The 72,089-nt window shown below is 32.6% G+C and overlaps 1 long non-coding RNA gene and 1 pseudogene across 1 annotated transcript; both read left to right on the top strand.

The window, feature by feature from the left end:
- The first annotated feature begins 27,148 nt into the window (after nucleotides 1-27,148).
- LOC120139608 lies at nucleotides 27,149-41,422 on the top strand. The gene is made up of 3 exons (XR_005517656.1): nucleotides 27,149-27,160; nucleotides 30,136-30,140; nucleotides 41,315-41,422. It is a non-coding gene; the product is annotated as an uncharacterized LOC120139608 (long non-coding RNA).
- Nucleotides 33,881-37,292, top strand: LOC120139601 (annotated as a pseudogene).
- Nucleotides 41,423-72,089: the final 30,667 nt, after the last annotated feature.

The raw sequence follows: 72,089 nt of genomic DNA, 5'->3' as shown, positions 1-72,089 counted from the left end.
ATAAGGGAATGTATCATCTCGAATTGAACTCAATCCGCACGAGCCTATAATGGGGCCAAGATTGAGGGTTGGCAGTCTAAGGAGGCACCAACATGGACAATTTGAGTACCATTTTTTCTTAGAACCCAATACAACATATAATGAGCCCTAGTAGCCCACCCCGATAAAATTCATGCCAAACCTATGTCCGTCAGTAGGTGCCCAAAATAAGTGTACACAAAGGAGAAACGACTCTAAACCTCTTCTCTTTACATGCATTATTTTATTTTCTTGATGTTTGCTTGATATTTGAATTCTTTTATACTGACATATTTTCTATGTTTGATAATATGGTGTAGATTAACCAAGTAATCATCCGATTAGAAGAGTTATCATTGAGATGGAAAAGAGTTTTCATAACAAGGAAGAACCCAATCTATCAGTCCGAGCCTGGTATTAAGAAACACAAAGAGCAAAAGGAGATAATTTTCCTGGGGACGTATCGTAGATGTCTACATATGCTAATGTCCGCATATGGTCCGATTCTGGAATCCTGCATACAACTGCTTCACTTTCAACAGACAAGATTGGACACCAACAATAGAGGAGTGTACAACTCTATTCAACTTTGAAAAGCTATTCAGAGGCTGCGCTCAACTACTCATCATCTGGATTCGAAGTCAATTTCTGGAATGAAGAGGAAACTATTGGGGTAATGACTGAGATCATGGAGATAAATAAAAGGGTCAAACCACATTCGTAGATTAATCTCTCTTGTAAAGATGAAAGCTCTTTTGAACGAATGAAACTCTTTCTAATAATGGTTACTTTTGGAAATCGATGCCTTTTGCATTTTCATTTTGCATTGCATTCATCCAATCATTTTTGCATACATCATTCATAAAAACATGTAATTAATATGTGGAGGATTCGATGGAAGTGATTTTAATCACATGACATCACATTGAGAATAGAAGCAAGGTTCAAACAATTAAAAGAAAATGTTGAAACCAGTATAATGGGAGCTTGTTTGGTTGGTTGTATGACTGAGTCTGCCAGAATGATATGAATAAAGAGTCCCCATATCCTAAGGGCTACGATATTGATCTCGTGTGCAGTTACCATATAGGAAGCTTCAGAACATTCCGCTGAGAACTATAAGGCACTAAAGCTCAAGATCTAGAACCTGATGGATTCAGGGGCATTGATAATCAAAGAAGGATGGGGGGCATTGCATCTACCATTTGCATTGAGAGCATTGTGTTGTTTGAAATCGTTTTTGTTATGTCTTTAATATTTTTTAAAATATTTTTAATATTAATATTTGAATTTATGATACATTCTAAGATTGAATAATTGACCAAGTTTTAATCTTTAGTTCTTTTAATATCAAATGAATTACAGATTCTTTTAATTGTTCAAGAATTATAGATTTTTGACATATGACAAGATTAGACCTTTCTTATCCCGTCTAAAACCCCAAAATAAAATCTCTCAATTTCTTTACCCAAAATAAAATCTCGCGATTTCTTTACCCAAAATAATTCATGAGTACTACCAAAGACCAAATTTTGACATTATCCATCTTTGAGACTTTGAAATATTACCTTTATTTTTTTAGACCCAAAAGGCATACACATACCGTTCATTGAGCCAATAAAGTCACCATAATCTTCTTAGATGCAAAACCGACATTTTCTTCTACCAATAAAACCCGAAGACATTGAGTACAAGATGTTCACTTGAACATGAACTTTCTTCCAAGAAAACCATGTGGGGCATCTCGAAGCAATTTTCTGAGGACACGCCTGAAAAATTGAGACATGCTGAGAGCAAGAAGCAGAAAAAGAAAATTAATTGAAAATAATTCTATCATGCATTAATTACACTATTTTCATGTGAATAAAAAGTTAATCCTGAAAATCTATCCCCCTGATGATACCTCTTCTGCGAGGATTTTTGTGTATGAGATGATGAACGGTTTTCTTTCTTTATCCATTCATAATAGGAGAAAATATATCCATTATGTCCCTATTTGAGCCTGAACGATATTTTCTTCTAATTCAACCCTAGCCAAAGTTCACCCTCCACACTGGGGGCAAGATGGAGGAAATATGCTCGCATGAGTGAAGACCAACAATCTAGGTGAGATACCAAAAGGTGAACCAAATGCCAAATGCGAAGATCAAATCAAACCAGAGAGAAAAGAAATAAGAAAAAAAGAGCAAAGAGAAACAAAGCAAAAAAAAAAAAGTAAAGAAGAACACGCAAAGAGTCCCTCGACTCAAATGACTCATCGAGCTTCAAACCATGAGATTGATCAAACACAATCATTCCACAATCACTTTACTCGAAGATTATAAAACTTCAAGAGAAAAACATATATCAGCAGATTCAAATAGAGCAAGACAAGATTGAATGCATTAGAATGAATTGATCCTTGGTTCAATCACCCTTAAACATTTTTTGGGCCTTTTATCTTTTTTTCATAACCCTAAGTTATTGCCTACATTATGTGCCTAAAAAATCCCTTCTAATCATACATGGATTTCTAAACAGAGGAGACTTTCTTCATATTTCATCCAGCCTATCAGGATTAATCTTTTATTTACAAAAAAGGTTTTCTAAAATCTTTAATGCATGATAGATAAAAAAAATAACAAAGGGGGTTCAAGATGTAAATTCTAAATAACGTCTTGAAACCAAAGGAGGCTTCGAGTTGTAAACCTGAAAAAGATGGCTCGAATATGAAGACGGTGCAACTATTGCATAGGAGGTGATCGCACAAATCTCTAGATAAGGTATCACACAACATGAATGAGAACATGAGACCTGGGAGTCGGAGAACATTTCCAATAAATAAGTACAAAAGTTACTCCATCAGATCAGTGAACAGAAAATAAATGAGAATACCAAACCATTGACAAAAAATAACCACTTGAGACTTTTTATCCTTTCCTTACTTAGCCATTCCTCAAAGATAGGAATAATCTTGACACTTGTCAAATAACTATAATTTATTAAAGGATTAAAGGTATAATTAATTCTTTGATATCCAATGAACTCTTGTTTTATGATTTGTCAATTGTGAAACCTAGAAAGGGGCAATATTTTCAAATCTTTGATTAAACATTTTTTAAAACTATTTTAATTGATATTTTCAGACTTTTGAAAATAAAAGAGGAAGAAAAACGTTTTTCAAACAAGACAATCTCTTTGGAATGGATCTTGCTAGTTGACATGTGGCTTTCAGACACAAAGTTCATGCTTAGAATCAGTGCTGAAGCAATCAACATCGAATATTGGGGCATCATTGAATATTCAACATCGAATGTTGGGGCATCTTTGGGGATTCAACATCCTGATGTGAAGGATCAGATCTTCTGAAGGTCTTTCCTCCACTAGCAGGAACAAGCAGACTATCAGTATCCTCTGAGATTGTTTCTCTTTAAACAAAATTTCGTCTCGCTTGAGACAGATTTCTAAAAAAAATGTCATCTCGCTTGAGAAAATTTCTCTTGACACAAAATTAATCTCACTTTAGATTTTCAAAATCGATTTGTCTTGCGTGAGACAGTTTTCCCTTTAAACAAACACCTTTGAGATTGTTTCCCTGAAAAAAAATCGACAATCTTTGAATCTTTTTCTCTTAAAACAAATTTTATCTCTTTTGAGATAGTTTCTCTTGAAACAAAAATCGTTGAGTCTGTTTCTTTGGAAACAAATCAAACTTTTGTCTATTTTAAGACAATTTCTTTTGAAGAGAAATCTTTGAGTCTGTTTCACTTGAAACAAAAAAAATCTTTGAGTTTGTTTCACTTGAAACAAAATGAAGAAATCTTTGAGTCTATTTCAATTGAAACAAAACAAAAAATCTTTGAGTCTGTTTCACTTCAAACAAAACAAAAAAATCTTTGAGTCTGTTTCACTTGAAACAAAGCAAAAAAAATCTTTGAGTTTGTTTCACTTGAAACAAAATGAAAAAAAATCTTTGAGTCTATTTCTTTGGTAATAAAATTTTGTCTCTTGAGACAATCTCTTTTGAAAAAAAAATCTTTGATCTATTTTCTTTGAAACAAACTCGTCTCACTTGAGACAGCTTTCCTCAAAACACCAAATTCTGAAATTTTTTCACATGAAACAAAAACATCTTTGAGTCTGTCTCTTTGGAAACAAATTTTTGTCTCTTAAGATAATTTCTTTTGAGAAAAAATCTTTGAGTTTGTTTCCTTTGAAACAAAGTTTAGTCTCTTTTGAGACAATTTCCTTTGAAACAAAGTTTAGTCTCTTTTGAGATAGTTTCTATTGAAACACCAATCTTTGAGTCGTTTCCTTTGAAAAGAATTTTGTCTCTCTTGAGACAGTTTCTCATGAAACACCAATCTTTGATATCGTTTCCCTCGAAACGAATTTTGTCTCTCTTGAGACAGCTTCTTTTGAAGCATCATCTGTGAGTCGGTTTCTCTTAAAACCATTCTTCCTAAAGATGGCATGTCGTCCTCATCATGTAAGAACTGTGTTATCCCCCGACCAGACCTCCTCATCACGTAGGAGTCGTGTCACCCCTAGATAACCAGCCGTCCTCATCATGTAGGAATCGTGTTATCACCTTTCCTAAAGATTGCCAGAACTCTTCATCACGTATGAGCCGTGTCATCCACCGACCATATCTCCTCATCACGTAGGAGCCGTGTCACCCCTAGATAACCAGCCGTCCTCATCATGTAGGAACCGTATTATCACCCTTCCTAAAGATGGCTAGAACTCTTCATCACGTATGAGCCATGTTATCCCCCGACCAGACCTCCTCATCACGTAGGAGCCATATCACCGCTAGATAACCAATCGTCCTCATCACGTAGGAACCGTATTATCACCCTTCCTAAAGATGGCCAGAACTCTTCATCACGTATGAGTCGTGTCATCCACCGACCAGATCTCCTCAACACGTAGGAGGCGTGTCACCCTTAGATAACCAAAACTCTTCATCGTGTATGAGTAGTTTCATTCCCAAATCAAACCCTATTAAGTTTCCAAAATAAAAAAAAAAGAATCGGACAAAAATTGGTTGTCTTTTTCTTCTTTGCCCTATTCTTGTTAACACAAGAATTTGCAAAGAGGGGCAGCTGTAGACACCTATTTTTGTTCGGGTCTTCTTTATTTACTTTTTATTTTAATTATTATTATTAATTTAATTTAATTTACATCTTACATATATTACAGGCCCAATCCCCAAGCCCGCCACAACAGAACCCAGTCCCAAGCCCACTGTAACAAGACCTAGATTACATTACAAGCCCAAACCCGGATGACCCATCAACACTCAACCTGACCCAAATCTGGCCCGTTAAAATTAGGGTTAAAACCATAAATCAGAGGACAAGTTATCCAACCACCGCCGCTTGGCTTTCCAACTTCCAGTCTGTGCGTGAACTTCACCGCCCCTCTCCCCGCACGCGTAAGTCACCATCGAACAATCCCGAGTCATCGGCGTCATCAACAGAGGCCATACAGTGAACAAATCAATCAATAACAATACCCAAATCACCAAATCAGAAACACTTTTAAAAATCATGAAATCCCAAAAAAAAAGATTTTCAACAACCCAAATCAGAAGAAATCATACCCTATGATTAGATTTAATTATCTCACAGCGAAGGGATAAGATACTAGCAACCAAAGGAAACTCACCTTTGGGACCATCGATTCATTCACTGAGACCAAAAAAACCCATCTTAAGCAACAAAGGTAATCCTTTTATTTTGGGAGATTTTGTTTTAGGCTAAGATTTTTAAGGTTTGGGTGTGGGAAAATAAGAGAGTGATTGGGGTGATTATTTGGAGCGTCGATCACCGAGCTGTGGAAACGCTGTGAGTCGGTGTTGTTCATGGTTTGAGGGGAGAGAGTTTAAAACTCTCTCCTTCTGTATTTTGGTCGACAAAAAAATAAGGGATTAGGGTTCCTGGACCCTAATACGATGGTTATATATTATTGGCACAACATCGTTTTGCCAGAGAGAGGGACGCATGTTTTGGAGAAAATGGGTAATTATATTTTACGTCCATCCATATTTGTAACGTTCTATTATCGGTTATCAATGGATTTTTTCTTTTATTATTGAGCTCATATTTTACGTTTGTTGTAATTTAGTCCTTTATTGCCTTTAAATACTCTTGAGTTTTTATTTGAGCCTAGATAATTGTACTTTAGTTTATTTATAATTATGTAGAATACTTTCCTTGCTAGTTCATTTTAGTCAATGATCTCATGTATTGTACCATTTTTATGACTGTTTGACTGTGGTCTTCAAATATGCGAACCTTTTATTTTGGTCAATTATTTTAACTTAGATATGATTTCGATGTTATTCCCAATTTAATTCCTCATGTTTTGACTATATTAAATTTTGGTCCTGAAATTATTACCTAATAAGGGTCTGTAATTTAATTATATTATGTTTTAATAATATATTATGTGATATTTGTATACTAGACATGACTTGTTATGGTGTTATTATTATGTCTCCAAATTTGCTATTTTTACATGTTGGTCCCTTATTTATGTACACAATAGTATTATTAATTCCACTTTGTTTTATAACCATGTTTTTATATGAAAATGAGAAAGTTTTATTGTGAGGGAAATCTACGAAGACATCTCCCGACTACAAGGGAAGGTGTCTTTTCAAGGATTTTTCACATAAATATTTATTTTGTATTCGATAAATTCTATTTGTTACACGTTTATTTATTTCAACTATTTTCACTTTTATTTTATTGTATCTTTGCGAAATTTGCGAATTGACGTTTTTGTGAGGGGAATCTATGAGAAAGTCTCCTAACTGTAAAGGAAATGCTTTCCCTAAGATTTTTCACATAAGAGTGCATTTGTTATCCTAGAATTGACACTCTTTTAATAAAGTCGAATGAATAAAAGGATTGTAATTTAAATATATTTTCAAGTTTGTAATTCCCAATATTTGAACAACATATAATCATTTAGGTATAAAAATTTGGGCGTTGTAGGGGTGCTCATCCTTCCCCACACGTAATCGACTCCCGAACTCTTAAAAACGAATCTTTGGTAAAACGCAGACCATTTTTTTTGACATTTTAGGTTTCCAACCTACCTACCTACCTTAATGGTTGGTGGCGACTCTAAAATCAGTCAATTTTCAAAATCATATTTCATCGTCTTTCCTCGAAAATTAAATTTTTAAGTGTAACGGGTCCCCGCGGAAACGTAGGTGTGTTACGCTTGCGTATAAAAATTTAGTGTTCCAGACGTGGTTCACAAGACACCGATCAAGTCTTTTTTTCAAACTACCTCGTGACCATGTGTATGGGGTCCAATAAAGCATAGGTCTATCAAACCAGCATACTGTATGAAATTTAAAAATCGTTTGTTTCCTCCTTTTGATCGATGAGATCCTCCACTTCTTTCCTCCAGGCAAGTTATGTAGTTGAAATCACCCCCAAAAACCCAAGGGGTGTCATCTCGCGGAGCGAGTTTAATTAACTGATCCCATAGGTGTTTCCTCATCGTGCTTTGAGGGCTTGCATATACAACTGTAAATTCCACCCATGAGGTGGCTACTTGATCTCGGATCTTTCCAGTTATAAACTAGTTTGATATGTGTAGAATCTCCATGTCTATTGAGTCTCGCCACATTAGCCATATGCCTCCTTTGAATCCAATGGCTTCTATACGGTAGGAATTGGTAAAATCAAGTTTTGATAATATTTTATCAGCATGCTTCTCGGATACTTAGGTTTAGAAAAGTACGACAACACTAGGTTTATATTATTTGATAAGAAATCTGAATATTCATCGAAAAGTTGGGCTTGCTGCGCCCTGTCAAAATAAATGACATGATTAAATTGTAATGGTGGGATCCAGAGACTTAGAGCTTGGTTCTGTAATCGGAATCATCCCGAACTTCAATATCAACCAAGTTGTCCAAGTGTTCATCACCCAAGCTGGGTTTATTTTCCAATTGTATATCCATTTGCTTGCCTTGAACATCATTTGCATCAAATTCATTCTCTGGCTTTCTTCCGCTAGCTGCATAACCATCCAACTATTTTGAAAAGTTTTTGGACCAGTCAAGTGTAACGATGTGTAGTGTAGATTTTGGTTCGTTTGTTTTCTGGATCCTCAAACCCCATTTTCTTGGTTTCTTGGGGCATTGTAATGTCTAATCCTTTAGTCTTGGTTGACTTGGTATTGGTCTGTAAGTTTGATTCGAAGCCTTGTTCCTTTATTTCTATGGTTGTATGGTTACCTTTAGTATTCGCAACTGTGTGGGTGGTTGCCTTGGTAGTTTAGCCTTCAACTGATGGCATTACAGACACTCGCTTTTTCTGTTGGTTTTAGGTCTGTTTTCTTCAAAAAAATTTCTAGGTTTAAGACTATGTTTGCAACATTTTTTGAGATTGGTTTTCCGGTGTTGTGTTCCTGTGTTGGGGGTTGTTTTCTTTGGGGTCGGATCAATGGTTTGTGCGTCTCGGGAGCATCCAGTAGATATAAGTTTCGTGCAAACAGTTTCCATGTTATATGTGTTAGGACCGTCGGCGCACCCCATGACGCAGCGGAAACAAAACTCGACAGTCTCACCAACGATCCAAGTACGACAAACTGAAATCGGGAGTAAGAGATGCAAATACTTACAGCGGGTTCCTTGAAAAACAGCAAGGACAACAGTGAATACTGGTGGTGTAGATCAGTTCGAATCATAAGCCTCCACGAAATCACGTCCCGGCCTCTACTCAGTTCACCCAATTGAGAGCAATTTTGTTTCCCCCCAAAACCGTTTTGAGAGAAAATGACTGAAGGTTTTTGTGTGTGTTCTTTCAAAACGGCTGCTAGACCTAACATACCCTTTTATAGCCAAGTTACCCTAATCATATTAGGAATTTTATTATTTCAAATTAATTAAATCTATATTTAATTAATTGAAATTAAATATTCGGGATTATTAAAATATATACTTAATTAACTCTAGATATATTTTAGTATCGTACAACAAATTGTACATCTTTGCTCATTTCAATCCTAGGGTATGACCCTGTAGGTTCTTGTAACGTTAGCAGTAATTATTAGAACAATTCTAATATTACATACAATAAGTGACATCTAGCAATATATCATTGTTACCTAAGTTACAAGAAAATATGATTCGACATATCATCTTGGTGATTAACTCTTTTATGTATTACATCCTTATGTCCTTTATATCTAGAATAAGCACAAGTCTTGGAATAGTCACACTTGTATAGCCCATCTATTGTGTCTTGATATCTAGAGTAGACTTTAATTAACAAATAGTTTATGATATCTCATATCAACTTATTCGAGCATGGCCATGCGTTTCTAGTCTTACTCAATCAAGTGGCTTGTGATATATTTCCTATTATGTAGGAAGGACAAATCCTATCTTAATCATACACACCCACTACATATATTGAGATATATTCAATAACAGTCTTTATAGAGAAACCAGTTACGGAGCTTGTTTAGCTGCATCAAAACATACAACAATATATGTTGGGATAGTATTGAACTCAGGTCTGAGGATCATACATATAGTCATCACCATGAGCAATGTTATGACTGTCACATAATAATCCAAGACATATACTCATGGTGGGTCAATCCAATACATTGTTCTCTAACAATATAATCATGTATCAATTCTGACATCTCTATGTCAATGACAACACATCATCAATCAATAACATGTTAGTCTTAAGCCTATTATTATTGCCCATGCCCATAATAATACTTGACCAGGGATCTTTTAATAATAACAATTATGTCATTATATGGACTTTATTATCTTCTAGTTTATGTTAAACACATATATATAACTGAAAATAATAGCGACAATGCCTTTATTCAACAAAATCGGTAAATAAAAGTATTAATACAATCATCATATGATTGCTCTTTAGGCATACTCTAACAATCTCCCACTAGCACTAAGACCAATCACTCACATATCTAATATCGAGTGACTCAGTGTGACGATCATGCCTCTGCTGTGTAAAAGGCTTCGTCAAGGGATCAACAATGTTGTCATCCGTGTGTACTCTACATATTTCCACATCTCCTCGATCAATGATCTCTCGAATGAGATGAAAGAGCCTAAGAATATGTTTGGATCGTTGATGAGATCTGGGTTCCTTTGCTTGTGCAATGGCTCCATTATTGTCAAAATGGAGTTCTACAACATCTGATATGCTGGGAACAACCCCTAATTCCATTATAAACTTCTTAATCCAAACAGCCTCTTTTGATGTTTCACTGGCTGCAATGTATTCAGCCTCTGTTGTAGAATCAACTACTGTGTCTTGCTTCGAACTTTTCCAGCTCACATCACCTCCATTAAGACAAAACACAAAACCTGATTGCGATCGTGAGTCATCCTTGTCAGTTTGGAAGCTGGCATCAGTATAACCTTTTATACAAAGCTCTTCCTCCCCTCCATAGACAAGACATTTATCCTTAGTTCTTCTTAAGTACTTAAGGATATTTTTAGCCACAACCCAATGATTTTCACCAGAGTTCTCTTGATACTGACTCGTTATACTTAAAGCATATGATACATATGGTCGAGTACATATCATGGCATACATGATAAAACCAATAGCCGAAACATATGGAATCTTATTCATCCGTTCTCTTTCTTGTGGAGTTGAAGGACACATTTCCTTCGAAAGAGAAATGCCATGTCTCATACGCAAAAATCCTTTCTTGGATTCTTCCATACTAAACCTTTTCAGCACTTTGTCTATATATGTACTTTGACTTAGACCTAGAAGTCATCTTGATTTATCTCTATAGATCTTAACTCCTAAGATATACACTGCCTAACCCAAATCTTTCATAGAAAAACAACTACTTAACCAAGTCTTAACAGACTGTAAAGTAGGTATATCATTTCCTATGATGAGTATGCCGTCTATATACAAGATTAGAAAAGAAACAATACTCCCATTAGCCTTCTTATAAACACAAGGTTCATCTTCATTTCTGATAAAACAAAACTCTTTGATTGCATCATTGAAACGAAGATTCCAGCTTTGAGAAGCTTGCTTTAGTACATAAATAGACCTCTGTAGCTTACAAACCTTTCCAGTATTTCCTCGAAAGACAAAACCTTCTGGTTGTGTCATATACACATAGCTACAGGGGAGAATGTTTCGTCATAGTCTACACCATGAACTCATCGAAAACCTTTAGTGACTAATCGCCCCTTGTATGTTTGTACATTACCATCTATGTCGGTTTTCTTCTTGAAAACCCATTTACACCCTATAGGTTTGACCCCTTTAGGTGGTTCAACCAAAGTCCATACTTGGTTTACTGACATGGAATCCATCTCAGATCTCATGGCTTTAAGCCATTTCTCAGAGTCTGGGCTAGACATTACCTCTTGATAAGTCCTGGGCTCATCTTGATCCATAAGAAGAACATCTCCATGTGTCGTAACGAGAAATCCAAATCTCTCAGGTGCACGATGTTCTCTTGTGGATCTACGCAGTGATTGTATTTCTAAATCTGTTGAATTCTCCTCAACAACTTGTGAAACATGCTCAACTTCAGGTTCATTTATCTGTTGCTCTTGAACTTCTCCAAGTTCAATATTTCTACCCTTCCCTTTCTTTGAGAGAAATTCTCTTTCGAGAAAAACTCATGTTCGAGCAACAAACACTTTGTTCTCGTTAGGGTTAAAGAAATAATATCCCTTAGTTTCTTTAGGATATCCAACAAATATACACTTATGATATTTAGGTTCGAGCTTGTAGACATCTGATGTTTTACATAAGCTTCACAACCTCAAATCTTCATAAAAGACATACTGGGACGTTTCTCAGTCCATATCTCATATGGTGTCTTTTGAACCGATTTAGATGAAACACGATTTAGTGTGAAAACGGCTGTTTCAAGTGCATGTCCTCAAAAAGAAGTCGGAAGATCATTATGACTTACCATCGATCGAACATGTCTAACAGTGTTCGATTCCTTCTTTCAGAAACTCCATTCCATTATGGTGTATCAGGTGGTGTAAGTTGTGAGAGAATCCCACATTCTTTTAGGAGTTCATCAAACTCTATGCTTAAATATTCTCCACCTCGATCTGATCAAAGTGCCTTAATACTTTTGCCTAGTTGATTTTGGACTTCATTTTTAAATTCCTTAAACTTTTCAAGGGCTTCAGATTTATGGCGCATAAGATAAATATACCCATACCAACTGAAGTCATCAATAAAAGTAATGAAGTAATGGAATCCACCTCTGGCTTGTGTATTCATTGGTCCACATACATCACTATTTATTAACCCCAATAAATCACTTGCTCGCTTACCTTTACTATTAAAAGGAGCTTTAGTCATTTTTTCCAACAAGCAAGATTCGCATACATCATATTATTCGAAAACAAATGAATCTAAAAATCCATCTTTATGGAGTTTTGATATGTGTTTCTCACTTATATGGTGATAGGGAAGCGGTGGCGGATTGATGAACATTGCTCTTGTTGAAGAATCAAACCTAGAAAGCTCTAGACTCGATGAAGAACAAAGGGTATGAATAGGGGAAGGTGGCGGCAGCAGCTAGGATTCTTTAGGGTTTCTTTTATGTGCTAGAATCAAGGCAATAAGATTAGAATAAAATAAACAAAAGATAAATAAACGGAAGATGAAATAAGATAATAAAGAAATCAGAAGATCTCCCTTATGAAGGTGAACAGTAAAGATGATTGATGGTGCGAATGGATTTGTGGATAATAGATGGATAAGTGTCCTATCGAGCCCTCCTAGTCGCAATGAAACGGCAAACACGATAAATGGCTCTAACCAACCCTCCTAGTCGTGATGAAAAGGCAAATTGGAGTGTGAAGATTAATCTCCCTCACAAGAACTTGAAAGAACTCCAGGAGAAGCTTCGAAGGCACAAGGCACAAGGCAATCAGCACTTGCAAAAACAAACTCTCGTTGTATTATTGATCAAAGAAATCTAATTTACAAAGTAGAATGAAGCCTCCTTTATATAGGGGCTGAGTTCTAAAGGTCCTAAATAACTAATGAATAAAATAATAATAAACTAAACATGTCTTAACTCTAATTCCTAATAAAATAATAATAACTAAAGATAATATTTTAACCCAACCTTAATTCCTAATAAAATAATAAATCTAATCCTAAAAGATAATTAATCATCCTATATTAAATTATATTACAAATAATCAATATAAATATTGAAAATTCGTAATATTTACAAAATAACGTATTAATCCCGTATAAGATTTCCTGCATGCACCGTCTTCAGTAAAATGACCATATCTTGAGTTCCCGATATCGGATTGATGCGATTCAAGAACCGTTGGAAAGATAAGAGACAGAAGGTTGTATATCTAGAAGACATGTCGACCAAATAAGATCAGAATCCCATTAAAAAAGTCTTATCAAGTATGCTACTGTTCTGATCTTCTTTTCCAAAGCTTGGATGAGTGGATCATTTGGAAGAGTTATTACTTCTTCCTTTGATGTGAGCCTTGTGATGCATGTATCATCCTCCCTTTCTTCAAAAAGATTCGACCTCGAATCTGAAACATTAAAGGGAGCAAAATTAGAATAGTTTAATAATTCATTCACATTATGCTTACCGAATAGATATGCTTTGAATCTTCGAGACTTTGTTCTTCTAATAGGTTCGTGTAGAAACATTAGTCCAAAGAAGCATGTATTATGGACTCTGGTGCATGTATCATTCCCCCACTCCTCAAAAGGATTCGTCCTCGAATCTGAAAATCCAAAAGAAAGAGATTTAGATGTGTTGAAAGAAAAACTTGTGAAACATTTACCAGGATCAATGTGATGTGTCTTTATGCGTTTTAGTCGAGGTTTCTTCTTTGTAGGAACTGATTTCTTGTAGTCTTGAAATCCTCTTTTCCATACAAGTCTTGCAATATGATGTTTTGGTTGAAATTCAACATGGCGCCGGCCACTGTTGGCTTTCTGTATGATTATTTCAGATAATTTCTCCATGGTTTTATTCGTGTGTGGTGAGAATGAGTGTTTAAAAACCATGTCAACTGGTTTGTTAAAGTAATCCCTTAAGTCTTCTAAGTGTGGTTCATGAATTAATGATTCCCAGGAGGATATTTGTGGACTGTAGAACCTGTTTAGTTGGCAAGGAAACTCATATACAAGATAAAGCTCATTGAAAGCACTTTTAAAAGTATGGGTAGAAATATCAGAAATATCCGAGTTATCGTGATATACATCTTTGATATGTTCAATTCTCGGAATAGTAATATGAGTTTGATAGGTAAGAGTATACCTTCGTGGTAGTGTATCGTCTACTGTGTTTTGCTTACCTCGGTATGTTACGCACTTAAAGGAGTTGTGTTTAGTATGGATGACAACTTCACGAGCCTTACCTTGTAAGAAGGAGAAGAAGTATGTTACAATGTCATTAAAATGAGTAATAAAATACTTACCTTTGGACTCTCGTAAATCGTGACTCTTCATTAATATGACATAGTGATTAGGGCTTTCAGTTGGTAACCCGTCAGGAGGGTCACCTAGCACTATTCGATAACTCTTGGCGATGGAAGATGGTGTGGGCCAATCTCGTGTTGCTTTTACTTTCTCATCATTTACATGGATTCCCTGTGCACGAACTATAAAGCATGTGGAGTTGTTCAAGTCATGTTTCATCATTAAGATGACGTTACGACTAAGGCTTTCATGGATGTATCCTTTTTGTAACAAATCTAACTCTTTTGTTTCTTCGAGATTGTATGTTTGACAAGATATGATGGAACCTTGAATTAGATTGGTTTGGTGTTATTTTCCTTTTTCCAGTGGTAATCCGTCAGGTGGATCACCTAACACTTCTCGAAAATCCTGTAACAAAGATGAAAACACACTAGGCAAATCCTTGTTAATGTTAGAAATCGAAACAATTGATTCTCTAAAGCGAAAAATGATGAAAGGCTGTTTGTAAAGAAGGTTCTCTCTCAATTCTTTTGTGCTCACACGTAGATTTTGAGTCACTCTTTTCTTCTCACAATTAGGTTCACTCACCTCCCATGGGTTATTATGCTTTTGGCTTTTGTAACTAGTGACCTCTTTTTCTTTTGCCTCTTTCTCAACTTTTTCTTTTTTTGATTTCCCTACCTCCTCACAAATTTGATCTTTAGGGGCTGGAAGTGTGTCATTCTTTGCTGGTCGTTCTTTCTCATTGTCAGGTTTGTCATCTCTTGGCTTTTTCAGAGAAGATGGAGTAGAAGATGAGGAAGGATTTGAAGGATTACCTTGGTAAGAGGATGAAGTACCTTGGTAATGTTCACTGATTCGAGATCTCCTTTGGATTTGTGCTTCGATTGTCATTGCTTTCTTTAGTGTATCTTCAAGGTTTTTGTACCCTTGTAGATCAAGAAGATCAGTGATGTTTGAGTTTAAGCCGACGACGAATCTTGACACGGTGACTTCTTCTTTTTCGGTTATGTTAGCCCTATTGAGTAAGGACTGCATCTCATTGTAGTAATCTTCAACTGAACTTCTACCTTGTCGAAGTCGGTGTAGTCGTTGTTTAACTTCTCATGTATAATGTGTCGGTAGGAATCGGTTCCTCATGGTTTGTTTGAGGTCGGTCCAAGAAGTGATTGTTGGAATTTGGAAGTTCTGGATCTTTTTCCTTGTTTGCATCCACCAAGTTCGAGCATATCCTTCAAATTGTATGGTGATGAGGTGAACTTGTTTAGCTTGGGGGCAGTCATGGTATGCGAACATGAGATCAACTTTTCCTTCCTATTCGATGTACCTGTCTGGATCGTTGTCTCCTTTGAAAGACGGGATCGTGAACTTTGGTTTTGTAAAGAGTTTGGGTGCTTGGAAACGTGGTTGTTCTTCCTCAGGTACCAAAAGTTCAGCATTGTTTTGTCTTGGATTCTGGTTTGGTAGATCCAGTTGTGGTTCTTGTCGTTCTCTCACGATTTCATCAAATCTTTCAACTTGAGTCGTGAGTCGGGAAAGTGTGGCTAAGATAGCCGTAAGTGTCTTGTTGTTAGTGTCGCCCATTCTGAAATCATAACACTCAAAAGAAGATTTTAAAGTAGAATAAAATAAAATAAATTCAACAAAGCAAGAAACCTCACAAGTCACTCCAAGAAAGTAACACAACGAGAGGCAAGTAAGCCGATCTTGTACTCTTTAAAACTCACTTTACCAAGTAGTCTTTCACAGTTCGTATCGGAGTTTGATTACTAGCAAAGGCGATAAGAAAAAACCTAAAAGCTCTAAGAGGCCAAACAAAGGTTAGACTCCAAGAGAACGAGAATGCAAAGAAGGAAGAAGTATGCAAACTCTTTAGTCCTACTAACACAAAGAAGATAATGTGTTAGATAATGCAAAAGAACAATAACAAGGAAAAACAAAAGAACCTAAAGCACTAAGAGTCAAAGAAAAGGGACCAAACCAGAAAACCTAGAAAACGCTGGATCAACTTGAGAAACGTTTTTGAGGGGGTTACCGGTGTCCAAAAATTCTGAAAAATTTCTTGAATGTCTTTCGATGCGTCAAGAAACCACCTGTAAAATTTCAGAACCAAATATCTTCAGTAGTATCCAGTAGACTCTGTTGAACGGTGAGTCCTCAAACAATCTATTTTTCTTGATCACTTTTTTCAAAGTTGTTCTTGATCTCCAAAAATTCTGATATTTTGTGTGAATGATCTCAAATATATGAAGTTACAATCTGGAAATTTTCACCACGAAATTCCTCCTGTAAAAGTTTCAAGAAATTCGACAAGATTCTAAACCGAATCTGCCGATGAAACTTGAATGATGTATTTGAACGCTTCAATGAACTCCGATTGGGGTGAAATTTGGACTTGGGATTACTCTTAGAATGAATATAATATATGGATAAAATAAGCCCTAAATAACTTTGTTTGAATTTTTTTTGAAATTTTGCCTTTTTTTGGTTTTTTTTACCTTTTTTTTTTGCCTTTTTTTGTTTTTTTTTTTTTTTTTGTTTTTTTTTTGAAAAAAATAGCAAACTAACAAGAAGGATTTAAATCTAAATTAAAATTAAATAAAAAGAACCTGAAACGATGAATCTTCTCTGAACTAGCTCCGTTGGGGTACCTTGACGGTTTTGTGTGCAAGAACAAGCAAAATTGCTTGCTTCTTTCCAAGAATCGGCCCAAATCTGATACCAATTGATAGGGAAGCGGTGACGGATTGATGAACGTTGCTCTTGTTGAAGAATCAAACCTAGAAAGCTCTAGACTCGATGAAGAACAAAGGGGATGAATAGGGGAAGGTGGCGGCAGCAGCTAGGATTCTTTAGGGTTTATTTTATGTGCTGGAATCAAGGCAATAAGATAAGAATAAAATAAACAAAAGATAAATAAACGGAAGATGAAATAAGATAATAAAGAAATCAGAAGATCTCCCTTATGAAGGTGAACAGTAAAGATGATTGATGGTGCGAATGGATTTGTGGATAATAGATGGATAAGTGTCCTATCGAGCCCTCCTAGTCGTAATGAAAAGGCAAACACGATAAATGGCTCTAACCAACCCTCCTAGTCGTGATGAAAAGGCAAATTGGAGTGTGAAGATTAATCTCCCTCACAAGAACTTGAAAGAACTCCAGGAGAAGAAGCTTCGAAGGCACAAGGCAATCAGCACTTGAAAAAACAAACTCTCGTTGTATTATTGATCAAAGAAATCTGATTTACAAAGTAGAATGAAGCCTCCTTTATATAGGGGCTGAGTTCTAAAGGTCCTAAATAACTAATGAATAAAATAATAATAAACTAAACATGTCTTAACTCTAATTCCTAATAAAATAATAATAACTAAAGATAATATTTTAACCCAACCTTAATTCCTAATAAAATAATAAATCTAATCCTAAAAGATAATTAATCATCCTATATTAAATTATATTACAAATAATCAATATAAATATTGAAAATTCGTAATATTTACAAAATAACGTATTAATCCCGTATAGGATTTCCTGCATGCACCGTCTTCAGTAAAATGACCATATCTTGAGTTACCGATATCGGATTGATGCGATTCAAGAACCGTTGGAAAGATAAGAGACAAAAGGTTGTATCTCTAGAAGACATGTCGACCAAATAAGATCAGGATCCCATTCAAAAAGTCGTCTCAAGTCTGCTACTGTTCTGATCTTCTTTTCCAAAACTTGGATGAGTGGATCATTTGGAAGAGTTATTACTTCTTCCTTTGATGTGAGCCTTGTGATGCATGTATCATCCTCCCTTTCTTCAAAAAGATTTGACCTCGAATCTGAAACATTAAAGGGAGCAAAATTAGAATAGTTTAATAATTCATTCACATTATGCTTACCAAATAGATATGCTTTGAATCTTCGAGACTTTGTTCTTCTAATAGGTTCGTGTAGAAACATTAGTCCAAAGAAGCATGTATTATGGACTCTGGTGCATGTATCATATGGCCTAAACGACAATGCCAAAGATAAGTTTGATTCGAGTCATTTATTTTTTATCGCTTAGTATTTATGTTATAAATGATGTTTTCTTGATCTAAAATATAGAGACCAATTACCAATTGTGCCGACCCATAACAAACACTATCGAGATAAAAAGAACAACAATTATTCTTAATAATAATCTCAAAACCAATCTTGTCCAAACAAGAAATAGAAATAATGTTCTTAGTCAAACTAGGCACATAATAGCAATCCTCTAAATTTAAATCAAGTCCATTAGGCAAAGATAAGACATATGTTCCTATAGCTAATGCAGCAACTCTTGCTCCATTTCCCACTCGTAGGTCCACGTCTCCTTTAGCCAGATTCCTTCTCTTTTGCAGTCCCTATACAGAAGTACAAATATGAGAACCACAACTGGTATCTAATACCGAAGAAGTAGATGTTGAAAAATTAACATCAATAACATAAATACCTGATACAAATGTTCTGTTTGCTTTTGCCTTCTTGACCTCTTCAAGGTAAACAGGGCAGTTTCTCTTCCAGTGTCCGGTCTTATAACAATGGAAACATTTTTCTTCTTTGCTAACTCCCCCTTTGGGTTTCAATGCATTTTTCCCTTTTGGTTTGGTCTTACCATTGCCCTTAGACTTTGCCACTACTTTTTTCTTTCCCTTTCCTTTGTCCTTGTGGACCATCAGAATGGGCTTAGGTCCAACCTTTTTCATGTTACTTTCAACAGTTCGTAACATGCCAAGTAACTGTGGCAAAGTCTTGTTAATTTCATTCATGTTGAAATTAAGGACAAATTGGCTAAAGCTATCTGGCAATGGTTGTAGGATAACATCGGTAGCCAATTCATATTTGAGAAAATCCCAGTTTTTCCAACGTTTGGATGTAGCGCATCATCTTGATGACATGAGCTCCTACAGGAGTTCCCTCTGCCATTTTGCATTGAAATAGAGCTTTAGAGGTCTCATATCTCTCTTGACGTGCTTGCCCTTCATATATTTCTTTGAGATTTTGAATCATCTCATTTGCAACCATGTCCTCATGTTGCTTCTGAAGCTCAGGAGTCATGGTGGCAAGCATTAGACATCCAACATCTAACATATCATCCATATGTTTCTTAAATTTGTCTTTGTAAGCTTTTGAAGCGTTAGCTGTCGGTTCATGAGGAACATGTTCCTCAATGACATATTCATTCCTTTCCTGTTTGAGAACAATTCTCAAATTACGAAACCAATCAAGGAAGTTTATGTCATTAAGTTTATCCTTCTCAAGGAGTGATCACAGTGATAAAGTGTTGTTTGCCATTAAATCTACAACAATGGAAATATTAAAGTAAGTAAATTTACCAAATTAAAATTTATAAATAGGACTTTATTTACAAATTACTCCCACTATTTTATTCAAAAACAAATCGATTGAAAAGCATATTAAGAAATTAACATATTAATCGTTGCGGTTATCGATTCGAACAATGATATCAGCATATTTACCGAAATCGATAAAACTAGAACATGCATCTCATACATATCGCATCAACCAAAAATTTAACCTAAATTTAGATCGTACAAGTGGCTCTGATGCCACTGTTAGGACCGTCGGCGCACCTTATGGTGCAGCGGAAACAAAACTCGACGGTCTCACCAGCGATCCAAGTGCGAAAAACTGAAATCGGGAGGAAGAGATGCAAATACTTACAGCGGGTTCCTTGAAAAACAACAAGGACATCAATGAATACTGGTGGTGTAGATCAGTTGGAATTGTAAGTCTCCATGAAATCACGTCTCTGCCTCTACTCAGTTCACCCGATTGAGAGAAATTTTGTTTTCCCCCAAAACCATTTTGAGAGAAAATGGCTGAAGGTTTTTGTGTGTGTTCTTTCAAAACGGTTGCTAGACCTAACACACCCTTTTAAAGCCAAGTTACCCTAATCATATTAGGGTTTCTATTATTTCAAATTAATCAAATCTATATTTAATTAATTGGAATTTAATAATCCTTTTATATCCAAGTTACCCTAATCATATTAGGGATTTTATTATTTCAAATTAATTAAATCTATATTTAATTAATTGAAATTAAATATTCGGGATTATTAAAATATATACTTAATTAACTCTAGATATATTTTAGTATCGTACAACAAATTGTACAGTTTTGATCGTTTCAATCCTAGGGTGTGACCCTGTAGGTTCTTGTAACGTTAGCAGTAATTATTAAAATAATTCTAATATTACATACAATGAGTGACATCTAGCAATATATCATTGTCACCTAAGTTACAAGAAAATATGATTCGACATATCATCTTGGTGATTAACTCTTTTATGTATTACATCCTTATGTCCTTTATATCTAAAATAGGCACACGTCTTGGAATAGTCATACTTGTATAGCACATCTATTGTTTCTTGATATCTAGAGTAGACTTTAATTAACGAATAGTTTATGATATCTCATATCAACTTATTCGAGCATGGCCATGTGTTTCTAGTCTTACTCAATCAAGTGGCCTGTGATATATTTCCTATTATATAGGAAGGACAAATCCTATCTTAATCATACACACCACTACATATATTGAGATATATTCAATAACAGTCTTTATAGAGCAACCAGTACGGAGCTTGTTTAACTGCATCAAAACATACAACAATATATGTTGGGATATAATTGATCTCAAGTCTAAGGATCATACATATAGTCATCACCATGAACAATGTTATGATTGTCATATAATAATCCAAGACATATGCTCATGGTGGGTCAATCCAATACATTGCTCTCTAACAATATAATCATGTATCAATTCTGACATCTCTATGTCAATGAAAAATCGTCATCAATCAATAACATGTTAGTCTTAAGCGTATTATTATTGTCCATGCCCATAATAATACTTGACTAGGGATATTTTAATAATAACAATTATGTCATCATATGGATTTTATTATCTTCCAGTTTATGTTAAACACATATATATAACTGAAAATAATAGTGGCAATGCCTTTATTCAACAAAATCGGTAAATAAAAGTATTAATACAATTATCATATGATTGCTCTTTTGGCATACTCTAACAATATGTGTCTTCAATCTTAGTATTGTAAATCTTAAACTCATTTGTAACACCCGAAACCTGATTGGGTCTAAAGTGCCACATTGCGCTACCGAGGCAATCCCTGATTTTCAAAACCTATTAATTTTCTTTTCAAATATGCTGAATGATATCATAATTAAAAACACAGACAACTGATATAAAAGCAATTTGTAAAACCGAAGCTACATGATACATAATTTAAAATCAAAATAATATAAACTTTGAGTTTATTTAACTAAATACATTTGATTTTATGAATATATATGCCCGCTAAAAGCTACAGTACATTACTCTGTCGGAGATGCTGGAAGTCCTGCTGTGACAGTGCTCCATGAACTACCCAAGCTATTGACCTGCTAATGGAAAACATCCAAAGGCTAAGCTTACAAAGCCTAATAGTTTAAACGCTAATCTAGAGTGGCATAAAAATTTCATAAACACAAGCATGCTAAAGACATAGTACTAAGTAGTAGGTACATGCATGATCTAGATCAAGTGCTACCTACTTAAGGCTTAGTTGTCCTATCACTAAAGTAGGGGTCTCAAGCTTCCCTAAATCATCTGCTAAGGATTTAGCCATGAGTTCACAACTAAAGGGTATCTAACCCTACTATTTTTCACTGATGCGCATTGTTTGAATGCGATACTAATGCTCCTGTAAATTATCTAAATTTAATACTAACTTTGTGATGCATTATCTGAATGCCATGCTAGCTCTACTGTACGTTATCTAAATGCAATACTGGCTATACTGTGCATTATCTGAATGTAATATTGACTTTGTTGTGACTCTTACACTGGCTAAGGTAGACATCATAGTGCGGCTGAGGGGTTGTATCTCGGAGCTCACACATCCCTCTATCATACTCGATACTAATATATATAATACACAATAACAAACATAAAGTTATAGTAGGCATTATGGTGTGGCTCAGGGGCTGCATCTCGAAGCTCACGCGCCCCTTTAGCCTACAGGTATACCCTCGGGTACACCAGGGTGAGATCCGAAACTGTATTAGAAACGTACACCCAACCAACTTACTCCGTCGAGTCTTGGAGAATCTACACCCATCTGGTAAAAGAAATGCCTCGGCAATGACTGGTATATACCTAAACATACTTATAAACCAAACAACTTCCCTACTGCTAAAGTAACTCAGTTTTCCTGGCTGTTTTTAGAGTGTCACAAAAAGGTTAGTTCATGTCATCCTAGTTGTTACTGTTCTAGCTGTTATTGATACTATTTTTGGTTGTTGTCTTGTTCGTTCTGTCAGTTAGAACATGATGTGAGGGTTAGTAAATATGTTACTGCTAATAATTTGTATTGATCTGGTTATATATATTATTTAAGGGTATTTTAGTCATTTTTTAAATCTAGGAAAATCTCTACACGATTCGAGACTTCACTATGATTTATGTGTTTACTATTTACTGGCTGAGGTTTTGGTTGGCTTGATATCTGACTCGGGTTCATTTCTGGGTAGCGATATTCTATTTGCTAATACTACATTTTCCCTTAATTTGCCCTCAAACTCAAAGAGTAGTTGTACATCGAACACTCTCGGTCTTTCTTGTAGTTTACTATACTATTGTCTCATTATCTAATTACTTGGTCATACCTCTCCTTGGTACACCGTGCGCATTGATCCTCCATCCATAAATATTTGTTACGCGCTCACTGAAGATTCTTGGATGTATTACGCCTGTTGTGGTTACACTTGTTGTAACCCACTCCTATGAGTGTTATTAGGCCCCTTCGGCCATTCACATCCTTCACAGACTAAGTCTTATCCTTACGGACCATCCCTAGTTATTACCAACATTGATCGGGTCGAATCTGACCATACAAAGTAGGTAGTATCGATACTCTGTCTGTATTATCGATACCCTAGGGTCAAGTATTGACATCCCTACGAATATCGATACCAAAATGTATTTTATTGCAAAAATGGGGACTCACTATTGATACTGCTACCTTGAGTATCGATACTCACCCTGGCAGTATCGATACTCCCATATGAAAACCCTAATTTTAGCTCCAATTCAACTAATGTCTATATTGTTCATCCCAGTATCGATACTCAAACCCTAAAATTAATATTTTAAGCTCGAGAAAGCACCCAAAATCATAATAAATGATTTGGGTTGGTTCATAATATTGCCATGAAGATTTAGTAAGTTACTTAGGGTCTTTAAGTGTCATAAAAACACTTCCTTAGCACTTAAATCGTGATTTAATCTTAAAATCAAGTTTAAACCCCAATGAGCTCAACTACACAAATCTTAACAAATTCCTAAAATTTATAAAAGTTTAATACTCCAAAGGATTAGATATACACTACCTTACTAATTGAATCTCGAAATGAAGTTCCTTTGGCTAACAATCGTCCTCCGCCATGGCTTGGATAAAAACCCATCACTTATTCTTGCAACCAAAGAAGCCAAGGCCTTGATTCCTTAAAATGATGTTACTAGTAGGATTATAAACGAAATTGAAGTTTTAAAGAGGTAATAAATGGTTCAAAGGACTAATCTTTGGCTTAAGGATCTTGAGGAGGAAAAAGAAAGAAAATGGAAAATGAGAGGAGGAAAATGAGAGGAAGAAAATGAAATAAGATATATAAAAGCTCTCTTCCTAAAAAATAAGGTAATTATATTATTGGTCCCCTTATCTTCATACTATGTAAAATTCCCCTTTTTATGACTAAGTGGGCCCACTTCTAATCTAATAAAGCCCAACAACTTGAATTATAATTTCTGTGGGGTCTACTTACCTCTCGAGTAAACCTAAAACTACTAGCCTGAAATTTGAGGTGTTACACCATTGGTTGGTTAACTACTTTTCCATTGTTGTTCTCTGTGTGAGTTTTTGCACTTGCTCTACACTGTCGATTATTTTCTGTCATCCAACGACCATAGATTTCTTCGTTGGTTGTATTTGGATGCGTTGGTTGCACCTGTTGAACTTTTTCTATTGTCATTTACATCGTAGTCATGTTTCTTTTGTGTGACTGATGTAAGTTGAGGCACGCTTCAATGGCCTCTGAAATGGTGACAACTTGATTGTAGAAACTAGAAGTAAGCAAGCACCTGCAACAAGTGAATAGCTTAAAACAGAAGGGTTAAAAGTAAGTAAATGTAAAGGTTTTAAGGTAGGTTTGAAATATTATAATGAGTGTGGAAGATGGTTAAGTGTTTGGGCTATGGTAATGGTTATGAAAGAAATGGATAGTTTATGAAAGGTATCTTGAATAAACCAAGGAAGAATCAATGTTATATGGAGCAGAGACCCAACCTTAAAAATCCATTCAAGGGGTGGTAGAATAGGACTTAGACCCACTATATATAAGAGAGATATGAACAATAAATATCAATGGAATAATAGAGGGATTGACGCTACAAGCGTTACCAATTGATAAGTCTCTAAAAAGACTAAGTAAAAGATAATGATTCTCACAATATATTTGATGAAAAAAGGTTGTTTTTACAATGAAATGTGATAGCCTATTTATACTAAATGAAATGGAACAAGGCCATTAACTAGATTACTATTAGTCAATGTGTCCTTTTAATTAAAAGACATAATTATTTAAATATATGCATGATGAAATAAGATGAAGATTTAACCTAGATGAAGGGGAATGATCATTGGTTGAATGGGTGCCTTGGCTCTTTAATTTTCTGCCACGTTGGTTGGTTATGAAACCTTGGCAGAATAGATAAATAACTCCTCATTTTGGAGCCTAAGAACTGCACATGCAAGGTACACGGCTAGGGGGCGCACACATTGCACATGGAGGCACCATTGGTCTTTTGGTGTGGTATCGACCATAGGATGATATGTGTTTAGCAGCCAAAAGGTAAGCTAGCAACATGGTGAGCTAGGTGAGTGTTGTTAGCTAACTATGTGAGCTATAGCTTGATGAACTCAAGCTAGCTAGCTATGGTCTTCTAAGCTCCTCAGCTACTCTCCCAGCTACATCGAGTTACCTTTAGTCCACTTTTAGCAACTTTATTCCATATGGCTTCCTCAACTAAGTTTAGCTCCAACTTAGCTCTTGCAACTAAATTGAACTTCCATGTGATCTCCATGAGTTGTCATAGTCTTTGTGAGCTAATTGTGAGCTGCCATGCTTTGCCAAATACTCTACCAAGCTACCATAAGATGTTTCTTCCCTTAATCTACCTACATGGATAAATGAACTAAGGTAAAGTGAAAGAAATGAGCTTGAATGAATCAAAATGCATATTGTCGTGCATGTATAAGTACTTGTGAGATATATGAATGAATGCCATGAGCTAAGTATATGATGATGCAATGTTAATGAGCTAATATATTAGTCTTATGAGCTGAATTATCATGCAACGAGTTAAAGAAATTATGAATAACATGTTGTCATATTATAAATGTAATGGAATCAATTCAAATGAATGCAAAACTAATGTAAATCAATAATAAACTAAGTAAAGATATGACATATTATTATGTGGCATATATTATGTTATATTTCTTATCATCCAAAGCTTGTATCTTATCAAATGAATGGAAAGAATTTATACAAAGGTTAGAAAGTACTTCTTTAAATGTCTTATCCTTAAGCCGCGTAAGAGGACCTTTGGGCATAATTCCTGATCTTCAATGAATTCCTTAGGCGTGCTTGTATCATCCTCCCTTCTTTTAGGTTCTTTTCCCTTAAATCGTCGTTATCTTCATATAAAGAAAGGTCAAATACATTGAAAGAAACATTTACCCCATAATTTCCTATAAGGTCTAGTTTGTAGATGTTGTAATTCATCTTTTCCACAATCTGGAAAGGTCTATCTCTTCTTGGCAAAAGTTTTGATTTCCTTTGATTAGGAAACATTTCTTTTCGTAGATGCACTCATACCCAATTGCCAACTTCAAAGGAAACCTTATTTGACCCTTTGCTTATTTTTTCTTCATACTGACGTGTTCTCTTTTCAATGTTGTCTCACACTTGTTGATGTAACCTTTTCACATATTTAACCTTGTCCTTTGTGTCTTTATTCATCATATGCTCATAAGGAAGAGCAATTAAGTCTAAAGGGGTCAAAGGGTTGAAAATATACACTACCTCAAAGGGAGAATGTTTAGTGGTTGAAAGAATGGTTTGGTTGTAAGAAAACTCCACGTGAGGTAAGCAATCTTCTCATGACTTGATGTTCTTTTGGACGATGGATTGTAGAATAGCAGATAAGACTCGCTTTACCACTTCGATTTGCCCATCAGTTTGAGGATGGTATGTTGTTGAGAAAAGTAATTTGGTTTTGATCTTTCTCCATAGGGTTATCTAAAAATGACTTAAGAACTTGACATCATGATCGATACAATTGTTCGGGGAAGTCCATGCAGACACACCACTTCCTTGAATAATAGATTGGTTATATGTGTTGCATTGTCTGTACTATGACAAGGAATAAAATGAGCTATCTTTGAGAACCTATCAACAACAAAAAATATATATTCGCGTTCGTTTCTTGTTTTTGGTAACCCCGTCACAAAATCCATGGATTTATCCACCCAAGGCATCTTGGGAATAGGAAGAGGCATGTATAGCCCATGAGGCATGACTTTTGACTTGTCTCTTTTGCAAACAAGGCACCGTTCACACAATGTTTCAACATATTTCCTCATCTTTGGCTAAAAGAAATGTTCTTCCAATATGCTTAGTGTCTTGTCTACGCCAAAATGTCCCATGATGCCTCCTTCATGTGCTTCCTTTGCTAAGAAGCCTCGAATAGAACCTTGTGGTATGCATAACCTTCATTCCTTTAAAAGATATTCTTCATGCCTATATAACTTTCCATTGGTTTTTGCTTCACATATCTTGTCATTCTCTCTAAAATCAAGGTCAGTAACATATTGCTCTTTTATGAATGAAAAACTAAAAAGTTTGGAATTTAAGGAATTAAGTAAAACATGCCTTCTTGGGAGTGCATCAGCAACCATATTATCTTTACCTTTTTTGTAATGTATGACATATCGAAATGACTCAATAAATTCCACCCACTTGGCATGACGTTTATTGAATTTATGATGTCCTTTAATGTGTTTTAAGGCTTCATGATCAATGTGTATCGCTAACTTTTTTGGCCATAGGTAATGTTGCCATGTCTCTAAGAATCAAATAAGTGAGTACATTTCCTTGACATATGTTGGATAATTCAAGGATGCAACACTTACCTTTTCACTGAATAAAGCGATGGGTCATCCCTCTTGAGACAAAACGACACCAATGCCTATTCCCGAAGCATCACATTCAATCTAAGAAGTTTTCTCAAAGTTTGGCAGAACTAGAAGATGTGCCTTCATTAGACACCTTTTGATCTCCAAAAATGCATCTTCTTGTTCTTTTCCCCATGAGAAGTTTGAATCATTCTTTATGATCATGGTTAAGGAGGCGGAAATATAACTAAAATTTGGAACAAACCTCTTGTAGAAACTAGCCAATCCTTAAAAACTTCTTACCTGACTTATGTTGCTTGGGCATGGCCATTCTTGTATTGCCTTAACCTTCTCCGGATCAACCTACAAACCCTGTGAACTTACAATAAAACCTAGAAACGTGAGTTGGTTAGTGTAGAAAAAACATTTCTTTAAGTTAGCATAAAGTTGTTCTTTCATTAGTGTATCAAGGACAAATTTCAAGTGTCCCTTGTGATCCTCCATAGTCTTGCTGTAAATTAGAATATCATCAAAATAAACAACAAAAAACTTACCAATGAAGGGCTGAAGGACATGATCCATTAGGCGCATGAAAGTACTAGGTGCGTTGGTTAAGCCAAAAGGCATGATTAACCATTCATACAAACCTTGATTCATTTTGAATGTTGTTTTCCATTCGTCTCCTTCACGTATTCGGATTTGATGATAACCACTTTTCAAATCAATCTTCGAAAAGATACATGCTCCACTTAGTTCATCAAGCATGTCATCCAACTGAGGTATAGGGTGGTGATATTTGATGGTAATCTGGTTCACTGCTCGGCAATCCACATACATTTGCCAAGTTCCATCTTTCATTGGAACCAATAGGACAGGTACAACACAAGGACTCAAGCTTTCCCTTATGTAGCCTTTATCTATTAGTTCTTTGACTTGCTGTTGCAATTCATTGGTTTCCTCGGGATTGCTTCGGTATGCCGACCTATTTGGTATGGTTGCTCCTAGGATTAAATCTATTTGGTGTTCAATGCCTCGGATAGGAGGCCATCCATTTGGAATTTCTTTAGGGAATATGTATTCAAATTCATGCAAAAGATAAAAATAGAAGAAGGCAAACCTTAAGGGGAATTAGTAATAAGGAAACTTTATTTGTAAATAAGTACAAGAAAAGTTTTGTTTGCTGCCAAATGTTTCCAAACTTTCCCTCATTTGGCATAGATGTTCATTTTAGGAGGATAAGATTTCTTTTCATCAATGACTTTCTTTATTGTTTTCGTGCTCTTGCAAATGGCAACTTGTCCTTCATGCACTTGAACTGGAGATAGTGGCACCAATGTGATTCTTTTACCTTCATGTTGGAAAGTGAATTTATTGGTGAATCCATCATGCATAACCCTTTTATCAAATTTTCATGGTCTTCAGAGCAAGATATGGCTGGCATTCATGGGCACAATATCACGTAGGGCTTCATCTTTGTATTTTCCAATAAAAAATGGTACAAGCACTTGTTTTGTGACTCTTGTCTCACCAACATCATTAAACCATTACAATTTATAAGGGTTAGGATGCTTTATGGTTTTCAATCCCAATTTCTCCACCATTAGCGTGCTGGCCACATTGGTGCAACTTCCACCGTCGATGATCATCAAGCATACTTTGTCATTTATATGACAATGAGTATGGAGGATGTTTTCCTCTGTTAATCTTCATGATATTATATGTTGAGAGTCCTTTTGACCACTAGGACACTGTAGAAAGTAGAAGGAAGATATTCTTACAACATGTTAGTAAAATAATTAATAAAATGAGATTATAGGACCTTACCAAGTAGTTCACTCACAAAGCCTCACAAATCCACTCAAAAGAAACTAGAATGTCACATATCACTCGAGTTTGGACGCTAATTGCCTTTTGTGTGTCCTATGTTGTTCTCAATGCTTTCTTTGCCTTTTCCACTCAGTTCTCTTTAAGCAAAGTCTTTAAAAGACTTACTCAAGACCTTTCAAGTAGATTAACTTAGTGTGCATTGCTGCAAAGTATGGTTAGGTATGGAAAGAAAAATATATTGTAAACGATAGTTTAGAAATAGAAAGAAGAGAAAGAAAGCGTTACTCACTTTTCAAGTGCTCACAACCCCACCAAATCACCACAGTCAAGTCTTCAATTAGCCTTGACTTTAATGATAGAGATGAAGAAGAAAGCTTTGTAATATTTCAATTGAATGTACCTCTTTTTTGTGTTTTTTGAGATTCTTTTTTTATTTTTGAATCAACACTTATTTTTTATTATTTTTATGTAAGACTTCATTTGTTATATTACTGCTTCTTCCACCTTTTCCTCTGATTACCATATGATGTAAGTTGAGGTAGGCTCCAATGTTCTATGAAACAACGACAACTTGATTGTAGGACTTAGGAAGTAAGCAAGCACCTACATCAAGTGAATGACTCAAAATAGAAGGGTTAAATGTAAGTAAATGTAAAGGTTTTAAGGTAGGTTTGAAATATTATAATGAGTACGGAAGATGGTTAAGTGTTTGGGCTATGGTAATGGTTATGAAAGAAATGGATAGTTTATGAAAAGTATCTTGAATAAACCAAGGAAGAACCAATGCTATATGGAGCAGAGACACAACCTTACAAATCTATTCAAGGGGTGCTAGAATAGGACTTGGACCCACTGTCTATAAGAGAGATAGGAACCATAAGTATCAATGGAAGAATAAAGGGATTGACGCCACAAGTGTTACTGCTTGATAAGTCAATAAATTATAAAAAGACTAAGTAAAAGATAATTATTCTCACAATATATTTGATGAACAAAGGTTGTTTTTAAAATGAAATATGATAGCCTATTTATACTAAATAAAAGAAAACAAGGCCATTAACTAGATGACTATTCGACCAATGTATCATTTTAATTAAAGACATAATTAATTAAATACATGCATGATGAAATGAGATGATGATTCGGCCTAGATAAAGGGGAATGATCCTTGGCTCTTCAATTTGTCTCCAAGTTGGTTAGTTATCAAGCCTTGGCCGAATCGATAGGTGACTTCTCATTTTGGCGCCTAAGGAGTGCACATGCAAGGCACACGACTAGGGGGCACACACATTGCACAAGGAGTCTCCATTGGTCTTTTGGTTTGGTTTAGGCCATAGGATGATATGTAAAGTCTTTGGCAGTCAAGAGGTAAGCTAGAAACATGGTGAGTTAGGTGAGTGTTTTGTTAGTTAACTAGGTGAGCTATAGCTTGATGAACTCAAGCTAGCTAGCTATGGTCTTCTATGCTCCTCAGCTACTCTCCCAGCTACATCCAACTACCTTTAGTCCACTTTTAGCCACTTTAGTCCATATGGCTTCCTCAGCTAAATTTAGCTCCATATTATCTCCTTCAACTGAATTGAGCTTCCATGTGATCTCCACGAGCTGCTATAGTCTTTATGAACTAATTTTGAGCTACCATGCTTTTCCAAATACTCCACCAAGCTACCATAAGATGTGTCTTCCCTTGATGTACCTACATGGATAAATGAACTAAGGTAAAATAAAAGAAATGAGCTTGAATGAATCAAAATGCATGTTGTTGTGCATGCATAAGTGCTTGTGAGCTATGAATGAATGCCATGAGCTAAGTATATGATGATGCAATAATAATGAGCTAATATATAAGTCTTAGGAGCTGAATTATCATGCAATGAGCTAAAGAAATCATGAATGACATGCTGCCATATTATAAATATAATGGAATCAATTCAAATGAATGCAAAACTAATGTAAATCACTAATAAACTAATTAAAGATGTGACATATTATTATGCAATATATTATGTTATATAGCTTATCATCCAAAGCTTGTATCTTATCAAATGAATGGAAAACATTAATGCAAAGGTTAAAAAGTACTTCTCTGAATGCCTTAGCCTTAGATCGCGTAAGGGGACCTTTGGGCATGATTCTTGGATCTTCATTGAATTCCTTGGGCGTGCTTGTATCAGTGACCGTATATCCCATATGTGTAGCAAAATTGTTGGAGTCCTTCGTATTCTAGTTTCTGTATGAAGTTGTTGATTCCAATGCACAATTTGAAGGGTTTATTCAGGTCTACCATTACCGCTAGTCTCACGAACTTGCCTCTTTCCCTCTCTTGGTGTTATAATCCACTTTTATTACTTGTCTTACCACCTTCGTAATTCTTCGAAACAAAGGTTTACAGTAGTATTGGTATGGTAAACCGGGTAATCGAATCTAAACTATAACATGTGAGGGGTGTTTTTCCGTTGTAGAGAAGCTTTTACTCCATGGTTGCGCCGTTAGATAGTTCCCATAAATCGTCCATGGTCATTCCGTTAGGACATCATTGTAATCCCTTTCATCTTCGAATCTAACAAAATAGTAGTTATTTTCAAGATCGATGAGTTGCAGTTCCCCTTTTGGCCGCCAGAGGCAGTGAGTTTTGTTGAGTAGGGTTTTTGTAACCTATTGATCATCCTAATAATCTCACTATTTTCTCATGCTTCTATCGATTTGGTCATGGACTCTTTCAGAGAATTTGATCATCGGGATTGTGCCAGATTCGTCCACAATACAATTTTCATCCAAAATGACTACTTCTTCTATATCGAAACCTTGGACAAAACCTTCATTGTCGTGTGCATATGGATTCTTGGCCGCCTTTGATGCATATGATGCTTTATGAGTTGTTTCCGGATTTTTCATTGGTTCAAGATTGATTTCCTTATATGTTTCTTTGTTTCATCGTCTTCCATATCGATGGCCTCCGTTTGCATGGCTATTGTATCCTCTGCAGACTCATCTTTCCTTATCTTTTTAGCCGTTTGTTGGTCTTCAGACCGAATAGGGGAACCTGGACATTCCAGTATGGGCGGTGTACCCAGATTGGGTGTATTTTCTGATGGTCTTCTATTGAGTTTCCTTTGTGAGCAATATTCCTCTGTTTAGGGTTTCTTGGGGTTTTTTTTTATAACGATATCTTCCATTGATCTCTCGTTATATTTAGTAGTTTGTTTAATAATATGTTATTATTATTCAGTGAACTTTATTAGTTCAGGGATTAATGATTAGGCACAAATTTTATTAAATTTAAAAAATACTCTTTCTTAATTTTTATTTATACAATAATTAATAAATATGGTTTTAAATGAAAATATTATTTAGCTGAATAGATTATTAATAGTTAAATAAATAAAAAAGAAAGAAAGAGTGATTTATAAACAAATTTGAAGGGCAAAGAATGCCCCGAGAGCAACTTGGTAACAGCAATAAACACCGCAGCTCCCTACCCCGTGAGAATTGGTTTAAAATGCTCCTACTTCAATCTCACGCTCCTTATAATGTACGTGTTGTTCTCCCCCAACCCCCGCTAAGCGACTTTTTTTCTTCTTTATCCATTAATATATATTTAGGGTAAACTATACAAATGGTCTCTTGATTATAAAATATTATTTTGTTAAGTCTACTTATTATTAAAAATTATAAAATAATTTTTTAATTATACGGTGTTGATTTTCTGATTCCTCAACTATGCAAAGTTATAAATAATCATCTGACTATTCGTTTTTCAAGCTTATTCATTTTCATGAAAAATTGAAAGTTGTCTGAACTAGATGTTAACTTGTTAACTATGATATGATAAAATCTGATCTTATTGATCCTAAAATTGTTTGAGCTATATTTTTTAGATTAAATGTTTGTTTACATTATCTCATCAAGCTAGTGCTTGAAATATTATATTACCGCATCAATGTTTCAAAGCAACAACGGTGTCAATAAAGTTATTAAAATATAATTTTATCATATCTTAATCAATATGTTAACGTCTTGCTCAAAATATCATTAATTTTTTATTAAAAAATTAATTAAAAATATATGAATTATTTTATAATTTTTAATAATTGAATACTCTATAAAATAACACCAATTATTGGAGATTATGTTATAACTTTTAATGATTGAGACACAACAAAATAATTTCTTATAATTAAAGGACCATTTGTGTACTTTACCCATATATTTACTATATCATGAGCCGCCCGATCCTACATAAACTTCTGTACTTTGGTTTTTTCTATTGATCTTTCCAAAGTATCCACTGTTTTCATGAATCCTTGCAGCCTCGGAATTTCACCAATCCCGTGGAAATTAGGGGAATGAAACGGGGGAAATTAAAATGCGGGTAGAACTATGGGGGGAGAATATGGGATTGGTATAAGATTCAATACAAATTCGATTCAACTAAGAAACAGCCGTATGGTATTGGAATATCGTCAACGGGCGGAAGATATGAACATGGCGGTGGCCTTTGGATATCGGTTTCGATTCCGATCGGAAATCGATTCTTACTCAATTGCTTCCGAGGCATTCTCTGAAAAACAGCAGATTCTCTCATCGCCTTTGCTTCCCATTGGGGTCAATTTTGACCTCTAATAGCGTTTTCTGCCTTTTTGTTCCCTTCTCATTTGTTTTCTTTTTTCTTCTTTTTTTTGTGTGTGTGGATTTTTTGTTGGAATATTCGATCGTGTTCTGTAGTTGTGGCGTGGTTTAGTTCTTTCTGCGTATAAAAAGATGGAGGCGGCTGATGGTTGTGATTTCGCCGAGAAAGATCGGTGGGGTCGGTATGTACGGGTATATTTCGGCTCCGAATTTTTGTTATTGTTTATATATTTTTCTTCGGTTTTGCATTGTTAGGGTTACCTATATCTGTTTGGTTGCCAAGAATCTTTGAAGAAATCAATTTAACTTGTAAATCTCGAATTCGGATGGAATTTTTTTATAGTTTTTCTCAGATATATCAAATGCTGCTTACATTTTGGCTTAAGTTAATAGAAATTTAATAAATTGTGGCCCAAGGGCAATTTTTTTCATTAATTTTCTTCATTTTCCTGAATTTAACCAAAAATTGTTTGTCCTCAACTTTTATTGTACTATTAAGTTTGCAAATTACTCATGTTTTAATGAACAAGACAAATTTTGATTATAAGTAATGCCTTTGCCATTTTTATGCGGAATGCATATGTTTGGCCAACCTGAATGCGAATGTTGTCAAGCTATGCATAAAGTCTTATATTTTCCTTCATTAGAATTTGAATATTTGGTTCTTTTTTATTTAGTGATATATTATTTTTGGTTTGGTTTGTTTTTATTCCTTCAGTATGATGAGATCCTGGGGAAGGGAGCATTCAAGACTGTGTATGGGTTCATCACCTATCTTCTTTATATTCGGTTAACTTTTATAGGAATGTGGTTTTGATTGATTGATCCATTTTGGCTGCTACATTGTTTTTTCCTTAGTTACAAGGGATTTGATGAAACTGATGGAATAGTGGTTGCATGGAGCCAAGTCAATATCGAAGATGTATTGCAGACACCTGAACAATTAGAAAGATTATATTCAGAGGTTCACCTTTTGAAGTCGTTGAAGCATGAAAATATTATGAAATTTTACAACTACTGGGTGGATGATAAGAACAAGGCCATCAACATGATAACAGAGTTGTTTACTTCGGGGAGTTTAAGGCAGTTAGTTCCGTGAACTTCTCTTATGCTTGACTTTGCCATTCATTTATGATATACTGAGATTTGGTTTCAATTTTAGATACCGTAAGAAGCATAAGAGTGTTGATTTGAAAGCCATCAAGAATTGGTCACGGCAGATCCTTAGAGGCTTACACTATCTGCATAGTCCCAATCCTCCAATTATTCATAGAGATTTAAAATGTGATAATATATTTGTAAATGGAAATAATGGAGAGGTAAAGATCGGAGATCTTGGGTTGGCAACCATCATGCAGCAGCCCACTGCTCAAAGTGTAATTGGTACTTTGTTTTCTCTAAATAAGTAATTTGGTGACTTTTGCTAATCTGTTTCAGCTGAAACTTCTAATGCTTTGTTCTTTGTGCAGGCACTCCTGAATTCATGGCTCCAGAGCTTTATGATGAGGAATATAATGAACTTGTCGACATTTATTCTTTTGGTCTGTGCATGTTGGAGATGGTTACTTGTGAATATCCATATAATGAATGCAAAAATCCAGCACAAATATACAAGAAAGTTTCATCTGTAAGTTGATGACTATCTCCGATAATGAATATCCTCCAGAACACTCTTTTAAGTGGTCGGTTGAACTCTCTCAACTCTTTCCCTGCAGGGTATTAAACCTGCTTCCCTTGGTAAAGTGAATGATCCCCAAGTAAAGCAGTTCATTGAGAAATGTCTTCTTCCTGCTTCTATCAGATTGCCAGCTGTGGAGCTCTTGAAAGATCCATTCCTTTTGGCTGAAATTCCCATGGAACATCTCAGTGTTCCACTGCAGTTACCAAATCTTATCCCCCAATTAGTAAACTCGTTCCAGTCCGATCCTCATACAATGGACATAGATCCTAATGGCAAAAACCTTGGAAAAAGCATCAATGGAACTGCTCAGTCCACAGCTGCTGAGCTACAGTATTTCACAGAGAATAATGAATTCAGGTTAAAAGGGGAGAGAAATGATGATTGTACAATTTCTTTGACCTTGCGCATTGCTGATCAATGTGGTAAGTAAATTTGTTAGAAAAAATCTTACTCCATATTCAAAAAATGAATTATGCACCATTGCTTTTCTTTTAACAGGTCGAGCTAGGAATATCCATTTTTTATTTTATCTAGATTCTGATACCGCTATTTCAATTGCTGTGGAGATGGTTGAACAACTTGATTTGTCGAATGAAGATATAACTGTCATTGCGGAGTTGATTGATAGCCTGATTTCGGATCTTGTACCCTGCTGGAAACCTCCATTTGGAAGCAATTTACACTTACGAGATGACATAGGTTGCCCAAGTAGTTTCACTATTAAAACAGTTGGTGAACAAGGCGTTTTCTCAGAGTTGGCTGTCGCGAAATGTCAAGATACCCAAGAGTCTCTCAGTTCCGATATATAGACTGTATCAGATGTGATGGTAGCAACAGATCAGAATAATAGCGAACCAATGGAATCTTCTGATTACAGCAATGATGGATGTCACATAGGTTCAAGCACATATGACTTTGGTCTGGATATTGGGTGGGTTTATAATCATCTTAGACATAAAGAGGCGAGTGATGAGGAAAACCGTTGTGAATCTGTTGTGATAAACGATTCTGCAAAGAACTCCGATACATCCAACGTAATGGATTCATGTTCTTTTACATCACAAAAACCTGAGCTTTTCAAGCATTTGCTCAGTGTCATTGGAGGACAAGGATAAGTTCGAGGAGCTGAAGTTGGAGCTTGATGCCATTGATTCACAGTATAACCATTGCTTTGAAGAGCTCATAAGGTTGAAAGAAGCAGCAATGGTAAACGCCAAAAAGAGGGGTAACAAAGAAGAATCTGTTGTATGATTTGCACTTTCCCCGCTTCACTTAGCTTGTGATACAACTTTTTTTCACAAGAAAAATAATTTCTTGACGGATTTCATTTATTTGATCCTTCTTTTTGGGCTAAATATCGAATGGTGGTTTGATTTTTTTGGCATTGTTGGATCTATGTTCATTGTATGAAACGCAAGTATTCTCATTTTTTTGTGCGATCAAACCGAATTTGATGATTGTCGATTTGAGTTCGAGTAACTCAAGCTATCAAAAAAGTTGATTTTGATCATGTTAATATTGAGCTTCGAGTTTCCTATCGAGGCCGAATTTGAACTCATCACTACTCTAGTTCATTTTAATTACACTCCAGAATAAACTTCATCTCAATCTTTCTAGCCTTTCTAAATAATCGAACTCCATAACTAGAAGCTTGTAGATACAGCAAAAGCACGTGCTCTCAGGCTCATTCAATTTTGTTAGCTTTAAGCTTAATAACATCCCATCCGCTGGTCCAAAGGCAACTACACTAAGCTAAAGATTTATTAATATCATAATTAGCGGCAGAAATTGTTCTTTAGACAAGTTTAAGTAATTGTCTGCATCACCAGGGAATCGAATATACATTAATATTCTCGCAAAGTCAGTATCGATAGGCAAAAAATTAAAATAGATAACATATGTAAGAATAATTATTAGAGATTGTCACGTAGCTTGAAAAGTCCAAATTCTGTCAACATGGAGAACTTTCGGCCTTTACTATACCTGTGAAGAAATATCATGACACAACCTAGGCTGCAAGTTAACAATATATCCATTTGATTGCCCGGGACAATCATGTTACCCAATCACTAAACAGCCCCAAGTCCAATTATAAATATAAGGTACAGCTAGTTGGAGGCATATTTTTAATGAATGAAGATGAAGTTTCGGATCATAAAATTATGGTTTTATATTTACTTCTTGAGACTTTTACAACAGTATATAATATGCTTAAAATAATTGAATGAGAAATTGATACTCAATGTAAACTACTTGTAACTTACGTTGAAGAAATAAAAAGCTTATATTCCACATTGGTAGGGTACCAATTGTGAGACGTATTTATATACATGAATCACATCTTTTTAAATTTCGTTTGGAATTAAAAAAAAGAGATAAAATTAACTAAATTTAACGACTCTTTAATTTAGACATTATTTTATGTAATTGTTACATTAATTCATAATATGAAAAATATTATGCACTAATGATTCCTTGATTCTTGAATATTAGTTGTTCCATTATTCAAATTTTCCAAAAATTTTCTAGTGCGAATCTCCCATTTAAACCATATAAACCTACAACGTTAGACACAAATTCAAAGAATATTTTCTCTAATTCAAACGTTTTCGGTGATAGAAAAAGGTAAGGATGCAATTCGTTGATCATTGAAGTCGTGCTACTACAGTCTTCATCTTACTGTTGTATAGTGAGAGACAGTCGAACAGTGTTTGTAATATCCCAAATTTTAGTTAATTACCAAAACATAAATTTTGAAAGTTTGATGACCAAAGTATAAATTGGGAAACGTTTAGGTGTAATACTCCAAATATTAGGTCAGGGACTTTATTGAACAGATTTGAAATTTGAAGATTTATTTGAATAAAGGGTAAAAGATGGGGAATGATTTGGAATATTGTTAGACTAAATTGTATAAATAGATGAATAAAGAGGGCATTTTGGTCCTTTAAAGGAAAATAAATTTTAAATTCATTTTCTAATAAGGTATTTAATAAGGTATTATATAAGGGGAAAGGGGAATGAGATTAGCCAAAAAGTTATTTCTCTTTTCTTCTTCTTTCCCGTGGAGCAAGCTCTCTCCCATAGCAAAGGTGAGGTTTTATTTAGATAGTTTCTTCTTCCATTTTTGGTTGGTTTTTGAAGCATTGAATATTATAGAAGCTTAAGGAAGGATTAAATATGATTAAACCTAAAAGATGAATGAAATATGGGAGATTTAAGGAAATGGGTTTTGTAATGATATGTTATGATATGAGTATTTTATTGATGTTTACTACTAGATTTGACTTGTCAATAAAGTAAATAAGAGATTATAAGCATTGGATGAGTTTAAAAATAAGTTAGAAAATATAGTGTGATTCTTAGATTCAAGTAAGCTTGAGAGATTTTAGATGTTTTAAGAAACTAAATGAAGGAATGTTAATATGGATAAGTAGAGAAGAGTTTAATAGTAGTATTGTGGGTAAACATAAAGAAATTTGACTAAATTTGGGTAAGTTTTGTACTGAAAAATGTAAAATCTGGGTAAGGGTATCGGTACTGATAGAACAGTACCGATACTATAGGCTTAAAATCAGAAGAATTCACTGAGTAGTATCGATACCGATTCAAGTGGTATCGATACCAAGAGGGGCGTATCGATACTATGAGGATGGTATCGATACCATTGTTAACAGAATGCAGAAATGATATCAGTACCACAATAAGGTATCGATACTATAGTATAGTAGTATCGATACCATGGTAGGGGTATCGATACTATTGAGTTAGAAATGTTAAGATAAGCTAAGATTGTTATAGAAAATATAATAATATGTACTCTTGAGTAACGTTTAAGTATAATTGTTAGGAAATATACTAATAATTGATATTATACGTGTCTTTATTGGATGCTTGAGTAAATCGAAATCAAGCTCTCGAGTCAAAAAAAAGGCAAAGACAAAGTACCTGAGTAATCAACTTTGTATTTTGGATATAATAGCGAGGCAATCTAGGTTAGTGCATTTATTATGTACGTAGATGTTACAGTAATTATAGATTTATGATTTATTGATATATGTATGATGATTATCGTATTGGCACTAAGTGTGCAAAAAACTAAGAAATTCATAATTAGTTTATGAATTCCCGTATGGGCATTTTAAGTGCAAAAACTAATAAATTATATGAATTTCTGTATTGATAGTGAGTGTGCAACCCACGTAAATTATAATAAGTTTGTAAATTACCGTATTGGCACTACGTGTGCAAACTATAGAATTTATAATGAATTGAAAGAGTTAAGTGATATTATAAATAATTATTAGAGTAAAAAAAGTTCTAAAATAAAAGATTAATTGTCTAACTGTGCATTTGGCAGAAATGTGTCAATTATGCCAGTTAGATGAACGGTTAAATACCGTTGAGTAAAAGATTAATAGTCTAACTGCACATTTGGCAAAAAGGTGTCAATTATGCTAGTTAGATGAACGGTTAAATACTATTGAGTAAAAGATTAATAGCCTAGTTGTGCATTTGGCAGAAAGGTTTCAATTATGCCAGTTAGATGAACAGTTAAATACCGTCGAGTAAAAGATTAATGGCCTAGTTGTGCATTTGGCAGAAAGGTGTCAATTATGCCAGTTAGATGAATGGTTAAATATCGCTGAGTAAAAGATTAATGGACTAGCTGTGCATTTGGCAGAAAAGTGTCAATTATGCCAATTAGATGAACGGTTAAATACAGTTGAGTAAAAGATTAATGGCCTAGCTATGCATTTGGAAGAAAGGTGTCAATTATGCCAGTTAGATGAACGATTAAATACCGTTGAGTAAAAGATTAATGGCCTAGTTATGCATTTGACAGAAAAGTGTCAATCATGTAAGTTAGATGAAAGGCTAAATGCCTTTGGGTAAAAGACTAAAGGAATTACAATGAATTTTGATATAAACGATGCATAAGTGGTATGAAATGATGCCATATATATATAATGTGAATGGACTTCATAAAGGAAAACATAAACAGTATATAATGGGCATGAAAGGATGCCCCAAATGAAAATACAAAACGGTGTATTAATAGTATTTAAGGAGTCACCCATAATGATTATAAAAGATACATGATCAATTGGCACTTTGGTGCAATACATGTATAGTGCTTTCTCATTTAATGTACACACGACAAATAAAGAATAATGGGAAAAATATACAGAATGATAGGTATGATGGGCCTACTAAGAATAATTGCAATGATTGTATGAAAGAATTATGGTTTAACTGAGAAGGGCTTATATGGTCTTTATGAATTATGCAATTTAATTCGTCATCCAGTAGTCATAAGATACTTATGTATAATTTGTGACAGCTTTATAGTATTATGTTTCGCTAAGTAAATACTTAACGTGTGTTGATTTCACGCGTAGGAAACAATCAAGGTTTTGTCGAGTAAGGAGTGAAGCAATAATAACTTTCATCAATTAAAGGTTGACTCGTCAGTAACATAGGGACAATCTTATTCATTTTGAAAACTTAGTTGGCATGTAATTGAACTATAGAAAATATTTTATAATGTATTTAAAGTGGTAGTTTTAGTATTTTGCTTCTATGAATATCATACTTTGTCGTTGTTAAAGTTGAAACAAAATTTTACGGGTTTTCAAATGACAAAATGTTTTTTAAGTGATGTGACCTTTGTATATCGTGTACAGAAAGGTATACGGGATATGGGTGTTACATTAGGGACCAAAGTGGTAATTTTCCTAAAAAGAATTTTTATTCCATAAATAAATAGTTCACCTCCAATAATGTGTTTTGGTGGTAATTAGATTTATGATCCGGACTTTGTGTTAAAATCTAGAAAGTGTTAAAGTCCAGTAAAAAATCGGTAAATCAAATCGAGTATAAATTCTGAGAAAATTTGAAGGATGATAAATTAAGCTTAAAAAATATTATTTCCAAATTTTTAAAATGACGAAAAATAATATAGATCATTGGATTTGAGAATTTATTTCCATGTCAATTTGGACCGTTGGATGAAAATGGCAAGATTGAAATTTTCAGAAAGTTGCATGGGTAAATTGGTAAAGGGTATAATATTTTGTTCATCTGTGACTTTGGGAAGATGATAGGAGTTATGTGGCTTGGTATGAAGGTAATTATCAAGTTTGATCAATGGTGAAATTGTCATTTCTCAATTAAATGAATTTTTAATTCATTTAAGCTAAATAAATGACAAAATAACATGAAATTAAGGAAATATTTCATGTAAGCTTTCTCATCTTCTCCAACCTAGCTATGACTCCCTGACCAAGGTAAGAAAAATTTTAATTCTCATTTTTGGGCAATTTCTTTTGAATTTTGGATTGAACCGTGAAATAGAAAATTGTTCTATTTAAAACACGCTATCATGTGGTACCAATATTGCATGCTAATCTTGCTTGAGTTCAAAGATCCCAAATTCTAGGGTTTATGTTCATGTTAGGGTTTAACTAGATTGTGAGGTTTTTGATGTTATAGAATCATTTCCAAGCTTGATTGATGATTAAAATCACCTATATATGTTCATAGAAATTTCACCTAAACCCTATATTGGGGAAAGTTTATGATTTGATGAAATTAAGTTAGCGGTTTGATTATAGAGACTTGGAAATATTGAATAGAGGTTGATTTCATGCTTTAATCCATTGAAAATCAAGGTAATTTAACCCCCTATATTTTTGGCCTTAGGGTTTTAATTGGGGAAAAATTGTGAAAATTTTCCTATAGCTTAGAAATGATATTTGAGGGTTCTAAAAGCCTTAGAAAAAATTTAGGACCATTTTGTAATTTTTCAAAAGTTGGAGACCTATTTGATAATTTTGAAAAGTTATGGAGTAAATGTGTAATTACTCAATAGTTGATCTTCATTGCTGGATTTTTATTTTAAAGGGTTGAAATTGGGCTATTTTGGGAAGTTAGCAAAGTTTGAGCATCAAATGGTAATTATTGAGAAAGTTAGTGACTTAAGTGGTAATAATGGTATTGTTGAGGTATTGGGTCGGAAATTAGATGCTGGAAATTTATTTAGTTGTTTGAGACTTGAATTGAAGAAATAATGGTGAGGGGCCATTATGAGTAAAAAGGAAAAGTTAAGATGAATTCTAGAAGAATTCAAAAATAGTAGTACTTTTGAGTATTATTATTATGCTTAAAATGTTAGTAAGAATACTAACATGTATTTTATATTTGTATATGCTATGCATTGATACGTTTGTAGATCGTGATCAAACTCATGATACAAGCAAATCGAAAGGCAAGGAAAAAGTACAAGAATAATCGGATGTCGATAGTAAGGCATACTAGGTGAGTGCATTTTATTATGTAATTATATGATATGATGAAGACTTGCGATGAGTCAACCTCGAGTGTTTTAGTAAGCATGTTTTTAACGCATCTTGAAATATTTTCATAAAGTTTTATAAAAATGATTTTATTGAATGATTTTAGGGTATTAACTGACGTAAAACAAGTGGGTGTGTTTCAGACTATTATCAGATGTTAATGTTTTAGAATAAATTTTTAATCTGCGATTTGGATATAATAGCCTATTGTATGTACATTGAGAGTCTTAGGTGCAATTTTAATACTTTGAATAAGGTGGTTATCGATCGATTTTGTTTAATGCATTATTGCGTTCTTGTAGTAGTACATTTGTTGTACTATGGCACTATGTGTGCAAGGATGGTGTTCATAATGAATTACCACTCCGGAATTGTTAGTATAGTGTCGTTGTGTACTATAATAACTATACATCATTGTAGCACTTAGGTGCTAATTGTGTACCTTACATACCCATATGTCATACATTGGGTTGTGAATGGATTTTCGAATACAACAACTTTGCTTATCAAGTCAGTTTTATGCATTTATATATTTTATACGAAATAAATTGTATTTTGATCTCTTATGATTACCTATGTTTTTAAAATGCCTTACTCACTTTATTATTCCTCACTAAGTGAATACTTAGCGTGTGATTGTTTCACGCGTAGGTTTTAGCATACTTTCGGGGTGAGGAGTGTAGTCGATATCATCTGTCAAGGATTGCCTCATTAGTAACAGTATGACATCTCTATATGTTCTTTTGATATTACTAGATGGCATGTACTTAATTATGATTTGATGCTCTGGTAGGATATTTGATATCTGGTTTGTAATACTATATTATATTTTAACTTAAACTACCATATGATGGACTTAAGTGTTACTATATATATTTGTAGTTAAAGAACATTTTATATATTATAATATTAAATTATTTTATTTAAAAAAATAAAATTTTATTGATTTTCAAAGTATAGAAAATATTTTAAATGTCACATGACATCTCCGACTCGTGCTTGGGGTCGGATACAGGAAAGGGGTGTTACAGTGTTTCTCCAGCATCGTAGGAGCGATCCAATTTGTCTAAAAAATATGTAAACAAACCTTGATGACTTTATTCATTCATTTCCATAACTACCGACAAGTAAACAAATTTTTATCTTATCTTATTATGTTTATTCGATTTAGTCATAATTTATTTCGATTTTTGTTAAATGTTAGTGAGACCGAAAAAAATAACTAAAGTGATATCAACATAAAATAAGACATGCACAAGAAACAAGATTTAACATGGTTCAGCCTTGCCTATATTATAAGCGTAGAAAACATGAAGAGTACAAATACATGATATCACATATATCTCAAAACCCGATATAGATACCAAAACCTAATATACCGAAACACTCCCCCAACATCCATACAAAACTTGCAAAGATCCCAAAAAAGGATTATATCTCTCTAAAATAATTTTCTCACACATTACCCTAAAGGTTAAGACATAATCTCTATTTATAGAGCCAAATATATGGTCACCAAGAATTCTTATTCCATAAAAATTCTTGCTTACAATAAATATTTACTTTATTAAATAAAATCAATTACCAAAAAATCTTATACCACTATAATTATACTAAAATCTAACTTAATTACTAATTTTAATTTGGGTCAAAATATAACAAATCTCACTCGACCCAAATTTCATTGAAAATTGGTCTTCAAGTCTTCAACAACTTCAATCTTTACATAAATCGTATATCTGTTAAAGCACTGACGTCAAATCTTTAACAACTTCAATTCTTACGCTATATCCATGAAAGTGTTGATCAATCAAGAATTGTTCCCCTACAACTAAAAATTCATTGCAACAAATTCATCTTGCATGTCTCCAAAATCGCTAACAAAATACGTAGTAATAAATTTCTTCAAAACTCTATATCCCAAACCATAGTTCTGATACCAGTTGTTAGGAATTTGAGAAAAATAGCCAAAGAGACATTAACATAAAATAAGACAAGCACAAGAAATAAGATTGAACGTGGTTTAACCTTACCTACCTCCACGAGCTAGATGAACAATAATCCATTATAAACGTAGAGAACATGAAGAGTACAACATGATATCACATGTATCCCAAAACCTACTATAGATACCAAAACCCGATATTTCCCAAAACACTCTCCCAACATCGCTACAAAACTATCTTTGCAAGATAAGTCCCAAAATTGCAGAGATCTTAAAAAGGATTACATCTCTCCAAAATAATTCTCTCTCAAATTACCCTAAATGTCAAGACATAATATCTATTTACAGAGCCAAATACTTAGTCACCAAAAATTCATATTCCATAAGAATTATTAACTAAAATAAATATTTACTTTATTAAATAAAAATAAATTACCAAGAAATCTTCAACCATTAGAATTATAATAAAATCTAATCTAATTACCAATTATAATTTGGGTCAAAATGTAACATTAAAAATTGAGTCCTAATTAAGGTTTATTGAGAAATTGAGTATTTATGTTGAAATCAATACTAGTTGATGATATTGATATTATTTTTGTGTTTTCTCCATTCCTATAGCAAGTGATTTCGGTGGATACTCACAAACAAAGAAGAAAGGCAAAAGTATCTGGTAGTGTTTGATCTAAAATAAAATCAAGCAACTTCAGTTAGGTGTGTATAGCCATTTGTGTTTATGCTTGATAAGTATGTGATTGATCATATTGTACGTAATGTGTTTGAATTGTTATTGGCTCACTTAGAGCAAAGAGGATGACAACTATTGTTATTGATAAACTTTTATGAATTATTGTTCATGAAGTTTAAGCATTGATACGTTATTTGAGATGTAATATAAACTAAATCGAGCGTATATGATTATTTGATGATTTTACAGGTATAAGCTCAAATATGATTATTGATAAGAATTTTTTTATATTATTTTACCTGTGGTCATCTTGTCGAGTTTGGGATAAAATTGGCATATCTTAGAGTTCACAGAGCTTATACATGACTTCGGTCTTGTTAGAAACAATCATATGTTGATGATTGGTTGAACTTATGCCCCAGAAGTGACAATCATTATTATGTGCTATTGTACTATTGACAGTGACACAGGGAATTCATGTATCCATACTTTGAAAGCGTGACATTTGATTAATACTGAAATTATTGATATTTTCATGATCATTACTAATTTTATTGTTGTTATTGTTAATGATACTACTGATGTGACATTTGATTAATACTAAAATTATTGATATTTTCATGATCATTATTAATTTTATTGTTGCTATTGTTAATGATACTATTGATGTTTTTTTTTTTTTTTTGAAATGGGAAACTTTGCATGTTATTATGAGAAATAAACATACAAGCTACAACACGGATATGAGTCTCATTAAAAAGTCTTCTTAAACTTAATTGAGGGAAAAAAATACACCATGTCGATGTCTGAATTAAACTCGAATACAATAGCATACCCCTAGTATGCAAGAGCAGTAGGCACACAATCTCAAAACCCCACAGCCATGGACACAACAAAAAAGCACAAAACAACCCAACAACCGGTACCACCCAAAAGAGCTACATTAAAACTCCTAAAAAAACAGATCTTTACCAAATCAACCACCCTATCAACAACAATGGTAACCCATAACACAATTAACAATGGAATTCAACTAGATTGCAATGCTCACCAATCGAAACTACCCCAGAAGCCACTGTACAAAGCAGTTTTCAAAAATGCAAAAGCATGCCCAACTAACAGCACCACCAGAATTAGCACTCACCATAAAAAAGAAGTGTAAGTAATGAGAATAAATGCTGATTCGTACAATCCAGTCACAACAGTCCACCAAGGAATCCAAAACAATAACAATAGCACCATACCTGCCTAGAGACAAATGAACAGACCATTTACTTCTACAGCAGAACCCAATCCTCAAAATCGCCATTTCAAAGACTTTATATTCGCACCAATTTTTATCGTTGAACACCACATCATTCAGGAACTGTCAAATGGTCCACAAAATACCGAAGAACACCATATGCCAAACTTGTTACCAGAAAGCTTAACAGGTTGGTCCATCCAAGAGGACAGGAAAGCTTTAATAGTACTGGGGCAAATAAAATTTATTTTCCAAATCTTACACCACCTAAGGCACTATGGCAAAGAAGATGATTTACCGTCTCTACCTCTCTACCACGCAACACACAAAGAGGCGCAGTTAAGTTCCCAACACCTCTTTTAGCGAGTTCGACATGGGTTGGAATCCTCTCTAATACAGCCTTCCATATGAACGCTAGTACCTTTGACGACACTAAATTTTCCCACAAAACGACCAGAAAGGGTCCTTCGACACCCCAACACTTGAAATCTTCACACATTAACTCTTTGGCGAATAGATCGCACTCGACTCGGCAGACCAAAGCAAGCTATGCGACGATCTATCAATTTGCATTGCATTATTAATTGTGATAAAAAATGGGTCCATGAGCTTATTTCCCAATCAAACAAGCGCCTTCTAATCTCAATATTCCAATGCAAAATCCCATTGACCTTGAGAACAAAATCAGAGACCTTACTGTTCATCCTTATGGCCACACTAAAAATCCTTGGAAATGCCACTCGAAGCGAAGGAACCTCGGTTTAATGATCCTCTCAAAACTCAATAAGGCTTCTACCTCCCACTAAGGTTTTAGTACAACCCGAGAAGACATCGTCTACCTTAGCCAGCGGAGTAGATATATTACGCGAAACCCATGAAACTTTAGAAGCGTGGAATGGTTTCGGAAGTAAGGAATTCTGATCAAGGCCATACTTATCAATAATAACTTTCTTCCACAGACTCTGGTTCACAAGTGAACCTCCATAACAATTTGTTTAGCAAAGAATGGTTGCGTAATCGAAGATCGAAGAAACCCAAAGTGCAATGGGCTCTTTGCTTACAAATGTTTTCTTATTTCATCCAATGAATGGCTCTATCATTCCTCAGACCCCAAATGAAATTTACTAAGATTTTATTGAGCTTTGAAGCAATCGACGCCGGCATCTGAAATAGCTAAATGTAGTAAACTGGCAGGTTTACTAGCATAGACTTGACCAAAGTTAACCTGCCACCAAAGATAGAAACTGCCCCTTCCACCCTTGGGAGGATATATTAAAAGATATTTAATAAATTCGATTTAGCGTTATCTATTATGTTGACAGACTAATAATGTTTTAGGTAGAAAACATAAAAAATTATTAAAAAATTTGGTAACCAGTAAACTTTGATTATCGGTAGGTATCGATATATATATAAGTGTTCATACTTATTTCACTATAGAAAACATTAATTTAAGGTTATTTTTAGTGAGTTTTAAGTTATTAATTTAGTAATTATACACGTCTAATAGTTTATTTTTATGTTACGGTATATATTATTATTAAATTAAAAATAATAACCATAGATATTACATATTTATTATTATCTTTGGTTAAAATTGTTAAATTTAAATTCTAGATAATATTTTATAAAATATCAAAACAATCAAATAATTTTTTGTGTAAATGAAATTATTAAATTAATATTATAGGTGGAAAACATAAAGCACTATTAAAAAATTTTGAAACATAAATTACATAACTTTCAACAAAGTATCGATACATTTTTATAAAAAGTATCTATACTTTCAACATATTAGGTAAATTTTACCGGTTTTATCATAATATTACATGATATGTTGAAAGTATCAATCCTTTTTATAAAAAGGATCGATACTTTATAATATAACAAGTAAAAATATGATGTAATAGGTAGCGCTTATATAATGTAATAGGTAGAGCTTATATAATATAATAAGTAGCGCTTATATAATAAAATAGGTTAATTACTGGAAACATTATCAAGCATAATAACATATTAAGTACCGCTTATATAATGTAATAGGTAACGCTTATATAATGTAATAGGTAGCGCTTATATAATAAAATAGGTTAATTATTGGAAACATTATCAAGTACAATAACATATTAGGTACCGCTTATATAATAAAATAGGTTAATTACTGAAAACATTATCAAACACAATAACATATTAGGTAGCGCTTATATAACGTAATAGGTAGCGCTTATATAATAAAATATGTTAATTATTTAATTTCTTATTACAATATATTAGGTAAACGCCTAAAATATTACCAATGATAACATAACCAGTTATTTACTGGAAACATTATCAAGTATAATAATGTAAACGGTAAAAAAAACAGGCGCTACCTATTACATTAAACTACCTACCGGATATGTTGAAAGTATCGATTCCATTTAAATAAGTATCGACACTTTTGGAATTTAAAAGAAAAGAAGTAATAGCGCCTATAAATATCAAATACAATAAACCAATATTATTTATTAACAAAATAATCATATTATTTTTAAAATATTAGAATAATTATTTAATATTATTTATGTCAATATTATTATTAAAATATTATATCTATAATTTTATAAATAAAAATTATGATTATTATATTTTATTAAAATAAAATTATTATAAATTATATTTATTATTTTTTATAATAAGAATAATATATCATTAATTATATTATAATGAGAGAATAGTTAAACATATGTGTCGATACATTTTCTAAAAGTATCGACACATATGTAATAATTATAATGTAATAGTTATAATTATAATATAATACGTAAATTTACAATGTAACCGGTATACAACAATAACAAAACAGATAAAATTACCTAAAACATCATTATTTTAACATAACAGGTAAAGCGCTACCTGTTTTGTTATTTTTTACCGGTTTTATTATTGTTGGGCACTTTACTGGAAATGTTAAAAAAATTGATGTTTTAGGTAAAAATAATAATGTTTTAGGTAATTTTTACCAGTTTTGTTATGCCCAACAATAATAAAACCGGTAAAAATAGACTTTTTAATGATAAAATTAGTAAACTCAAATTATACAAATTAATTTTAATTTTTTGGTTTGTAAGTTGCCACAATATAACTAATGAAAAAAGGACACAATGTTTTTATTTCGATATTAGCTTTCAAATAAAAAATAAAAAAAAATTATATATAATTACAATATAATTTAAAAAAATAATCATAATGAATTGATGAAAAATAATCATAATTACAATATAATTATAAACATCAAATACAATAAAACAATTTTATTTATTAACAAAATAATAATATTATTTTTAAAATATTAGAATAATTTATTTAATATTATTTATGTCAATATTATTATTAAAATATTATATCTATAATTTTATAAATAAAAAATTATGATTATTATATTTTATTAAAATAAAATTATTGTAAATTATATTTATTAATTTTTATAATAAGAATAATATATCATTAATTATATTATAATGAGAGAATAGCTAAACATATGTGTCGATACATTTTCTAAAAGTATCGACACATATGTTATAATTATAATGTAATAGGTAAATTTACAATGTAACCGGTATACAACAATAACAAAACAGGTAAAAATTACTGAAAACATCATTATTTTAACAAAACAGGTAAAACGCTACCAGTTTTGTTATTTTTTTACCGGTTTTGTTATTGTTGGGCACTTTACCGGAAATGTTAAAACATATTGATGTTATAGGTAGAAATAATAATGTTTTAGGTAATTTTTACCGGTTTTTTTTATGCCAAACAATAACAAAACCGGTAAAATAGACTTTTTAATGATAAAATTAGTAAATACAAATTATACAAATTAATTTTAATTTTTTAGTTTGTAAGTTGCCACAATATAACTAATGAAAAAAAGGACACGATATTTCTATTTCGATATTAGCTTTCAAATAAAAAATTAAAAAAATATATATAATTACAATATAATTTAAAAAAAAATAATCATAATGAAGTGATGAAAAATAATCATAATTACAATATAGTTATAAACATCAAATACAATAAAATAATATTATTTATTAACAAAAAAATAATATTATTTTTAAAATATTATAATAATTTATTTAATATTATTTATGTCAATATTATTATTAAAATATTATATCTATAATTTTATAAATAAAAAATTATGATTATTATATTTTATTAAAATAAAATTATTATAAATTATATTTTTTTTATAATAAGAATAATATATCTATATTATAATGAGAGAATAATTAAACATATGTGTCGATACATTTTCTAAAAGTATCGACACATATGTTATAATTATAATGTAATAGGTAAATTTACAATGTAACCGGTATACAACAATAATAAAACAGGTAAAAATTACCGAAAATATCATTATTTTAACAAAACATGTAAAGCGCTACAGGTTTTGTTATTTTTTTACCGGTTTTATTATTGTTGGGCACTTTACTGGAAATGTTAAAAACATTGATGTTTTAGGTAGAAATAATAATGTTTTAGGTAATTGTTACCGGTTTTGTTATGCCCAACAATAACAAAATTGGTAAAAATAGAATTTTTAATGATAAAATTAGTAAACACAAATTATACAAATTAATTTTAATTTATTAATTTGTAAGTTGCCACAATATAACTAATGAAAAAAAGGGCACGGTATTTCTATTTCGATATTAGCTTTCAAATAATAAAATATTAAAATATTTATATATAATTACAATATAATTTTAAAAAATAATCATAATTACAATATAATTATAAACATAAAATACAATAAAATAATATTATTTATTAACAAAATAATAATAATATTTTTAAAATATTAGAATAATTTATTTAATATTATTTATGTCAATATTATTATTAAAATATTATATCTATAATTTTATAAATAAAAAATTATGATTACATATTTTATTAAAATAAAATTATTATAAATTATATTTATTATTTTTTATAATAAGAATAATATATCATTAATTATATTATAATGTGAGAATAGTTAAACATATGTGTAGATACATTTTCTAAAAGTATCGACACATATGTTATAATTATAATGTAATAGGTAAATTTACAATGTAACCGGTACACAACAATAACAAAACATGTAAAAATTACCGAAAACACCATTATTTTAACAAAATAGGTAAAACGCTATCAGTTTTGTTATTTTTTTTTACAGGTTTTGTTATTGTTGGACACTTTACCGGAAATGTTAAAAAACATTGATGTTATAGGTAGAAATAATAATGTTTTAGGTAATTTTTACGGGTTTTGTTATGCCCAACAATAACAAAACCGGTAAAAATAAACTTTTTAATGATAAAATTAGTAAATACAAATTATACAAATTAATTTTAGTTTTTTAGTTTGTAAGTTGCCACAATATAACTAATGAAAAAAAGGAAACGATATTTCTATTTCGATATTAGCTTTCAAATAATAAAATAAAAAAAATTTATATATAATTACAATATAATTTAAAAAAATAATCATAATGAAGTGATGAAAAATAATCATAATTACAATATAATTATAAACATCAAATATAATAAAATAATATTATTTATTAACAAAATAATAATATTATTTTTAAAATATTAGAATAATTTATTTAATATTATGTCAATATTATTATTAAAATATTATATCTATAATTTTATAAATAAAAAATTTTGTTTATTATATTTTATTAAAATAAAATTATTATAAATTATATTTTTTATTTTTTATAATAAGAATAATATATATATATTATAATGAGAGAATAATTAAACATATGTGTCGATACATTTTCTAAAAGTATCGACACATATGTTATAACTATAATGTAATAGGTAAATTTGCAATGTAACCGGTATACATCAATAACAAAATAGGTAAAAATTACCGAAAACATCATTATTTTAACAAAACACGTAAAACGCTACCAGTTTTGTTATTTTTTTATCGATTTTGTTATTGTTGGGCACTTTACCGGAAATGTTAAAAAGCATTGATGTTTTAGGTAGAAATAATAATGTTTTAGGTAATTTTTACCAGTTTTGTTATGCACAACAATAACAAAATCGGTAAAAATAGACATTTGATGATAAAATTAGTAAACACAAATTATACAAATTAATTTTAATTTTTTAGTTTGTAAGTTCCATAATATAACTAATGAAAAAAAGGACGCAGTATTTCTATTTTGATATTAACTTTCAATTAAAATATATATATATATATAATTACAATATAATTTTAAAAAATAATCATAATGAAGTGATGAAAAATAATCATAATTACAATATAATTATAAACATCAAATACAACATGTCTGCATAATGTATCGACACAAATTTAAAAAGTGTCGATACATTTTGTTCAGAATGAATGTCAAACGAGGTGCACGCATAAAGTATCGATACATTTATTAAAAGTATCGATCTCAAAAATATCGAAACCGATAATTACAATGTAATAGGTAAATTTACAATGTACTCGGTAGAAATATATTGATTTTATGAGAAAATATGTCTACATAATGTATCGACACATTTTAAGTTTGTGTGGATGTTTTTTTCCAGAATGAATGTCCAACGAGGTGCACACATAAAGTGTCGATACATTTATTAAAAGTATCGATCCCAAAAAATCGAAACCAATAATTATAATGTAATAGGTAAGTTTACAATGTACCCGGTAGTAATATACTGATTTTATGAGAAAATAGGTCTACATAATGTATCGACACGTTTTAAGTTTGTGTCGATACTTTTTTTCCAGAATGAATGCCTAACGAGGTGCACGTATAAAGTGTCGATACAGTTAAAATTGTATCGATCACAAAAACATCGAAACCAATAATTATAATGTAATAGATAAATTTGCAATGTTGCCGGTATAAATATATCGGTTTTATGATAGAATAGGTCAATATAAGCGCTACCTAATATGTTATTGTGCTTGATAATATTTGTAGTAATTAACATATTTTATTATATAAGCGCTACCTATTACATTATATAAACGCTACCTAATATGGTATTGTGCTTGATAATGTTTCTAGTAATTAACCTATTTTATTATATATGCGCTACCTATTACATTATATAAGCGCTACCTAATTTGTTATTTTCCTTGATAATATTTTCGGTTAAATAATATAACATAACTGGTTACTTATTTAACCGGTCACACCGTTTTTTGCCTTTTTTTAACCGCCGCACAGCAGAACTACCCCGGTAAGTCTTAATAGGAAATTTTAAATCACAGGCTTCCACAGATCCCGAGAAATCTTCGCCTTACCGAACGACAAACCCAAATATGGAGTAAGGTGTTTATCCCATCCGCATTTAATTATTTCAGCTCATTCTGAGATACATGAGTCGTCTACATTTACTCGTAACATCTTTGATTTTGTTAAATTGAGACTTTACCCTGATGCCACTTCGAAAACTCTAATAAACCTCTCGGTGATTTTAATCGACTCCAGATTCACTTCTGAGAATGCAACCAAGTCATCTACAAACTGTATGTGAGACGAAAACGCGCCACTAGACCCCAACGAAACTCCAAAAATCATATTCAAATCTACCGCTTTATTAATCAGACCACTCAAGGTCTCGCCATCTAGATTAAATATAAACGAGAAAAGCGGACAGCCTAGCGAAGGCCTCTATTCACATTAAATTTACTTGAGGGAACGCCATTTACCAAAATTGAGATGGACGTAGTCTAGATACAAATATTCATCTTCCTCCGCCATCTTTTTGCCAAACCCCATTTTTCTTAAAACAAGACTCATGAAATTTCAGTCCACCAAGTCGTATACCTTTTTAAAGTTTGCTTTAAAAATCATCGCTTTACTTTTTTTCACTTTAAATCATCAATAAGTTCATTGGCAATTAAAGAGCAATCCAAATTGGTTTGCCATCAACAAAGGTGAATTGCTTCTCAGCAACCACTTGACTAATGCAACCGACCAACTGTTGAAAATTTGATATGCACCGAAAGTAGCATGCAAAAGTTGAAAAAAAAATCCACCGAAAGTTTTTGTTGAATTTGGGTAATGGTATAATTGCAATTTAGTCATTGTACTTTAGAGTATTTACAAGATTAGTCCTTAAACTTCAACTATAAATATCCTAACCCATTTAGCTTCAAAATCATCCCAAATCATTCTAGTTTTCTCCCAATACTAGAGAATTTAGAGAGTTTATTGAGAGTTGTTTTTTCTTTTTTATCAAGAGAGAATTATCATTGTTTTCTCCTTGATAGATCGAGAGAAGTTGTAATTCCTATTTTCTCATAGTAAAATTCTTCTACCATTGCCCGTGGTTTTTACCCTATATTATTTTGGGGGTTTTCCACGTAAATTTTGTGTCTTCTTTATCTTCATTTTTATTTTCTTAAATTATCAGTTGCGATTTTACTCTATTCGATAGCCGTCTTCCGCAACAATTGGCATCAGAGCCAGATTAGAGCGTGTAATATCTACTTATTATCTTTGTGGTTGCCACCAAAAGGTGGATCCTCCAATATAAGAAAGTAAGAAGGTAGTACATATCTTTGAAGGTTCCAGAGAACTATTCACGATAGTGAAATAGTGGGAGCTATCCATAATAAAAGCTATGGCAATGAAATTTGATATTGAAAATTCAATTGGAGAAATTTCTCATTATGGAAATTGAAGATGAAGGCCATCTTAAGGAAAGACGGTTGCCTAACAGCTATCAGTGAAAGGTCGATAGATTTCACAGCTGACAACAAATGGATCGAAATGGACGGGAATATTATGACAAACTTTCATCTAGCATTAGCAGATGAATTATTGTCAAGCATCGAGGAGAATAAGACAGCTAAGGAGATATGGGATCATCTCATCAAATTGTACGAGGCCACATCGTTGCACAATAAAATTTTCCTTAAGAGGAAATTGTATACTCTCCGGATGTCAGAATCTACTTCAGTGACGGAGCACTTAAACACGCTGAACACTTTATTTTCTCAGCTTACATCCTTAAGATGTACAATAGGAGAACAATAACGTGCTGAACTTTTACTTCAAAGTCTACCTGATTCGTATGATCAACTCATCATCCACTTGACAAACAGTAATGTCACCAGTCTAGTCTTCGATGACGTTGCAGCTGCTGTTCTACAAGAAGAAAATCAGCTCAATAACAAGGAAGACAGACAAGTAAATCTGCAACAAGCAGAAGCATTGACAACGATGAGAGGGAGATCAACAGAACGTGGCCAAAGCAACAGTCACAAACATGGTAGATTGAAGTTGAGAAGCAAGAAGAATTTAAAGTGCTACGACTGTGGAAAGAAGGGTCACTTGAAGAAGGATTATTGGAGTCTAAATAAAAACTCCAATCCACAAGACAATACCGCAAACACTTCAGATGATGGAGATGCTCTATGTTGTGAAGCGTCAACCACCGTAGAAGGTAGACAGAGATATGCAGATATATGACTCATTGATTCAGGAGCAACATATCACATGACCTCAAGAAAAGAATGGTTCCATCATTATGAAACTGTCTCAGGAGGATCTGTGTATAGTTGCAATGATCATGCCTTAGAGATCGTTGGCGTGAGAACCATCAAATTGAAGATGTATGATGGAACTATTAAAGTTGTTCGAGATGTGCGACACGTGAAAGGCCTGAAGAAAAATTTATTATCCTATGGATTGTTGGATAATAATGCTAGCAAGATTGAAACACGAAAAGGAATCATGAAGGTGTTCCATGGAGTGCTTATGGTGTTAAAAGGCGAAAAGATAGCTGCACACTTGTACATGCTGAAGGGAGAGACATTGCTAGAAGTAGAAGCCTCTGTTTCCTCATGTAGTTCAGATTCTGCAATGTTATGGCATCAGAAACTTGAACCCATGTCAGAACAAGGAATGAAAGTCCTTGTGGAGCAAAAGCTACTTCCAAGCTTAACAAAGGTATCACTTACTTTGTGTGAGCATTGCATAACAAGTAAGCAACACCGGTTGAAATTCAACACGTCAAATTCTAGAGGAAAAAGTGTTCTAGAATTGGTTCACTCTGACGTATGGCAAGCACCAGTTACATCCCTAGGCGGAGTAAAATATTTTGTCTTATTTATTGATGACTACTCCAGGAGATGTTGGGTATACCCTATTAAGAAGAAGTCAGATGTGTTTTCAACTTTCAAAAACTTCAAAGCACGGATGTAACTTGATTCTGGAAATAAGATTAAGTGTTTCAGAAAAGATAATGGGGGAGAATACACAAGTGAAGAATTTGATGACTTTTACAGGAAAGAATGCATCAAAACACAGTTCACAGTGGTGAACACTCCTCAACAAAAAGGAGTGATAGAACGGATGAATAGAACCTTGTTAGAAAGAACAAGAGAAATGTTGAGGGATAGAGGCCTAGAAAAATCATTCTAGGCAGAAGCAGTCAATACCGCCTGTTATTTGGTGAATTGAGCTCCATCAACTGCAATAGAGCTGAAGACACCAATGGAGATGTGGACTGGTAAACCAGCTGATTATTCAAACCTCCATGTATTTGGAAGTATTGTGTACGTGATGTACAACTCCCAAGAAATTTCAAAGTTGGATCCAAAATCTAGGAAATGCAAATTCTTGGGGTATGCTGATGGAGTAAAGGGGTATCGCTTGTGGGATCCCACTACCCGCAAAGTGATCATCAGTAGATATGTTATCTTTGTAGAATATAATATACAAAGAAAAGAAGACGATGATAGCGCTGAAAAGTAAGAGACTACACAAATATATGTGGAAAAGGAGGTTGAACAAGGAGATTCTATTGAAGCAGAACCAGCACATGATGAACAATAACCAGATAATTCTGAAGCTCCAACAACTTGTCAATCAGATCGTGTGAGAAGATGTCCTAATTGGTACTCAGATTATGTTATAGAAGGAACTATTGCATACTGCCTTTTAACAGAGGACTGTAAGTCATCAACATACCAGGAGGCAATAAACAGCTCAGATGCTTCAATGTGAATGATGGCGATGCAAGAAGAAATTGAAGCCCTTCATAAAAATAATACATGGGACCTTGTGCCACTACAACAAGGAAGGAAGCCAATTGGTAACAAATGGGTCTTCAAAATCAAGAGAAATGGTGATGATCAAGTAGAAAGGTATCGTGCAAGACTGGTGGTAACAACAGTTCGAGTAGTCTTGGCAATGTGTGCTACATTGAACTTACATCTAGAGCAGCTAGATGTTAAAACAACTTTTCTTCATGGAAATCTTGAAGAAGATATTTATATGCTCCAGTCTGAAGGTTTTGAAGAAGAAGAAGAAAAGAAGAACTTGGTTTGTAGGTTAAAAAAATCTCTGTACGGTCTAAAGCAGGCGTCGAGGTGTTGGTATAAGAGATTTGATTCCTTCATTATGTGCCTTGGATACAACATACTTAATGCAGACCCTTGTGCTTATTTCAAGAGGTTTGGCGATAATAATTTTGTTATATTACTGTTGTATGTGGATGATATGTTTGTTGCACGACCCAACAAAGATCATATTGAAGAATTGAAGGCACAGTTGGCTAGGGAATTTGAAATGAAGGACTTGGGATCAGTAAACAAGATTCTAGGGATGCAAATTCACCGAGACAGAAGTAATAGGAAGATTTGACTTTCACAAAAGAATTACTTGATGAAAATCTTATCACGATTCAACATGCAAGATTGTAAGCCAATTTCTAACCCTCTTCCTATTATCTTCAAATTATCCTCAGTATGAGTCCTAGCAGTGAAGAAGAGAGGATGGAGATGTCTCGAGTACCGTATGCATCAGCAGTGGGAAGTTTGATGTTTGATATGATATGCAGAAGACCAAACATTGCACAACCAGTGAGAGTGCTTAGTCGGTGCATGTCAAATCCATGCAAAGAGTATTGGAATACAATAAAGAGGATCTTGAGATAGATCAAAGGGACCTCAAATATTGCATTATGTTACGAGGGATCGAATTTACTTATCAATGGGTATGCTGATTCTAACTATGTAGAGGATTTGGATAAAAGCAAATCTACTACAAGATATGTGTTCAAAGTTACTGGTGGAGTTGTAAGCTGGGTTTCAAAATTACAGTAAGTTGTGGCTACATCCACAACAGAGGCAGAATATATAGCAGCTACACAATCCAGTAAAGAAGCAATTTGGTTGAAGATGCTATTGGTGGAGCTTGGGCACAATCAAGAGTATGTCTCTCTATTTGGTGACAATCAAAACGCCTTGCATCTAGCAAGGAATCCAACATTTCATTCAAGGACAAAACACATACGAGTTCAGTACCATTTTATTCGTGAAAAAGTGGAAGAAGGGATAGTGATATACAGAAGATCCATACCAAAGATAACATAGAAGATTTCATGCTGATAAATTTATCTGGTGTCGATCCTCTTGTGGCCTATCAAAAACGTAAGCAACATGAAGGTACAAGGTAGAAATAATGGTGTGAAGATATGATTGTTCCAATCCAATCTTCAAGTGGGAGATTGTTGAAAATTTGATATGCACCGAAAGTAGCATGGAAAAGTTGAAAAAAAATTCCACCGAAAGTTTTTGTTGAATTTGGGCAATGGTATAATTGTAATTTAGTCATTTTACTTTAGGGTATTTACAAGATTAGTCCTTAAGCTTCAACTATAAATACCCTAACCCATATATCTTCAAAATCATCTTAAATCATTCTAGCTTTCTCTCAATACTAGAGAATTTAGAGAGTTTCTTGAGAGTTGTTTTCTCCTTTTTATCAAGAGAGAATTATCATTGTTTTCTCCTTGCTAGATCAAGAGAAGTTGTAATTCCTATTTTCTCATAGTAAAATTCTTCTACCGTTGCCCGTGGTTTTTACCCTATATTATTTAGGGATTTTCCAAGTAAATTTTGTGTCTTCTTTATCTTTATTTTTATTTTCTCAAATTATCAGTTGCGATTTTACTCTATCCGATAGCCGTCTTCCGCAACACCAACTTCCTTGACAAAACACGGGCTAGAATCTTGTACACACTCCCCACTAATGATATATGTCTATAGTTATTGATACTGTAACCCATAACCCGTATATATCTTGAAATATGAATTATAGATGTTACAAACATTTCTTATATGAAAACACTAAAAGTTTTGAACTTTGTGTTAAAATCTTGATTTAACAGTTTAAATCTAATTAATTAATCGGATAAAATCATAAAATAGTAATTTACCATTTTAATCAAAATCAATTTTAGGCAGTAATTAGGCAGTTCGGTGTTATATATATATATATATCATTCATTCTTACTTTCTGCTATAATTAAAGTTAGCTAAAATATGATGCTCCTACTTTATTATTACAGACCCTTCAAAATAAATCCAATAAATCAACCATATAGACATAATATACATGCCACTAAAAAAGTCAAAGATGAGATTTCTTACTGATACTGATATTAGGTACGATTTTCTGGAAAGATGCTCGAGAGGCTCCTCATTTCACATTCTTTTCCCTATCCGAACCTACGTATGAAAATCATCACGCTCTAAGTAAAACTTAGTGAGATAGTAAAACAACTAAGGTGAAATAAAACATAAAATATAGTAAAAATTTTAAACATAAAAATAAAATTTATATAAAATCATTAAACTTTCAAACCGAGCTATTCAAGCCATATTTCTTCTTCGGAAACTTGAAAATCATCATCTCACAATTTTATCAAAATCATGTAAATCAACATTAGATATAACAACTATTTCATTTTATTTCTATTAGTACATAATTCAGAACTTTCATATATTTTTCTTAACTTTCACATTTGTTTTCATAGCCCAATGTACATGTGAGAGAATACAAGGTATATGTGTCAAACATCATGTGCGCACTAGACACTTCACGGTGACAATCATCATCATCATCATAAGTTGCACTCCAAGTGTTATCTTATCATTTGCACCAACTATTCCATTCATAATGTACACGAATGTACCATAACTTTACTTTAGTCAAATTCCTGGCATGTCAAGTGTACATACGACTCTCAATGCAACATACAATGGGCTTTCGAATCATATTATAATCAATTGAAGATCAACATTTCCAAATCAAAATATTTTTCATTCATCAACATAAAACCATAACTTGGGTAGTTCATACCCTAAAATAATTCAATTAACATTTCTAAAATCATTAAAGAAATATTTCATCATTAAGAATTCGTGTCATACTTAAAAATCACTTTAGATAATTCATTCAAATATGTTTTCAAAAAATATCATTTATAACGTATTGGGTAATTTCATACCCAAAATAATCATAAATCCTTTATACGACATTATGAAAATATTCTTTAATTAAAAATAAAATCATACTTTAAAAATAATGAGTTTGACTTATCACAAGTCTTCCTCAATCAGAATAATTAAATAAATAAACTGCACTCACCTTTGCCTCACTATATAACCATTTCTAAGATACTCTTTTCAAGCCCATACATTTTCCTTCCCTTTTGAACCACTCAGATCGCTAGGTTTTTCGTGACCTGAATATCATCAAATAATAATATAATACCCAATACATATGTTATTATACTAACATAATCTAATTCCGATAAAATGATTTCTATAAAACATAATTGATATAAAACCAATATAAAACAAAATCAAAATTCCCTCAAGACTTTATGCTTCCCAAAATAATCAATGAATTCTATAACTATTCACTTCCATCAATCTTTCAACTTTTCAAAATTTTAATTCAAATCACTAATTATGAATTTTCTTTAGAATTCATATCAAAATATTTCATTTTATTCATAATGGTCGTTCACCATTATAATCACTTTTAATTAATTACTAAAATTTCTAGAAAACAAATAGCATACTCAATTCAATACTTTAAAAATTGAAAACTTTCAATTTCATCCTAAATTTTCTTAGCCTTTTCGAACTTAACCATCAACTTTAGCAAACTACAATTTAATCCCAACAAATATATAAACTTAAAAATCAGCACGCTAATATAATTTCCAGCATTGAAATTTCATTCTCATTTGGTTCCTTCATATTTGGAAATGAACAAATAAGTCCTTGAATTTCAAGACCTTTCAAATTCCATTACCTAACTTGTCAAATTTACACAAACCAACAATCTAACTTAAAATTCAGCATACCATATTTAAATTTCAACATTGAATATTCCAAATTACACTATTTCAACTTAAGTCACTACCTTTTCCCATAATGGCTATTTGGTTCTCAAACTTTACCAACCTTCCAAAATGGTTAATTTCACATTCGAACACCAAAATCAAAACTCTAACAATAAATTCCAGCATAGTACATCAACCCCATAATTTTCATAATTACTAAATAGGTTCCTTAACTTTCATAAAATTACAAAATGGTCCCAACAACTTTTTAAAGCTTGTATAATCCTTACTACATAAATTTTCCCCCCTAAATTTTCTCACTCCTTAATACCATGTCCGAATATATTGGGGTAATGGTTTCCAACTTGATTCAATCATTAAATCAACCTCTAATCAACTTTTCAAAGCTTCTACAATTAAACCCCTAACATAATTTAACCAAATCACAAACTTCCTAAAACCCTAGGTCATGGTCGAACATCATATAGGCTTATACACATATTAAATTATCACACATGCTTTAGAATTAATCTACAACATCAATAACATAATAATCTTCCATTAAATCTTCAAAATCAACATGTCCTTCATAAACTCTAATCTCCAATCTCATCATTCAAGCATGTTCTCCATGTAATTTTATACCAAATAATAGAGAATTTCATGTAGATTAATTCTCTATCTAATAGCTTAGTCCAAAAATCAATCATGTAACTTTAAAATCAAAACAAAATCCTTACCTTATAGCTATGGTGATTTCGGTCTATGCTTGAAGATGAACAAGTTTTTCTTGATTTTTCTATGCTTAATTATCATAATATACAAGGCTTAATAATATAAATGAATTTAAAATTCATTTAATTATACTTTACCATTTTGCCTTTAATGAATCATGATAATTACCAATTGACCTTGCAATATCTTCCATTAAAATATTCCATAGTCAAAGATGAACCAATTTTACTTTTCTTTTTTACTTTGGCAATGTAATTTTTGAAAATTGCATTTTAGTAACTAAATTCCTCAAGTTTAGGCCAAAACTGAAAAATTATCTTTAATTTCACTTATCCATGCTAAATTTGATTGTTCTAAAATATGGAAATAATATTTGCAACCTTTATCTAACATCTTTTAAATTTTTGTGAAATTCTGGTTCGATCTGATTATCCGATTTCTATATCATACTTTACTGCTTTATAAATTTTGCTAAAAATCTCGTACTTAAATTCTTATTCATCAGAAACTTATTGTTTTAGGATGAAATATTCATTTATGGGAAAGAATATATAAGTTTTCAAATTATATTTTTGGTCTTTAACTTTCATAAAGTTTATACTTTAGCCACCAAACTTTCAAAACTTACATTTTAGTCACTAACCAAAAAGTAGGGTATTACAATTGTCCACCCTTAAAGAAAATTCATTGTATTTTCCCTATGTATGTACATACCTAAAGTAAGAAGATTAGGAAATTGTTTTTTCCTGTCTTTTTCTCGTTCCAAAGTCATTTCCTCAACTTTATGATTTTATCAAAGGACTTTTTCTAATGGAATCATCTTATTATTCAACTCTTTGATTCCATATGCTAAAATATTCTTACTGGTTCTTCCTCATATAACAAATTTAGTTGGATCTTAATTTATTTCGGTGTATACACAAGTGAAGGATCCGTTCAATACTTTCGAAACATCGATACATGGAACATATATGTTTTTTATCCATCCCCAGAGGTAATGCTAATTGGTAGGCTACCGATTCAACCCTTTTAATAATCACATATGGGTCAATGAGTCTTGGGATCAACTTTCTTTTACACTTGAATCTCAAAACCCTTTTCCATGATGAAACACTTGAGAAATACTTTGTCACCCTCTTGATACTCAATCTCATTTCCCTTTTCAAATCAGAATAAGAATTTTGTCTGTCATCAACTATCTTGATATTATCTTGAATAACCTTTATTTTTTTCTCCACTTCTTTGATCAAATTTAAACTAATTATATCTCAATCCTTTAACTTATATTAGTTCAATGGAGTCCAACATTTTTTCTAGATAAGGCTTCAAAAGGAGCCATCTTGATATGCGGCTGATAACTGTTGTTATAAGCGAACTCTGCCAAAGGCAAGTACTTTTCCCTTGATCCTTTAAAATCAATACCATACGCCCTTATCATGTATTCAAGCAATTGAATAGTTCGTTCAGAATGACCATTAGTTTATGGATTAAAAGTCGTGCTGAAGTACAGTCGAGTTCCAAAAGCTGCATACAGATACTTCTATAACCTGAAAGTAAATCTTGGGTCTCTATCAAAATCTATCGAGACAAGTACTCCATGTAGTTATACAATCTTTTTGGTATATAATTCAACATACTTATCCATCAAGTAATCCCCTCGAACTAGAATAAAGTGTGTTGTCTTAGTTAATCTATCTGCAATCACCAGATCAAATCTTTCTTACTAGATGTCAAAGGTAAACCTGTCACAAAATCCATAGTAAACCTTTCCCATTTTCACTGATGAATAGAAATAGGTTGCAATAAACGAGATGACACTTGATGTTCTACTTTAATATGATGACAGTTCAAACATTTGGATACAAACTCAATTATAGCCCTTTTTATACCTGCCCACCAATACCAACACTTTAGATATTAATACATTTTATTTCCTCCTGGATGCATATTCAAAGGACTATAGCGAGCCTTAGAAAGAAAATACATTTTCAATCATCATCGAGTATTCAAATTTAACTCCAGTAATATAAACATCTATCAGACTTAACTTCAAAGTCTATAGCTTCACATTTCTTTAATTGTTCAATCTTTGCTAAGCGTTTCTCATTTTTACTTTGAAGATCTCTGATCCGATCTAACAATGCAGGTTTTAACCTTAATCTTTGCAATGAGCGCACCATCATTCTTCATTGATAATCGAGCATCTTAAGGTCTCAAAGTAGAGAACTTGTTTCAGCTAAGTGCATAAGTTACTACATTAACCTTCCCAAGATGGTAGTCAATAATCACATCATAGTCTTTTAAAAGATGATCCATCTTCTTTTTCTTGAATTCAATTTCTTTTGAGTTTGCAGATACTTTAGACTTTTATGATTTGTATAGATATAACACCATTCATCATATATGTAGTGGCGCCATATTTTCAAAGCAAATACCATAGTTGCTAATTCTAAATCACGAGTCAAATAATTCCATTTGTGTGTCTTTAATTTTCTTGAAGCATTGGCTACCACTTTACCTTCTTGCATTAATACACACCCCAAACCATATGAGATGCATCACTATAAATCACATAATTATTACCTGATTCTGGTTGCATTAAAATTGACACTTCTGTTTGAATTTTCAAAAGTGCATTGAAGCTTTCTTGGCACTTCTCAGTCCAAACAAATGACACATCTTTTCAGAGCATCTTAGTAATTAGAGAAGCAATTATAGGGAAATTCTTCTCGAATCTCCGATAATAACCATATAATCCTAAGAACTTCGAATTTCGAAAACATTCTTCAGAGTTTTCCACATTACTATGACTTGTTCTTTCTTGGGATCTACTTTGTTACATTCCACTGAAATCATGTGACCGATAAAGGAAACTTATGGAAACCAAAATTCATATTTGGATAACTTGGTATATAGCTTTTTATCATACAGTGTCTGAAGTACAATGCGAAGATGTGTGTCGTTTTCCTCTTTAGTCTTAGAATATACCAAGATATCATCAATAAACACGACCACAAATTGATCCAAGTACGAATGAAATACTCGATTGATGAAATCCATAAATACTAATGGAGCATTGGTCAATCCAAATGGCGTTACTACAAACTCAGTGACCATATCGGGTTCTAAAAGCTATCTTTGGAACATCTTCCTCTTTAATGTTTAATTGATGATACCCTGATCAAAGATCAATCTTTGAAAATAATGAAGCACCTTTGAGTTGATTAAATAGATCATCGATCTTTGGAAGAGAGTATTTATTTTATATCATTACTTTGTTCAGTTGACGATAATCTATACATAACCGCATCGATCCATCTTTGTTTTTACCAAAGAGTATCGATGCACCCTACAGAGACACACTCGGTCTGATAAAACCCTGATCAAATAGCTCCTGTAGTTATGCTTTTAACTCCATGAGTTTGGTTGGATCCATTCGGTACGAGCCATTAAAATATGCATAGTACCTGAAAAAATATCAATCTTAAACCCTATTTCTCAATCAGAATATAATCTATATAATTCATTAGGGAATACATCTGGAAACTCCTGAACTATCAGAACATCTTCCAACTTAACTTCAGATGTTCGGGTGTCATTCACATTTTCCAGAAAAGTTGAACAACCTTTCGACATCAATTTCGTTGCAGTCACTGCAGATACCGCATTGGGAAATTATCTAAATAATTTAACTTTTCATCCATTTGCTATTATTTTATAACTTTTTGTATCTTTCAAAAATAGTTGATTCATACGATAGTCTACCCAATTATAATCTAGAACTCTTTAAATGCCAATTTCATAAGATTTTCCAAAAACACAATCTTTTTGAATTATCATCAGACAATTTCTCTTTATCTGCTATATTTTGTACTATAACGTAGCATATTTTTTGCTATCATCACTTTAAACGAATTCTAACAGAATATCTTTTTCTCTAACTAATTTCTTACTAACATAAGAATACGTAGAACCCAAATCAATCAGAGTTAATACCAACTCATCTTCTATTATTATTTTTCTTTAAACTTTTAGCGGACCATATACTTACTGCTTATCTTTACTATCTAACCTTAAGGATTTAGTCCTTAATCTAACACTAAATATTAACACAAATAAAAAATTTCTTTAATAAACTTAATACTTAACTTATATAATCTTCAACAATTTAAACTTACCTGTAGAAACCCTAGAATCATCAGTAACTTCAATTTTTAACTTTATTACCTTTATTCTTAGCTTTTAAAATCTAACACATACATTTCAAAAATATGTTAGTAAGAAGCAGGATAAAAAAATCACCTTACCATACCAGATCAGTAATATCGACATCCAAGTGGCATGTGAATATTTCCAACATAAGAAAATCTCAGTTTAGGACGAGAATCGGCTAAACCTTTTGCTCTGATGCCAATATATGTAACACCAATAACCCGTATATGTATTGAAATATGAGTTAAAGACGTTACATTAACTTTATAAACATTTCTTATATGAAAACCCTTAAAATTTTGGATCATTTAATTAAAAATATTGATTTAACAATTAAATCAAATTAATTAATCAGATAAAATCATAAAATAGTAATTTACCATTTAATCAAAATCGATTTTACGCAGGTATTATACGGTTCGATGCTATTTCATAAATTATATAAAACTACCTAAACATTGCTTAATTTAAAAATCATTTAAAACATAATATATATCATTCATTCATTCATTCGTTCGTTCGTTCGTTCGTTCGTTCGTTCGTTCGTTCGTTCGTTCGTTCGTTCGTTCATCCACTAAAAAAGTAAAATATAAGATTTCTCAAAGATATTGATATTATGTACCATTTTCTAGAAATATGCTAGAGAGGCTCCTCACTTCACATTATTTTCTCTATCCGAACATGCACATGAAAATCATCACTCGCTAAGTAAAACATAGTGAGGCAGTAACATAGCTAATGTGAGATAAAACATAAAATATAGTAAAAACTTTAAACATAAAAATTGAAATTTAAAAAAATCAATAAAATTTCAAACTAAGCTATTCAAGCCATTTGTCTTCTTCGGAAACCTGAAAAATCATAATCTCACGATTTATCAAAACCATGTAAATCAACATTAGATATAACATCTATTTCATATTCTTTTCCATTTGTATATAATTCAGAACTTCATGTACTTTTCTTAACTTTCACATTTATTTTCATAGCCCAATGTACATGTAGGAGAATGCAAGGTATGTGAGTCAAACATCAAGTGCACACTAGGCACTTCAAGGTGCCAATCATAATCATCATCATCATCATAAGATGCACTCTAAGTTCTATCTGATCATTTGCACCAACGATGCCATTCATAATGTACACGAATGTACCATAACTTTAACTTTACTCAACTTCCTGGCATGCCAAGTGTACATACGACTCTGAATGCATCATACAATGGGTTTTCGAATAATATTATAATCAATTAATGATCAACATTTCCCAATCAAAATAATTTTCATTCATCAACATAAAACCATGAATTGGGCAATTCATACCCTAAAATAATTCAATTAATATTTTTGAAATCATTAAAGAACTATTTCATCATTAAGAATTCGAGTCATACTTAAAAATCACTTTAGAGAATTCATTCAAATATGTTTTCAGAAAATATCATTTATAATGTTTTGGGTAATTTAAATAATAAAAATAGTCATAAATCCTTTATAAGATATTATGGAAATATTATTTAATTAAAAATAAAATCATACTTTAAAAATAATATGAGATTGAGTTATCACAAGTCGTCCTCGATCAGAACAATTAAATAAATAAACTACACTATTTGTCAAAAAAAACTGCACTCACCTTTGGCTCAGTATAGAATGTTTTCTACGGTACTCTTTTTATTCCCATACTTTTTCCTTCCCTTTCGAATCGGTTAGATCGCTAGGTTTTTCCTGGTCTGAACATCATCAAATAATAATACAATACCTAATACATATGTTAGTATTATACTAACATAATCTAATTCTGATAAAATGATTTCTATAAAACATAATCGATATTAAATCGATATAAACTAATTCATAATTCCCTCGTTACTTTATGCTTCCCAAAATAATCATTGAATTCCATAACTATTCACTTCCATCAACCCTTCAACTTTTCAAACTATGCATTCAAATCAGTAATTATGAATTTTCTTTAGAATTCATATCAATTTTTTCATTTTATTCATAATGGTCATTCACCATTATAATCACTTTTGATTAATTACTAAATTTCTAGCAAACAAATAACATGATCAATTCAATACTTTAAAAATTGAAAACTTGCACTCATCCTAAATTTTCTTAGCCTTTTTTGAACTCAACCATCAACTTAAGCAAACTTGCAAATTAATCCCAATAAATATTTAAAATTAAAAATCAACATTCTAATATAATTTCCAACATTGAAATTTTATACTCAATTGGGGCCTTCATATTTGAAAACTTACAATTAAGTCCTTGAATTTCAAGACCTTTCAAATTCCTTTACCCAACTTATCAAATTTACACTTTAATCCTTAAATCAACATTCTAACTTAAATTTCAGCCTTGAATACCCCAAATTACACTATTTCAACTTAAATCACTAACTGTTCCCATAATGGCTATTTTGTTCTTAAACTTTGTCAACTTTCCAAAATGGTCAAATTTCACATTCTAATACCAAATTCTAACACCAAATTCAACACTCTAACATTAACTTTTAGCATAGTACAACAACTATTGAATAATTACACATCAACCACATAATTTTCAAAATTCTTAAATAGGTCCCCTAACTTTCACAAAATTATAAAATGGTTCCAACAACTTTTTTTAAAGCTTGTATAATCCTTCCTACATCATTTTTAACCCTTATAAAAATTTTCCCAAAATTTCTCACTAATTAATACCATGGCCGAATATATTGGGAGTAGGATTCCAATGGTTAGTAACTTGATTCAAGCATGGAATTAACCTCTAGTCAATATTTCAAAGCTTCTACAATTAAATCCCTAACATAATTTAACCGAATCACAAACTCCCTAAAGCCCTAAGTCATGGTCGAACATCATATAGACTTCTACACACAATTTTAATCATTACACATGATTTAGAATTAATCCACGACATCAATAACATAATAATCTTCCATAAAATCTTCAAAATCAACACGTCCTTCATAATCCCTATGTAACATTTATGACCCATATACTTATGCCAATACATGTTATAGATGTCACATAAATTACTAAAAGTATTTCCCAACTCAAAAGTGATTTAAAATTTATTTTCTTCAAATCGTAGGCAATAATATACAAATATTAAATCACATAAAACTATCACATGATATTTAAAACATATATTAATGTCATATATGTCTAGTTATTATAGTAATACTGGTTAAAACCATCCAGGATTAAATAGGGTAAAGTAATTTAGTTTATCCATTACAAACCATTCCCAAAAATAGTTTTACAGAGCCACTAGGACATCATAAGTGCATGCCACTATCTAAGTCAAAATCACATCAAATGATGTCCTACTGATATTGTAATATATATCTTGATTCTTGGTTTTGCTCTACAGTCCTTACTCTTACTCCTGGTTTTTACCTACGCGTGAAAATCATCACACGCTAAGTATATACTTAGTGAGGCAATCATCAATAATAAACACTGCAATACATCAATAATATGTAATCATACGTCATAATCAAATGTAGCATGATCACTTACATGCAAAATCATTTAGTTACTATAAAAAGCATAATAACGATGTAATAATAAATATTTTCAATAAACCATAGCCCAAAATGTAGACCTTGAGGACCCTGGGTAAACGAGTCGAATACATATAGATATGCACCGTAGTGGTAGCCCGAGTATGACACATAAGGTTGTGTCCACCTTCTGTACTAGGTATAATTAAGTACAGTCCTGAATATGACACATAAGATTGTGCCCACTATATACACTAATTATACTTTAGTGTAATCCCGAATATGCAGCCTGCTGCTGGACTCTATGGCATGCCAATTATACCCTGTCCCTCAATAACTCACTTGGGCCTATAGTCTATTCTTGATTTATCCGTAACAATGTATCAATCTCATTCAACATTTTGCTATATAACCATTGACATATTACACATGTCAAATACATGATAAATGCCATAAATATTTTGCTAATGCATTTAAGGTAGACTTGTTGAAAGTATTCTTGATGATGTATAAACATCCATGATTGTCATGCATGTATTGTTCTCACCTTGACTCTTTATATAATGCAAAATATTTGCCTCACTATGCTCCAAACTTAATCCTTTTTATACTCAATTCGCTTCGAACGCAAAGTCAATCATGATCTGTACAAAATCACAAATTTGTATCGAAACATATGTTAGTATTGTACTAACATAAATATATTTCTAAAACAAAATCCATAATCATACTTGAAACTTATTCACCACCAAATACTTTAACATTTATTAATTCTTTTAATATTGGCACCATCTTTTCCAATTTATATACCATTTTACCACTTAAAATTTCAATAATAAAATTCCAGCATTGAAATAATTACCACCCAAGTACATATACAAAGACATAATTACAGATAAACATCCCAAATTATTTGAATATTGCAATTAAATCACTAAACTTTCCAAACTTCGAAAATGAACAAATTTCACATCTTAACACTCATTTAAATTCCTAAACAACAATTTCCAACATAGTATATCAATTATAGAACAATTACACAACAACCCATTATTTTTTCAAAATTATCGATTTGGTCCCCAAACTTTGTGAAAATAACCAAATGGTCCCTAAATTTTTATAAGGCTTTTAGAATACTTCCTACATCATTTCCAGCCTTTTAAAATTTTTTCCATAATTTTTCTCATCTAAACAAGCCATGGTCGAATGCTCTAAAGCTCTAAAAGTAGAGTTTTCATGATTTTGCTCGATTTTGATTCGATTCAAGCATGAAATCAACTTCCATCCATCCTTACAAC

Source organism: Hibiscus syriacus, unplaced genomic scaffold (assembly GCF_006381635.1).
Source record: "Hibiscus syriacus cultivar Baekdansim isolate YM2019G1 unplaced genomic scaffold, ASM638163v2 tig00002237_pilon, whole genome shotgun sequence".
Lineage (NCBI taxonomy): Eukaryota > Viridiplantae > Streptophyta > Magnoliopsida > Malvales > Malvaceae > Hibiscus > Hibiscus syriacus.
The sequence above is the reverse complement of the archived record's forward strand: the minus strand, read 5'-3'. Positions and strand labels throughout refer to the sequence as shown.